The 61,938-nt window shown below is 44.2% G+C and overlaps 1 protein-coding gene and 2 non-coding genes across 3 annotated transcripts; 1 reads left to right on the top strand and 2 right to left on the bottom strand.

Annotated features, from left to right (window-relative positions):
• Positions 1–9,044: 9,044 nt before the first annotated feature.
• On the bottom strand, positions 9,045–27,812 carry FXN (frataxin). The gene is made up of 5 exons (XM_032427642.1): positions 27,616–27,812; positions 21,545–21,642; positions 18,586–18,706; positions 12,055–12,152; positions 9,045–9,635 (listed from the first exon to the last, which is right to left on the bottom strand). The coding sequence occupies exons 1-5, from the start codon at positions 27,781–27,783 to the stop codon at positions 9,485–9,487; spliced, it is 636 nt and encodes a 211-aa protein (XP_032283533.1). The 5' UTR covers positions 27,784–27,812; the 3' UTR covers positions 9,045–9,484.
• TRNAA-UGC lies at positions 25,385–25,457 on the bottom strand. Its single transcript has one exon. It is a non-coding gene; the product is annotated as a tRNA-Ala (tRNA).
• A 31,251-nt stretch (positions 27,813–59,063) lies between the features above and the next one.
• Positions 59,064–59,170, top strand: LOC116646766. Its single transcript, XR_004302208.1, has one exon. It is a non-coding gene; the product is annotated as a U6 spliceosomal RNA (small nuclear RNA).
• Positions 59,171–61,938: the final 2,768 nt, after the last annotated feature.

The following is a 61,938-nucleotide window of genomic DNA, read 5'->3' as shown; positions in this document are numbered from 1 at the left end:
AAAAAAAAAAAAAAAAAAAAAAGAACATTTTCAGGTAAAACAAATGCCCTAAGCAGGAAAGTGGGGAATAAGGACCAACATAGGTTCAAAGCTGGCCTAGCCTCAGAGCCAGGAGAAACAGCACCTTTAGGGAGCTGGGGATTTGGAATAGTCACAGCTGAAGTGTTGAGAGGGAGGGGGATAAAAGCATAATTACACTGCAGTGTCAGTGCAGGATGAGGTCCGAGAAGGTTGGTTTTCAGGCCTGCTCTGCTGAGGTTTTCCAAAGGTAAGTGATCATATTTACACTTCTGAAAGCTCACTCTGGCTGCAGCATGGAAGATGGGCTGAGGGAAAGGGAGGGAGGCTGAAGCAAGAAATCTGTTAATAGTCCAGATGAGGAAGGATGAAGCCCTGATTGTGGGTGGGTACAATGTAGTTCTGGAATGTTAGTGAGGTCGGAGCTGACGGCCAAGAAGGAATTCTTGAGACTTCTTTGGTGCAAAAAGGTGATTTTATGAAGGCACAGGGACAGGACCCGTGGGCAGAAAGTGAAGCTACACTGGGGTTGTGAAGAATGGCTGATTATATTCTATGAGGTTAGGGGAGGTAAGGAAAAAGGGAGGTGTCCAAAAGGGCTTTCATATGCTAAAGAAGGCCCTTAGGCTACTGGAGGCCTTGCTATTATCAGACTAAGGTTGTTTTTCCCTCTAGCAAAGCATTAACATTAAGATAGTTGGAAGTTTCCTGGAGGAATGTCACACAAATCCCGCCCAGGAGGCAGGGGAGGTTGTGGGGTGTCAGCTTGTGCTTTGTCTTCACCTTGTCTTCTGCTCCTCCATCAGGTAGAAGGGGGTAAATTTAAGGAATGTTTGGTGAAACATTTGAGGAGACTTGCTTGTGGGCTGTCGAGAATTCCAGCACAATCAGGTGCCTATGCTCTGAACAGTTTGCACAGCTCTAGGTGGCACCATTCACATCACTCTGTGATTATTTTAACCTCTGTGAACAGCAATGCATAGATTTGTGCAGTGCACAGCGGGGACAGCCTTACACGGCAACACTGATTCTAAAGTCATCTGCTTGTATTACTTTTGAGCTTGGAGATTTAAAAAAAAAATTTTTTTTTTAAGATTTTATTTATTTATTTGTCAGAGAGAGAGAGAGAAAGGGAGAGCAAGAGAGCGGCAGGCAGAGGGAGAAGCAGGCTCCCTGCTGAGCAAGGACCCTGATGCAGGACTCGATGCCAGGACCCTGGGATCATGACCTGAGCCGAAGGCAGACACTTAAGTGACTGAGCCACCCTGAGCTTAGAGATTTTTAAAGTTTTCTTTCTCCTGTGGTTTTATTTAAGCTGCTTTCTTTTGGAAAAATTTCAGTTAGCATTGAAGGGAGGGGTAGGAAATAAAAGTAACTAGGGAATGGCGTTGTCTTATTTTTCCAAATAATTTAGCCACCTTTTCCACTTAACATGGCAGAAATAAGAACTACAAACTTTGAGGTCAAGATGTGGCACTACCAATTCTCCCACAAATCACAGAAACAGAACTGAAAAGTTGGGGTCTGTCTTGCACTAGTATTTATTTATACCTGGACTGAGCCTCAAGGGATTGACTTTGTACAGAGTACAGGAAAGTCTTTGGGAGCCAATTTTCCTGCCTGGGTATTATGTAGGAAAAGGGTTCAAAGCTGAGGGCCAAGAAAGAATTCTTGAGATGTCTTTGGTGCAAAAAGGTAGTTTTAATAAAGCACGGGGACAGGGCCAGGACCCCTGGGCAGAAAGAGCTGCTTTGGGTTTGTGAGGGGTGGCTAATTATATACTTTCTTTCTTTTCTTTTCTTTTTTTTAAAGATTTTATTTATTTATTTGACAGAGAGGGAGAGACACAGAGAGGGAACACAAGCAGGGGGAGAGGGAGAAGCAGGCTCCCCACCGAGTAGGGAGCCCAATATAGGGCTCGATCCCAGGTGATCATGACCTGAGCCAAAGGCAGACGCTTAACGACTGTGCTACCCAGGAGCCTCTGATTATATACTTTCAAGTTGGAGGGGGTTAGGGATAGTGTAAGTCTCTAAGGAATTTGTAAGCAAGGTTCTCAGGACCTTGAGGGGGCTGGATATTGTTGGGAAAAGGTCATTTATTACTGTCTAATAAAACCTGAGTCATGAGACCCTTCAGATGTATATCAGTGGGCCATATGCTTGGGGGATGATTGCCAACGTGTATCTTGGGGGGTAGAGCTAAAGGAAGTTTCCAAAGAAATTTTTATATGTTAAAGTAGACCTACAGGGTCCTGGGTGTTGGGCTAAGATTGCTTTTTGCCCTCAGCAAAGTATTAACATTGAGGCAGTTGAGTCCTTAAGAGGAATGTCATTCTCCCTATTTCAAGGACTTGTCAATAGGCTGTAGGTAGTAAGGAAATTTAATAATTTTTCTTCTGCCTTTGTTTCCCACATCAGGTACATTTGCTTTATTCAACAGTTTAAATATATCTTCGGTAAACAGCTCAATAAATCTGTTCTGGTTTATTGGCTTAAACTCTCTACTTCTGGTTTATTATCTCTGTAAGAATAGAAACAGTCTATTTCTTGTCACTGAAAGTTTGTCCCCTTTTACCAACCTGCCCTTTATTTCCCCCACCCCTCAAACCCTGGCAACCACTTTTCTACTGTTGCTATGATTTTGACTTGAAAAAAAATTGACTAGTTGATTTACAGATTTCACATACAAGTACCATGCAGTATTTGTTGTCCTCTGTCTGGTTTATTTCACTTAGCATGATGCCCTCCAGGTTCATCCTTGTTGTTGTAAATTACAGAATTTTCTTGTTTTTTTAAGGCTGAATAGTATTTCATTGTGTGTATGTGTATGAGTATATGTATACACATATACACACAAGCACATATACACCACATTTTCTTTATCCATTCATCCATCAGCAGACACTTAGGTTGTTTCTATAACTTGGCCATTAGGAATAATGCTGCAATGAACATAGGATGTAGATGTCTCTTCAAGGGAATGTTTTTGTTTCCTTTGGATATATACCCACAGGTGGGATCGCTGGATCATCCGGTAGTTCTATTTTTCATTTCTCGAGGAGCCTCTATATGGTGGCACTCACATTCCCACCAGCAGTGCGCAAGGGTTCCCTTCTCTCCAAATCCTTGTATACACTTGTTATCTCTTGTCTTTTTGATAATAGCTGTTCTAACAGTGTGAGCTGAGATCTCATTGTGCTTTAGATGTGCATTTTCCCCATGATAATTGATGTTGAACACCTTTTTTTGTACCTCTTGGTCATTTGTATGTCTTCTTTGGACAAATGTTCTGTTTAGGGCCTTTGCTTATTTGTAATTGGGTTATTTATTTTTTGCTATTGAGTTTTATGAGTTCCTTGTGTCTTTTGGTTATTAACCCCTTATCGGATATGTAGTTTGCAAATATTTCCTCCTATTCTGTAAGTTTCCTTTTCATTTTGTTGATGGTTTCCTTTGCTGTGCAAAAGTTCTTTATTTTGATGTGGTCCCACTTGTTTATTTTTGCTTTTGTTGCCAAATCCAAAACTCATTGCCAAAACTGATGTCAAGCAGTAACCCCCGTGTTTTTTTCTGGGAGTTTTATACTTTCAGGTCTTAGGTTCGAGTTTTTAATCCATTTTGGGTTGATTTTTGGTTTTGGTATAAATAGGGGTCCAGTTTCACTCTTTTGCATGTGGCTGTCTAGTTTTCTCATCACTTATTAAGAGATATCCTTTTCCTATTGTGTGTTCTTAGCTCCTTTGCTGGAAATTAATTGGCCATATATGTGTGAGTTTATTTCTGAGCTTTCAATTCCATCCCATTGATCTATGTGTTTGTTTTATGCCAATACTATACCATTTGATTACTATAACTTTACAGTGTAGTTTGAAATTATCAAGTGTGATACCTCCTGCTTTGTTCTTCTTTCTTAAGATTGCTTTGGCTATTCAGGGCCTTTTGTGGCTCCATTAAAAATCTTAGGATTATTTGTTCTAATTCTGTGAAAAATGCCATTGGAATTTTGATAGGGATCTCACTGAATCTGTAGATGACTTTGTGTAGTTTGGACATTTTAACAATATTAATTCTTCTAATCCATGAACACAGAATATATCATCTTTAATTTCTTTAATCAATTTCTTCTGGTTTTCAGTGTACAGACCTTTCTTTTTTTGGTTAAATTTATTGCTTTTTAAAAATTTTTATTTATTTATTTATTTTGAGAGAGAGAGTATGACCGGGGTCAGGGTGGTCAGAGGGAGAGGAAGAAGCAGCTGTCCACTGAGCAGGGAGCCTGTTGCAGGGCTCGATCCCAGGACCCCAGGATCATGATCTGAGCCAAAGGCAGATGCTTAACCAACTGATCCACCCAGGCACCTTGGTTAAACTTATTTCTAAGTATTCAATCTTTTTGATACTGTTGTAAATGGTACTGTTTTCTTGATTTGTCTTTCTGATAGTTCATTGTTGGTGTATGAAAACGCAACTGATTTTTGTATATTGATTTTGTATTCTGCAGCTTTTCCGAAACTATTAGCTATAATGGGATTTTGTTGGAGTCTTTAAGGTTTTCTGTATAGTCCTGTCATTTGCAAATAGTGACAGCTTTATTTCTTCCTTTCCCCTTTGGATGCCCTTATTTCTTTTTCTTGCTTACTTGCTTTGGCTAGGACTTCTAATATCATGTTGAATAGAAATGGTGAGAGTGGGCATCCTTGTCTTGTGCCTGATCTTAGAGGAAGATCTCTCAGTGTTTCAGTTCTGAGTATGATGTTAGCTGTGGCCTTGCCATATATGGTATTATGTTGAGATATATTCCTTCTCTACCCAGTTTCTTGAGAGTTGAAATATTCTGTATCTTAATTAATACGTCCAGAAAAGATGGACCGTGTGAACTCAGATTCTGTTTTTGTAGCAGACATCAGAATATAAGTGGGCTCAGTTTTATATATTTCAAAGAGGCCATTAATTGGGATCTTTAGGATGTTACGGCTAATTAAGTCAAACTGAGGATTTGAAAGCATTTCTTACTGTTGTAAGATGTCTAACAGTAATGTGTTGTAATGTCTAACAATAGCCTGGACGTAGAAAAACAGAGTTTTGAACAGCAGGAAAAATTTATGTGATTCATACCAGTGTCCCTCCTTCTCCTTCTGGTATGTGACTGTTTTCATTTACAGAAGATAAATCCATGCCAAGAATTCAACTGGACATGACCTAAAATTACTTTAATCTCAGTGTACACCTTGGAGGTGTGAAGCCCGCTTTCCTTGGCAGCCTTGCATAGCTAATCCACACAGATTTTTCACATTTATGAAGATGGGTCTTTCCCTAGAAGTAGCAATGGGGTTTATTAGAATATGCAGGCAGGCATAGCTTAAGAAACATATTGTAAACTTATTAGTTAATACAAAGCATCAAACTTAAAGTTGGCCAAATTATTTTTAGAACTATGCTGAAGATGGAGTAAAACATAACCACTGTAGGGGGCAAGAAAACTTGTTTCAGGAAATCAGAATCTATCACCAAGATAACCAAGATGAGCATTTGGACTATGTTTGAGGCTGAGTAGAGGATGTCATAAATAATACTTTGGAGGAAACCCCCAAATGTGAATATAAAATCATGCTGTGCATGTGATAGTATTTGTCGTGTACTGAGTGCTTTGCATGTGGGCTAGAGGTTAGATATCACCATTTTACAGGGAAGAAAAGTGAGGCTAGTGTCAACAAATAAGTCCATAGCCAGAGTTTGGATACATTTTCTTTTTTTTTAAGATTTTATTTATTTATTTGACAGAGATACAGAAAGAGAGGGAACACAAGCAGGGGGAGTGGGAGAGGGAGAAGCAGGCTTCCCGCAGAGCAGGGAGCCCGACGTGGGGCTCCATCCCAGGACCCTGGGATCATGACCTGAGCCGAAGGCAGACGCCTAACGACTGAGCCACCCAGGCACCCCGAGTTTGGATACATTTTAAAAATTCTGATTAAAAAAAAAAATCTCGGGGCGCCTGGGTGGCTCAGTTGGTTAAGCCACTGCCTTCAGTTCATGTCATGATCCCAGGGTCCTGGGATCGAGCCCCACATTGGGCTCCTTGCTCTGCGGGGAGCCTGCTTCTCCCTCTCCCTCTGCCTGCCGCTCCCCCTGCTTGTGATCTCTCTTTCTCTCACTATCTCTCTCTCTGTGTCAAATAAATAAATAAAATCTTAAAAAAAAAAACCAACAAAACTCAGGGTCTCTTTTACATACCTGAGTGCTTCTCTGTATCCTCAGAGAAAGGTAAATAAGTCCTTTTGGGTAGTTATATTTTCTTTTTTATTTTCTTTTTTTTTAATAAAGATTTTTATTTATTTGAGAGAGAGTGAGAGTGAGAGCATGAGTGGGAGAAACAGGCTCCCCTGACGAGCAGGGAGCCTGATGTGGTACTCGATTCCAGGATCCCAGGATCCTGACCTGAGCCAAAGGCAGACATTTAACCGACTGAGCCACCCAGGTGCCCTGGGTAGTTATATTTTCAAGTGGTCGGGGTTCTATCCACTCAGGAAGCTAAACATCATAGAAAGCTTTCTGAAATTAAATCACATATTTTCTTGCCTCCTTTGACATGTAATACTCTAACATGTAATACTGAACATTTTCAACGTTTTCCTGAAAACTCATCCTTAATGTGGGTGACACCATAAATGTGCTCCCGGGGTCTGAATTGTGGGAGGCTCCTGGCCCCACACTGTGATGCTTTTCATTTGCTAGTCAGAGAATGATTTTTTTTTTTTTTTAAAGATTTTTATCTTTCCATCTGTCAGAGAGAGAGAGAGAGAGAGCACAAACAGGGGGAGTGGCGGCAAAGGTAGAAGGAGAAGCAGGCTCTCTGATCAGCAAGGAGCCCGATGCAGGACTTGATCCCAGGAGTCTGGGATCATGACCTGAGGCGAAGGCAGATGCTCAACTGACTGAGCCACCCAGGCGTCCCCGAGAATGATTTTTATTCCTCCCTGGGTGGCTGTTCTTATGGTTCAAATGGGAATCTCCCAGGGCCTTAGAAAGGAAATAATTAAACTAGTTAGCATTGTATGTAAAGTAAAAGTAAATAGGCCTGAAAAGCTAGACCACAAAGGAAGCGTTAAGAGCACAGATCTAACTTACATTCTCCTGTTACAGCAGCCTGATTAAATCTTTTCTGTTATGTCCCAGATAGGTGAGTGCATCCCTTAACTGAGTTCCAAGTAAGCAAGATAGTGAAACTTTCATCACAAGAGATAGACGTGCATACACACACACACAGATTTTATTTTTTCACTGGTACTGACCTACCACACTTAAAGATTTCCACCCACACTAACAAATCATTTTACTTTTGAAGAAAGGAATTTTTTTATTTTTTTTAAGAAAGGAAATATTTTATATAACCATTTAGCGTTTGTTTACATTTTTCTTTTAAGAGGTTTTTTTTCCATAATGAAATGTGGTTTTTGTTCACCCATGGCAAAAGCCTTTGCTACACATTTGCATAAACTTGTCACTAATAAATCTTTCTTTGGTAAGAACATAACAGAACAGGAGCATAACTCTGGAGGGGTTTTAATGTTCCTGAGCCTTGGTTTCTTCATGTGTAAGATGCAGATCAGTAAAGATTAAATGAGGTCCTATGGGGGCACCTGGGTGGCTTAGTCGTTTAAGCGTCGGCCTTCAGCTCAGGTCATGAGCCCGGAGTCCTGAGGAGGGCTGTGCTCAGCGGGGAGTCTGCTGGAGAGTCTCTCCCTCTCCAGCTGCGTCTGCCCACCGCCCTTCCCTCACTATGCTCTCTCACTCACTCTCTCTCAAATAAATAAAAAAATCTTAAAAGATAAAATAAGATGAGGTCCTATGGTGTGGCAGGCTGTCTTAGTCTGTTTGGGCTGCTATAACAGAATACCATAGACTGGATAGCTTATGAACAACAAAAATTTATTTCCCACAGTTCTGGGGGCTGGGAAGCCCAAGGTCAAGGCCTCAGCACATTCGGGGTCTGGTGATGTTCTGCTTCCTGGTTCACAGACGGCTGTCTTCACTGTGTCCTCACATGGTGGGAGGGGCGAGGAGCTCTCTGGGGTCTCTTTTATAAGGGCACTAATTCCAGTCTTGAGGCTCTGTCCTCATGACCCAACCCCTCCCAGAGGCCCCACCTCCTAAGTCCATCACACAGGAGTTAGGATTCGCCATAAGAATTTGGGGGGGACATAGGCATTCAGTCCACAGCACAAGCTCAGCACAGTGAAGACACGTAAGATGGGTACTATTTGAACATAAATTCAACTGAAATTCAAGTGGAATGATACCAATAACCATGTATTTATGCTATAGCTTAAGAAAATTGTTCTTGGTCATCCCCTCATCTACCAGAAGGAATTAAAACCAGCCTGTTAAGTTGGCCTGACAGGACCACTGAATGTCTGGGCTGGGAATCCACTATATTCTCTCAGTTCCACCCTCTCATTTAACACGTGGGGAAACAGGTGCAGGGAGTTTGTGAAACTCGCCCAGAGATAGAGAACGGAGATGCTGCATGTCTGTGTAGCCTCGTTACTGAGAAATCTTTCTTTAGTAAGAAAAGGTTGCACTGAGCCAAGTGAAGGACCAGGGTTCTTTTCATTAACATGAACATCTTTTCATTTATGTGGTCCTTCACAATTTGCAAAGCACCCCCTCAGCCCCGTGACCTAGTTTATTACACTACATCCACGAACTTATGAAGATGGCCCTTTTTCCCTTCTTTTCTTTGGGAGAGTTTTTGCATTCTCAGACTTGTGCTGCAGCAGCTGAATCTATGCGGATGCTTCACTTAAAAAAAAAATACACACACACACAATGAAATGAGATGTGTGCATATGTCCCTATATACGTCTCTCTGGAAGAAACATCACGTCTCTGTGAGTCTCGTGCGGTTCACAGCCTGGCAGACACGAATGCAGACAGAGAATGATCTTTGGTTTGAGAATTCCTGAATGTCACTGACACTTCCATAATAAAGGGCTTAAGAATGTGGACATTTTCAAGAGGCGTGGCAACATTTATAGGCAACTCTTTAATGAGTCTTATTTGGGGACAGAAAGGGGAGGTCGGCCAGCCCTCTTCATGTGGCTTTAAGCAGTTAAGTCCTTCAAAGGGCAAAGAGTGAAATCAAGTCATTTCTCCTCCTGAATTTTTCCTTCTTATTTTCCTTTGTTGTAAGGTTACATATAAAGGTATGAGTATAGGGACATTATAAAAGAGAAGGGATATCCTGTGAGGGAGGAAATCAGACAATAAATCCAAAAACACTACGGAAATTACAAATCCGAACTTGGGGGAGGGTGGGAGGCAACACGCTCTTTCACAGAGCTCTTCCTTACACGCCATGCAACTGTCCCCCAAAGCGGGAATGGAACAGACCAGACACACAGCTGCAGGACGGAGCTGGGGTCTGGGCTTTAGAGCTGTTCATGTCTTTGGGATTGGTCTGGGCATCAAGCGCCTTTTCCGGAATAGGCCAGAGAAGATAAGTCCAGTTTGGTTTTTAAGGCTTTAGTCAGCTCCGTGGCCAGCAGCTCGTGGAGGGACATGCCGTCGTGCGCGTACACCCAGTTCTTCCCTGTCCAGTCGTAGCGCTTGGGCCCACTGCAAGACAAAATAAATACGCAGGAAGTCCACGAGGACAGCCCTTGAGGACAGGTAGTAAATGCTGACTCCACAATGCCACCACCAAGAAACTGACCGGAAGAAAGGTCCAGAAAGTCAATTTAACAAGGCGTACATTTGACTTCTTGTCTCGGGGTCTTTCTATGTAAGAACAAGTACCCAGTTTATCCCCTGCAACAATCTGACAGAACAATTCTCAAGACCTGAAAACATCTGAACCCTCTCGATGAGTCTCTGTAAAGCACATTCTGAGCTTTCACTTTCCCGAACTCACAGAGGGTACCTGCTACGTCAGAGCAGGGTTGTTAAAGTGATGGCCATTCGTGTACTACTCACATGATTTGTCCCTTACCTATATTATTATTATTATTTTAGTACATTCATAACAACTGCAACCACTACCTCTCTCTACCGAAACACTTCATCACCCCAAAAGGGAACTCTGTGCCCATTGAGCAGTTAGTCCCCACCCTCTCCTCTCCCCGGCTCCTGGCAATCAGCCATACTATTTTTTTTTTCTTAATATAATTTTTCTTGGGACGTCTGGCTGGCTCAGTTGGTTAAGCGTCTGCCTTTGGCTCAGGTCATGATCTCAGGGTCATGGGATCGAGTCCCACGTCGGGCTCCTTGCTCAGCGGGAAGCCTGCTTCTCCCTCCGCCTGCCACTTCCCCTGCTTGTGCTCTCTCTCTGACAAATAAATAAATAAAATCTTTAAAAAGAAAAAGCAATGCAGTCCTATGAAAGATTGTTTTGGATGTGAGAAGTTGAGTGGAAAATAAATTTTTTTCTTGAGGAACACAGTATCTGTGATAGTAAATGGCTGCTTAGCAGATATTCTTTCCAGATTCCCATCATGAATTACAGATTGAACAAGCCTGGGGTAGGATCATATTGCTGGTAGGGGTGTCCAAACACGATACGGACTTTTTTGGTCTCCAGATATGACAGGGAATTCCTTCAGTGGAACCATGATAGATGGTTCTGGTGCCCTGCCTGATATTTATACAGCCACCAATCCCCAAAGGTGATGGCTGGGTTTGAACTGATCCATCCAGTTTCTCATATGGTTCCTCCAGAGGTAAAGGATAAGAATGTACAGTCCTCATGCATGGCTCTGGTTAGGGATGGGACAACTGTTTGAGGCCAAAGAGAACAGGCTAATTGGCCCACATAGGATAAAACACCCAAGTTCAAATTAATTGGGTCTAAAAAAGCAATGCAATCTATAAGGGTCTTGCTAGAAATGGGTGATTTCTGGAGTTGTTTGGTGAATTATAACATACTTCCTAGATGAAGGTGGGGCAAAGGAAGCATAACGTTTACTTATTTTGAACAAATAATTACACACCATGGCATGATAAACAGTATAATATTAACTGCCTAAAAATGATGTGAACATTGGGGCAGAAGAAGAGTTATAATTTATGTTTTTTAGATTTATTTATTTATTTGAGAGCGCGCGTCAGGGGTGGGGCAGAGGGAGGAGAGAAAAAAATCTCAAGCAGACTCCCTGCTGAGTGCAGAGAGGACTCGGGGCTCGATCTCACTATGGAGATCATGACCTGAGCCCAAATCAAGAGTTGGATGGTTAACTGACTGAGCCACCCAGGCGCCCCTATAATTTTTTTTTTTTTTAATGTAAATACCATTGGGCTTTCAAAGAACTGCATGCTGGTTATATTTGGGCCTTTCCCAATGCACAGTCAGTATGTTGTCTTTGGAAGTAATGAGTGACCCAGGAAGGCTGGTCTGAGAGCTTTTTGTGAGTGTCTCTCTATAACTCCCTTATAACGACCCCAACAGATGCAGGCCGATGAGGGGCCCTCTCTCCCTGCACGTTCTCAGGCCTGAGATGCAGCACAGGCGGCCTCCAACAAATCATTTATTCCACGAGATTGAAAGCACATCAGTGATAAACACAGGAGGGATTCACTGCCCTGGAGTTCCAGCTTAAGAGGCTCTCCCCCCTCCACAGGGCAGGCAGCCCAATTTCACAGAGGGAATTCAACCAACCTTTAGCGGGATGCTCCAAACAAACTAGAGGTCAAACTTGAACCTGCTTTGAAGACAAAGTGCCACTCGGTCTGAGGCCGCAGCAGCAAAAGTGGCTTTTTAAAAGGCAGGGCAGTGATTCCATAGAGAGAAACTGTGCAGGCCAGGTTCTGAAAAGTTATAAACTTTTTGCTTCAGATCCACATCCCAGTATCTGCTTACAGCAGCCGGATTACTGGTAGACCGAAGTTCCTGAAGCAGGGTTAACTGTCCTACGAGGATGGGGTGAGTGTGAAGCATCAGGTGTGCTCACAGACAGCCACCCACGAGGTGACCTTCCCTGTAAAGGTCCACAGCGCCACACCTCCCAGCTGAACAAGGACAGATGGGGACTTCTGGACATACCTGGAGGGCGAAGATAACCAGATCTGCTTGTTTGGGGTCTGCTTGTTGATCACGTAGGTTCCTAGATCTCCACCCAGTTTAACTGTTAAAACACCACTCTGGCGGATCAGGTGGCAAAAGCACGAGGAAAAGAGAACAAGACAAAGTTATCACTTTGTCACAATTGCTAAATTGCTTCCTATCTCGACGTTGGTACACAAGACACACCGCGAAGAAGCGCCTTTCGTGTTAGACACGGCAGATCACGCGGAAAGCACACTGCGCTGAGTCAGACTATGACTAGTCACGGTAATACTTAGACCTCGTAGTGCTCTCCCTCATTCCCTGGGAGGCTGGCGAGGGGAGAATTCTCATTATTCCCATCTCGAGGTGAAAAGACAGCAGTGGCTTGTCTGAGGAGTGAAAGCCGGCCAACGGGAGGCTGTGCATCCTGCCCGCTGCCTCAGTTCCCTCAAAGCCCAGCCAGAACGCACAAAAGGATGTTAAAAAACGCAGACCCCACCTCTACCGGAGTCCCACGTCAGCCCAAACGTCGGACAGGGCACGTTCATTACCAAAACAACGAAAAAAGGGAAAAGAGAAGGAAGCGGTCAAACCACTGGCTTTGCTGGTCTTAGAAGAGCCATAGAGCCAGCTCTGCTGGTAGAAGGCCAGCACTCCAGACAGGTTTTATCCTCAGACCCTTTCCGCGCATCTCACAAGCTGCTCTCAAGGGCTTTATTTTCCCCTAAAGAGCCCTGAATTCTCTAAAAGCCTGGTTGGTCTACCTTTGCTCAATAAATGCTCATTTAAATTTGAAAACACTCTTTCAACAAAGGAGCCCTTTACTTCCAAGGTCTGAGGTTTCTTTAGCATGTGCAGGATATTATAGAAGCAACCACACAGCTCAGTCCCTTTATTGGAGTTGGTGTGCAGGAGGCAGCCCCTCGCTGTCCCCCACCCCGGCATAAGCCACGGAGACACGCCACTGCCTTTCTCTGGGCTTCTAGAGCCCCTGTCCGACCAAGAGGCCCCGATGTTTCTTAGAACACTTTGTGTTTGGTTTGCAAACACAAACAGCTATTGAAAAGGTAAATGGCAGTGATAATAATAATACATAATAATAGTAATATAACTGACAGGCAAGAGAGGACTCTATTGGGTTATACTTTTTTAAAAAAAATTTTATTTATTTGAGAGAGAGAAAAAGATCTTACCCATTCTTGAGAGAGTGAGTGAGAGCGAGCACAAGCAGGGGGAGGAGTAGAGGGAGAGGGAGAAGCAGGCTTCCTGCTGAGCAAGGAGCCCAATGCGGGACTCGATCCCAGGACCCTGAGATCATGACCTGAGCCGAAGGCAGATGCTTAACTGACTGAGCCACCCAGGCGCCCCAGTAACATTTTTTTCTGATTAAAAAGAAAACAGAGGGGTGCCTCGGTGGCTCAGTCGTTGGGCGTCTGCCTTCAGCTCAGGTCATGGTCCCGGGGTCCTGGGATCGAGTCCCAAGTTGGGCTTCCTGCTCAGCGGGGAGCCTGCTTCTCCCTCTCCCTCTGCCCCTCCCCCTGCTTGTGCTCTCTTTCTCTCCCCTTCTCAAATAAATAAATAAATAAATAAATAAATAAAATCCTTAAAAGAAATTAATTTTTTTCCTTGAAACCCACCTTTACTATTTTGGTAGGACTAGCACCTTTCATTTACTTAAAAGTGTCTTGAGGTGCCTGGTAGCACAGTAGGTTAAGCGTCCGACTCTTGATTTCAGCTCAGGTCATGATCTCAGGGTCGTGAGATCGAGCCACCGTGTCACCACGCTCTGTGCTAGGCAGGGAGCCTGCTTAGGATTCTCTCTCTGCCTCCTTCCCTCTGCCCCTCCCCCTTCTTTTAATTTTTAAAAATTTTTCCCTCCCCCCCTTAAAAAAAAAATTAAAACTGCACAATTCAATAGTTTTAATATTTCACAAAGTGTTTTCATAAAGTGTGCAAACATCACTAATTCTTGGCTATTTCCACCACCCCAAAGAGAAACCCCACACCCATCAGCAATCCTTCCCCATTCCTTCCTGCCCCCATACAAACTTCCATGGCTTCTTTTTCCATGAGATAGCAGGCTCAGGGGATCAAGACATAATCATTTCCAGTTTAACCTATCTGTGGTCCTTCAGTGCCCCACTGTGCCTTCCCCCCATCACGTGGCGAGGTACAGGTGCAGTGGAGAGGGCAGAGGGCGGGGCTGAGTCATATCAACCCTGCCACCTTCCTCAGGACAACATGGGTGCTGCCTCCTTCAGAGACAAAGTACAAGGATTGAGGGGCATGGGTGCTCAAGGGTTGTGTACTCTCCTGATCACGGTCAAGCCCTAGAACAGGACGCCAAATCAGCGATGGCGCATCCAATCACTGAAAGCCAAAATCCACTCTTTCCAACTCAGAATCTTCTGGAATTATTCCAGGAAACCGGCCACTCGTTCACAAAGAGCCTATTAAGAAAGCAACTATGAGATTGCTTCTAGATGTGCAGACCTCAAGCTGTCTCCTCCACCTGGCTCCTTCCCTGCAGCACCCCTCCCCGCACAAGACCGAGACCCCAGCTGAGGCACCCCTGACGAGGTTACCCTGACCCCCCGACGGCCCCTGTGCCTTCCTCTCTGCATCTGCGCTGCCACTTGTTTGCCGGATACCTGCCCCCTCCCTCCACTACTCTTAAGCGCCTTGAGAGCAGATCTGTCTTTTCATCCAAGCACTTCAGTGTCCAGCACATCCGTTCTTAGTGTGAGATACTGGATGGACACAAATTACATCTGTGGAGGAATGAACGGAGCTGACAGTGACCAGGGCTGGTGATAACTCGTGCAAAGTTAAGGGCAAGGTTACACAAGGCAGACAGTCTCAGCACTTACCCAACTCCCCTCCTGTTCATTGTGTGTCATTATTTTTTCCCATGGAGCCAGAGGCTGTTTCCAGAGGAAACCGGCAAGAGGAGGAAGGAATGGAAGGAAATGAGCTGCTTACTGGTTCACCGGGAGTTCTTAATGCTCTTGGAACTATCCGCAAGTAGCCTAGATGAAGAGGGCTTTTTGTTCATTAGTATTATTCCTTAAGGGCCACCCTGAGGCTATTTTGGGAGTGTGGGCAGACTTAAATGCAGGGGAGGGGAAGGGAGGGGAGAGAGTCAAAATCATCAGCGGCTGCGGACAGGGGCACTAACCAGTCAGAACAGCCCCTGTCCACAGCTTGGTGGAGGCTTATTCCTGCCACTCAGTATCAGCCCTACACACTCGGGAGCAAAAGGAGCAATTTCTGTTGTCACTAGCTTGTTTTGTAGAGACACCTATGGGATGGCATGTTGAGTCAGGCGAGTTCAGGTATATGTGGCTTCCCACACTCCAAAAAGAGATACCCCTCTTAAGGAGTAAGAATAATGAATGTGAAGCCCTTTTCCAATTTAATCCTAATGGAAATTCAGAGAAGTAGAGGGATGTCACCCACTTCCCAGCTGAAGAACCTGGCACTCACAGAAGTTAAGATAATTCACTTACAGACTCTTGGACAGAAAATACAAATCCAGGATGATAGGCTAGATGCTTTGTCTCCATATCCAATAAAATGCTGCCTCTGAGCAAGTGTCTGTAACCTGGGACCCAGAGGTGGTCTTCAGGGGTCTGCAGACTGTCCCGGCCTGAAGCTGAAATTGTACACACAGGTGTATGGGGAAGGTTTTCTTGGAACAAGGTCCAGGAAAGGTTAAGGAACCTCTGCTATATGGCACTGATATGCCGACAGCTTAGTGAGTAAAGAACATGACAGCAGATTCTCATCAAAACGTCAAAGAGGCCAGGGCTCCACCGGGGGAAAAATGAAGGTGGCTTGGAAGTAACCCCTCAGACAGCACAGTCCTTCTCCCGGTCCTGATCAGATTTTGCCGGTCAAGTGCAGCCGACTCCATGGATCCTAGTGATGGGAGGTGCTTTCTGCTCTGGTGGGCAGTCCCCTCTAATGGCAGGGCCAGTGCGGGTGAGGCCTGGACCCAGACGCTGACCCCCCCAAGTTACCCACCCCATACGACAGCCAAGGAGCACTCACATTTCCCACTCCACAGGGAGCAAACAGAACAGACATGTTCTTGGGTCTTTCTGGAATACTGCTGTCAGTTGTCTACTTGGTCAGGACCAAGCTGGTAAAACGTCTATGATGCTGAGTGGCATCAATGAGAGTGTGTGTGGGCCCCATTTCGTTTATGTACTGAATCAACATTTATTAAGTCCCTATCATGTACTTGGCAATGTTTCAGGCACTGGGATACCAAGAGTGGACAGTGTCCTGGCTGCCAAGGAACTCAGTCTCCCATGGGAGCTGATGTGTAAATCGACAGCTAGTACACGGGGTGATCAGTGCTCTACGGACTCATCCTTGGAGTGCTGGGCAAGGAAGTAAGCGTGCTATCTGCCTGGAGCATCTAGGAGGACTTCCCAGAGGAGGCAATGCCCAACTGGACCCTGGGGACAGGGAAAGACTGCACCCCAAGAAAGCTCAAGTAACAGTGTTACGGGTATTCTCTTGCCTATAATGTAGTTTCAATAGATTTGTGAAATGTATAAGTTAGCGAGCACTTGAGAGACTCTAATCAGGAATTCACACCCCAGGGTGAAATAGCATTTCAAAGTTCTTAATCAGAAGTCCCAACAACAGAGTCAGCTACTGTATGCCTTTAGTTTCTACATCTATACTAGAGAATTTCCTAAGTAGTAAATGATTTGTTAGAAATAATTTTTTCCTGGTGAGGAGAATGACACTTAAGGTATATGGACTGGCTAGATAAACACAGGTGCCTCTCCCTTTGCAGGAATGGGTTACAGAATCTGGAAACCCCAGCAGCTGGGTCAGAGAGACACTCTGCAGGGAGGACTCCGGTAAGATCCTGTGACCCACCACTGAGCAAGAGCATTTTTTCTTTTAAAGATTTATTTATTTATTAGAGAGAAAGAAAGAGAAAGAGAGAGAACAGGGGGAGGGGCATAGGGAGAGAGAGAATCCTCAAGCTGACTCTTTGCTAAGTGCGGAGCCCGATGCAGGGCTCGATCCCAGGACCCTGAGATCGTGACCTGAGCCGAAACCAAGAGTCAGCCACTCAACCAACTGAACCACCCAGGAGCCCCTGAGCAGGAGCATTTGCTGCTAGATTCCAGGGGGTAAACAGAATCCAGTTGCTAGAACACTGGCACATTTGCTTCTAATGAAACACTCATGCAAAAATACTTGAGTCACTAAGTATTCTCACTAATGTTACAAGAATGAGTGGTGTGACTGTTTTTGTGGCATGTTAATGAATGTTTGTATGCATGGCCGAGTTTAGCCGGAGACTTGGTTTCCCTGTAAGTACAGCTAGTCCCTGGTGGGGAGGCTGGGGGAGAGGAGACCTGTAACTCCCCCGGCTCCACCATTCCACAGACAGTCAAGCTGTGGGGGCCAGTTAGTAAGGGTTCCCCAGCAGCTTGCCTTCTGAGGCTGTCTGCAGAAACACTTTGAATGCCCTGCCCCGAACGATGATGCTCACAGCAGTCCCCGAATCCACCTGGAAGCATCCAACCCTTTCTTGCCCCGTTGCCTTAAATTTGACCTCCACGTCCCTCACTGTCCTTCCAACCAGGCTTGAAATCTTCCAGACTCTGCTACCTACCTGCTCCATCTGATGGAGTCCCTTCTCTGTCCACAGTAATATCCAACAGCATTTCTATCACGTTAGCCTGACAGCTGGTTGTCCTAATAATTCCACTTCATAACATTTCTGACTATTAATTAATTGCGGTCAAGAGGATTAATTTCCGTGGGGGATTTTCTGGCAAAAAAGCAGCAGCTCCCTAAGGCGTAAACAGCATTCTAAAGGCAAAGGTGGACCACTACTCAAGTCTGCCACCTGGTGGCCAGTCGGTGTAGAGCGGCACTCCCTGGGCTTCAGGGCTCCGCGGCTCCCCCCAGTGCATTTAGGATCATCTGAGGAGTGATTACAAAAACTTAAAAAATTAACTCCCCTGTCCTGCCTGGGACATGCTCCCAGACCAACTAAAGAAAAATCTCTAGGGGTGGGACCCAGGGTGCACATTAGAATTCCAGGTGAGCTTTTCAAAAATATGTTTCCTGATAGTACACCCTAACCTGCTGATCAGAATCTCAGAATCTCCCAGAAGTGGGGCCCATGTCTGTGTGCTCTGAACACACCCTGCTTAAGGAGGAGTGGTTCAGGCCTCCCCATGCCCCCAGGAGAGTCATCCTGCTAGACAAACACAGGCCTGGGTCCCTCCCTGATTTACCTTCACGACTACTGAGTGGTGCTTGAGAACCTATATTTTTAAGCAGAAATGGGGCTCACAAAGGCCATGACTTGCCCAAGGTCACAAGCCTGGCGGGGCAGGGCTGGAACACCAACGTGCCAGTCTTTGGGTCCCACCCGTAACCGCATGCTGCTGGATGCTTAACTCCACTGGAGGGGAATTCTTTGCCTTAGTGAGCTAGAATTCTTAGGGAGGAAACAGAAAAAAATGAAAATAAGCAAAAAGGTACCCCAAATGAGACATCATAGTCTTCAAATGTGTAAGGTTTGTCTGCGAGGTCTTCGAAAAACTCTGCTAAGGAGTCCAGTGTCTTCTCCGCCAGTCTTTCATAGGTGGTCTCATCCAGAGAGCTGCAGGGGAAACATAAAAACCCCCCAAAACACACGTTTACCAAACTGCTCCATTTCATTAACGTCAAACCCACACATCTATTTATTTACTTATTTAATTTATTTTTAGTAAATACGCCCAATGTGGGGCTTGAATTCACAACCCAGAGATCAAGAGTCGCATGCTCCACAGACTGAGCCAACCAGGCCCCCCGACACATCGGTTTTTTACTTAAAAAATTCATGGGAAATAGCTACCATGTACAGAGAAAAAATTTAAGCAGCATGAAAGAGTTTATATAGGGGTGCCTGGGTGGCTCAGTCAGTTGAGCCTCTGCCTTCAGCTTAGGTCACGATCCTGAGGTCCTGGGATGGTCCGTTGGGCTCCCTGCTTAGTGGGGAGTCTGCTTCTCCCTCTCCCCCTGCTTATGCGCACTCTCTCTGTCAAAAAATAATAATAAATAAATAAATCTTAAAAAAAAAAGTTTATAAACAAACTTTCTTCCCAAATAAGCAGCCCCCATCCACAGAGTCAACTACGAATAACAGTCTCTTCTATATCCATCCAGAATTTTATATTCTTTTTATTTTTATTTTTTTATTTTTAAAGATTTTATTTATTTATTTGACAGAGAGAGACACAGCAAGAGAGGGAACACAAGTAGGGGGAGTGGGAGAGGGAGAAGCAGGCTTCCTGCCGAGCAGGGAGCCTGATGCGGGGCTCGATCCCAGGACCTGGAATCATGACCTGAGCCGAAGGCAGACGCTTAACGACTGAGCCACCCAGGTGCCTCCAAGAATTTTATATTCTTTTTAATATAGAAATTGAAGCACCTTGCAGTTTTTATTTAACATATCCTGGAAATTGTTCCATATTAGCACATACAGATATTCCTGGTATTTTATTTTATATTATTTATTCAACCTGACCCCTTCAGGTGGACATTATGCTTATTAAAATTGCTTGTATTATGATTAAAATTATGTTGGGCAAACCACAAAGTGGGAGAAAATACTTGCATTACATGTATCTGAAAAAGGGCTTATTTCCAGAATATATAAAGAACTAAAAAAAAAAAACAAACAAAAAACTACAAGTCAAAAGAAAAAGAAAACCCGGGGCGCCTGGGTGGCTCAGTCGTTAAGCGTCTGCCTTCGGCTCAGGTCATAATCCCAGAGTCCTGGGATCGAGCCCCGCATCGGGCTCCCTGCTCAGCTGGGAGTCTGCTTCTCCCTCTCCCACTCCCCCTGCTTGTGTTCCCTCTCTTGCTGTGTCTCTCTCTGCCAAATAAAAAAAAAAAAAAAAAAAAATTAAAAAAGAAAAAGAAAACCCAATAGAAAAAGTGGGTAAAATACTTGAACAGATATCATTTTAAAAAACATATCCAAATAGCCAGTGGACACATAACAAGGGGTATAACTTTATTAATCTTCAGGAAAGTACATTAAAAAATCACAATGAGATACCACCAGAATGGTTAAAATGAAAGAGACAGATGACATCAAGAGTTGGCCCAAAAGTGGAGCAACCCCTCTCCATTGTGTGTGTGTGTGTGTGTGTGTGCATGTACACGTGTGTATCACGGCCAGAGAAGCCGATCCTAGACCTCGAGAGAGGACGGCGTGTCACCTGGAAATCTTGGCCTTTGAAGTGGATGACAGACATGATGAGAGGGCCTGTGGTGGCAGCCTTGGGGTTAGGGGCTAATGTGCTGTGTGTGCGTGTGGAAGGAGGGTCCGTGGAGACATCAGACTAGCAACGCCGGGGAGCTCTGCACCAGAACCCACTGCTTCCTTCCAGGGCGCCCACTAGGCTCTATTCCTAGCATCCCCTGGGGTCCGCTGGGGTCATGTGACCCAGTCCCCCCCACTAAAATCTGAGTGAGGGACAAGTGCCTCTTCCAAGACGTCCATGCTCTTGCCCCTTTCTGTGGAATGGAACCTGGGCAGGGTGACCTGGCTTCTACCGTGTAGAGGACAGTAAGGTACGGACAAGTGATAGGTGGAAGGACCCTGGGTGCCTGAATCCCTGCCCGGAGGCACGCCCACCCTGGACTGTTGGAACACAGGGACGCAAACCACTGCTGCTTGAGCCATCACAGTTGTGGGCCTGTCCGTCACAGAGGCTTGGCCGACCCGAACTGCTAGGTCATCGAAGAGAGTAACAACAGAACTCTGGAAACGACCCAAATGTCCAGCAGTAGGGAACGGGTTAAATGAACTATGGTACATCCATCAAGTTTAATATTATTTTATTTAAAATAATGTGGCAGAGGGGTGCCTGGGTGGCTCAGTCGGTGAAGCGTCCGACTCTTGATTTCAGCCCAGGGCTTCATCTCAGGGTCGTGAGTTCAAGCCCCGTGTTGGGTTCCACACTGGGGCGGAAGTCTACTTAAAAATAAATAAATAAATAAAATAATGTGGTAGATAGTTGTTGATACGGAAAGATGCTTATGAGTGCTGCTGCTAAGGGAGAAGACAGGTTTTGGATGGGATGGGCTTTTTTCTTTTTTTAAACCGGTAAGAGAAAAGGAAAAAAATTTTTAAAAAGCTAATAGAAGTGGCGCCTAGGGGGCTCAGTTGTTAGGCGTCTGCCTTCGGCTCAGGACATGATCCCAGGGTCCTGGGATCAAGCCCTGCATCGGGCTCCCTGCTCGGCAGGAGGACTGCTTCTCCCTCTCCCACTCCCCCTGCTTGTGTTCCCTCTCTCGCTGTGTCTCTCTCTGTTAAATAAATAAATAAAATCTTTAAAAAATAAAAGCTAATAGAAGTATGAGCAGGTATGCACATGTTGTGTATTGAGAGAGAAGGAGGGAGGAGGGAGAAGGGCTCTCTGACGTGGAAGGGGCTTTATCTTACCCAGGGTCGCCCAAAGTTCCCGCTGTCCTCATATTCATCAAACAGACGCTCTGCTTTTTGACATTCACGATCCGATCGAGGCAGTGGAGCCTCAGACTCTAAAAGCCAAAGTGAAGAAGAACATTACCATTTCTCAGTGCATTACGGTCCCTGAACGCACGGTTTAAATAGCACCACTTCTGCATTCGGGAATAAACCACGTTAAATTTTTCCAGGGGTGTTTCTGGGATGTTTTCACCTTGTTTTAATGCATTACCTTGTGTTCATTCTCTCGGGCTCTCTCTAAGCCTGTGCTGTCCGATATAATAGCCCCGAGCCACAGGCAGCTCTTTACATTTAAATTTATTGTCACTTCCCATCACTTCCCACTAAAATTTGAGTGAGGGACAAGCACCACTTCCAGGACTCCCATGTTCTGGAAGGCCACGTTTCAAGTGTCCTGTGGCCTCATGTGGCCAGTGGCACACAGAACGGAGTCCCCATCACGGGAAGCTCTATGGGCGGCCCTGCTCCAGGCTATTCTGCGGTGTTTAGCACAGGCCAGGCGCGTGGAAGCATCAGCAAAGCTCCTGGAATTTGACTAATGCAAGCAACAATGAACAGCAAGAGGCAGATGTCTGCTGATGTCCAGAAGAGAGGATCGGACTGCAGATGGACAGGTTTCATTAGCATGACCTGTTGGGAGATAATGTGACCTGTTGATTTCCTCCCACACGTAACTGGAAGAGGGTCCAGGCGTTGTCTCCGGGGCTGCCAGCTCTACTGGCCGGCTGGAGAGAGAGATGACATAACCAGAGGACAGTGACAAACACCGAGGGGAGCCTGGCTGAGGGACCTGCCCCAGTGAGGGAGGGGACGGAGCCTGTAAAAGGAGAGAAAAGTGGTACATCAGAGTGCAGATGTCAGGGGAGAGGATGGAGAGGTGGCCATGGGGCCTTGTGAAGGCTCTCAGCTGGACTTCATCCTGGGAAGGCACCCAAGGGCTGGAAGGGGTTGGTAGTAAGATTCACCTTCTCCAAAGGTCACTCTGGAGCAGGGCTCAGAGGCCGCTGTTCTCTTGAGCCATCGGTGCCCTTGGCAGGCTCAGAAAGGAGAAGGCAGAGGGTACAGGGCTGAGAAATGAGCAGAAAAGGGGGAAACGGGTGCAGAGCACAGAGGGTGTGATTTTAAAAGGTTGGCTCCGAAAGAGAAGGAGAGAGCCAGCATGACAACCAGTTATTGCTACTGCACATTCTAGAGTGTCCCCTATCTGCTGGGTGTTGCTGCTCTCAGTCTTGATAGAAATGGATGTGGTTAGTCCTCATTACAAGTCTGTGAAGCAAGTACTATTATTATAGTGGTTCCTTATGACAGTTTATTCTATAAAGTCACCATGAACAGGAGGTTAGTGAAATGCTCCTACGGGAAATACAGGCTTAGCTTCCTGCAGGCTTCAGGTCACATGTGACCAGCTGATCCATACATAACCTCGTTTACATGCATTTCTGCTTAAAGACATCTTGTTTAATACACATTGTTGATACATGAACACTGAGCTCGGGGCCAACAGCACCATTACTGAGGCTGGAACGAGGCTGATCTAACACATGTGTTTTGTCCGTAAGGCCCTAAGCCTTCTCACACTTAGAACGCTAGACAGCACTCCGGCCCTATGCTCCAGGGCCATTTTAAACAGTAAAATCACCAACCAAAAACACAAAAATGCAAACAACGTGCCACTAACTAGGTGGTGGAAAGGACACTTGACCCCGTGGGAGCCGAGAGAAGAAGACAGAGTGTCACCTTGTTTGACCTCGGTGGGAACACGCAAGCATGGGGCGACTCTAAGTTTTTGCTGCTGTGTGTGTGTCCCAGAGTGACCACGAAATCCACCCTGGGTATTGATTTTGGGGTTACAGATAAATTTTACTGAGTAGGTGAATTCACAAGTCCAGGATCCATGAAACATGAGGATAGGCTGTATTTGTATTCTATGGATGAGGAACCGGAGCAAATCACTCGATACGTGGAGGAGCGGAGATCTGAACCCACACCCTCTGGCCCCAGGGTCTGGGCCACAAAGGAAAAGAATCACACACCTGGGAATCGTACAGGGTTTCAGACATGGAAGGGAAGTTCGAGAGCTAGGGGCTCAGAGTTTCTCCCCCTCCAGGATCCTGGCCTCTCAAATCCTAGGTGTGGTAGTCTGACACCTTCGCATTGCCTTTTTCCTGTTCCGTTTTTGGTTTTGACTTTTATATCTTGGATGGCTGTTCTTGGTGGGAGGTTTGCGCTAATGCAAGTTACTCATAGCCAGAAGTAGAAGTCTACATCCAGCTGTTTTTAATCATCAAAGGAACTGCTGCCGAAGTTGCTGGTCTCTTACCTGTTCTCCCCCAAGCTAACGTTCCCTGGGTACCTGCGCACCCTTTCCGAGCCCCCGAAGGCAGGGGTCATGGTACCCGCCACGCAGACTGGTGATGAACATTAGACAGGAGGACACGAATACCCCAAACACAGGGCTGGAGGGTGTCCAGTCAATTTCGGTTTTGGAGCATGTCAACAATAGTGGAGAGGCGGAGGGTGAGGCCTGGCCTGGGCGGCTAGCAGGGAGGCCAGGCCTCACCCCAGGGGTCCCCTCCACAAAGCACAAAGCTGCGAAGGCTGGAAGAGTGAGTCAGTTCTCACCCACCGCTGGCGGGGGATGGACGGGTACAACCATCCTTGGCATCAAATGAGTTGAATATTTGCTGGCCCCTCGCCTAGCAATGCCATTCTGAGGGATTCGGCCACAAAGAGCCTCTGTCCATGCACAGGAATGCCTACAGCAGCACCATCATGCCACCAGCACCATGGTGGTCACGCGGATGTCACCAGGAGACTGGACAGAGTGTGATGGGCTCACCCAATGGGATACTACCCAGCAGAGAAAACGAAAAAATGACAACTGTGTGCATCAGTGTCGATGAGCCTCAAAAACAACACTGAACACAAGGGGCAAGTCACAGCACAATAAATACAGCAAAATTTTTTTTCTATCAGCAGCACATGCTTTAGGGAGACATACATGGGGGTGACACTCTAGGAAAAGGAGGGGATGCCCGACAGAATTCAGGAGAGCAGATTCCCCTCAGGGAGGCCCAGCGGTAATCGGGAGAGCACCAGAGCCCTCCGGGGGACAGGTCATATTCAGTCTCTTACTCTGGTGGTGAGGATGTGGCAGTGTGTCATTAGTCTTTAAACAGTACAGATTTTTTTTTTTTAAGATTTATTTGTCAGAGAGAGAGAGCACAAGCAGGGGGAGCGGCAGGCAGAGGGAGCAGACTCCCCGATGAGGGACTCGATCCCAGGACCCTGGGATCATGACCTGAGCTGAAGGCAGATGCTTAACCGACTGAGCCACCCAGGCGTCCCGTGAATTTGTTTTTTCAATTGTGAATTTTATAAAACAGAAATCAAGCATTTCCACAAGTTCAGTTTAACATCTGAGCTGACATGTGCTGATGGGGGAAATACACACTGGATTTGGAAGACTGTTAGATATCTCAATGATTTTTCAGTACTGATTACATGTTGAGATGATAATATTTTGAAAAACTAGATTACCGGGATGCCTGGGTGGTTCAGTCGGTTAAGCGTCTGCCTTTGGCTCAGGTCATCCCAGGGTCCTGGGATCAAGTCCCGCATTGGGCTCCCTGCTCAGTGGAGAGCCTGCTTCTCCCTCTCCCACTCCCCTGCTTGTGTTCCCTTTCTTGCTGTGTCTCTCTCTGTCAAATAAATAAATAAAATCTTAAAAAAAAAAAAAAAGATAAACTAGATTACCTAAATGTACTGTTGAATTTTTTTTTAAACTAAGCTCTAGGCCCAACATGGGGCTTGAACTCATGATCCTGAGATCGCAAGTCACATGCTCTACCAACTGAGCCAGCCAGGCGCCCTCTGTGATGTTGAAATTAATTTTACCTGCTTTTTACTTTTTCAATTTAGCTACTAGAAAATTTAGAATTACATATGCAGCTCCCATTCTATTTCTTTTGGATATTGCTGTAGAAGTAGGAATACAGGGTAGAGAAAATAAGGGTGGGGAAGAGGCCCCCACAATGAACTCAGGTCCTGATTGAGTTCTGGAGTGCAGGGACTTTGGGGGTCAACCTGAGGACAGGTAAGGGCTTGAAAAAATTAAACAGTGGTCCCAGTTGCCATTGTCATCCACCCAGTTCCACAAATACTGGAGATGTGTGAGGGAACTGTGTTACAAAGTTCAACAAACCTGATTAATTTACTATGGTAGAGGAGGCCCAATGGGTGACCCATGTTGTTAACTACGTCCCAACTTCCCAAGACCCCTAATCCCAGTGTGTGTCCAGTGCCCACCTCCTGGGTGGCAGCTCTAAGTTGGGCATGCTTCTGAGTCAACAGTCCTTAACAGCCACTAGGTACCATCCCAAAGACCATGCCGTATCTTGTCACTGCCCTAAATTACAAACTGCGGGCAACCCATGGCCCCCACCAGCAGGGGTCAGAGTGCAAGCCAGGGCAGCTCCAGGTGGGAGAAGCACAGGAGAGGGGTAATAAGTGTCTCTGTCTCTGTTCTGCACTGGGACATCATGGTGCCAGGACGGCCATAGCTGCCTATATTTCCCAAGAAGGGGGGGAATCAAGTATCAAGGCCCCACTTTGAGTGTTGGCAACCAATCCTAACTTCTCTTCAAACACAGCCAAATAACAGGGCTGTGGGAAGTTCAAGTCTAAAGTCCAACTTCCAGAGCTCCACAGGCAATTTGGGCTGGATTTCGTCTGCCTCCTTCATCACGCACAGTCTGTCCAGCAGACCAGCCACTCAGCGTCCATATCCATCTGCCTTCCCGGCCCAGGCCCGTCTCTCCTTCGGGAATGCCCTTCCCTGCTCCCTTGTCACCTTCAAGACCCTGGTTAGGGGGGCCTGGGTGGCTCAGTCGGTTAGCCCTCTGCCTTCAGTTCAGGTCATGATCCCAGGGTTCTGGGATGGAGCCCCACTACCGGCTCCCTGCTCAGCGGGGAGTCTGCTTCTCCCTCTGCTCCCCCACTTGTGCTCTCTTTTCTCAAATAAATAAATAAAATCGAAAGACCCTGATTAAACATCGCGTCCACCCCCGCTGTGAGTCTTCCTCAACCCCATAGCCATTCTTTGGGCTTCCTCCTTTCAGGTCTTGGAGCGAGTGGGTCAGATGCTTCTTTGCTGCCCCCAAGGGAAGAAAAGGGAATTAACTTCCAGGGCTCAAGACTTTATGTTCCGTTAATCCAATGTAATCCTCACAACAGCTCGGCAAAATGGGCGGTACCCTTTCATCTCTTGACCGAAAAGGAAGCCATGCCTCGGAGAGGTTCCAGATCCCCCGAGGTCACACAGCTCTGCTGAATCGAGCCGGAACTTGGGAGCGCAGGCCGGGTCATTTTCCAAAAGCTTCGCTGCTCTAGCTCTTGTGCTCCACAGCCTGGACGTTTCCATCTCGCTCGAAGGGAGCGTTTCGTTCATAAAAGCCCATGCTTGGAAACATCGCTCTAGTATTATATATACGCACTATGCTAGACTATTATGTTGGTCTGTGTATTGCTTTGTTCTATTTATAGATATTTATGTACCACACTAATATTATACGTCACGGACATACATATGGACGTTACAGTACCTTGTACAGTATATAGTATCGCTTAGGTTGAAGTTCTGGCAAAGGGAAGTGGCGGGCTCGGCGCCACCCACGGACCCCCGAGAGCGGGTCCCCGGCCACTTCCCCTGCGTTGCGTTCCCCCCGCAGTTGCAGTGCATTGCCCTTTTCACCGGAAAGCAGAGGCCGGTGCAAACGTGACCCCGGCAAACAGAAGGCGGACTGCGCGGCCGCGCGCCCGGCAGGGAGCAGCGCGCACCACTGCCGCGCTCCACCGCCACGCGGCCACCAGCAGAGCGCGGCCACCAGCAGAGCGCGGCCCCGCCGGAGCGGACTGGGCGCGCGTGCCCGGAGCGGAGTGGGCGCGCGTGCCCGCAGCGTCCCCAGCGTGCGCGGCCTCCCTCCGCCGGCGTGCGGCCCGGACGGCCGCGCGGCGCCGGTACTCACGGCGTGGCTGGGTACGCGGGTCGCTCCGGTCCCGACGCGCAGGCCCCGGCGGCCGTAGAGCGGGGCGTCCCTCGTCGGGCCCCGGGCTCCGGCGCCTGCCGGGGCTGAGCCCGGAGGCGCCGAGCGGGGCAGGAGGCCGGCAGCCACGCGGCGCCCAAGCGTCCACATGCTGCTCCCAGTGTGCGGCCGCTCCGCCCTCCCGCTCCGGGGACGCCGCGGCGACACCTGGTGGCCACTGGTGGCAGGCGTCGCGGTTCGGCTCCCCGCTCAGGTCCCCTCTTCTGTAGGCTGTGGGAAATGGCCCGAGGTTAGACCTCAGGGAGAACTTCCCAGCATTCCACTATGTCTGTATTTAACACAAATGGAGAGTGCGCTTCGTGCAAAGCACAGGGCTTGCCCCTTGGGCAACTTGTGAACGCGTAACCAAGGTCCCTGACCTCGGAGACTTCGGCCTAGGGACACACTGCTGCAGAATTCTGTCTAGGAAGGATTTGCGAGCTGCAGGCTTGCTGTGAACTGGATGGGGTGCGGGTCTTGAAGCTGCTTGGCTGTAGTAGGTTATAGCAGTTAGGAGCGTGCGGACGGGAGAGGGATTGCCTGGTTTCCATCCAAACTCTACTTCCTAGCCCTGTGACCAGTGCGCAAGTTAATTCACTTCTCTGTGCCGCATCTGTAAAATGGAGTTTATAAAAATTTCTTCTTCTTAGGGTTGTTTTAAGGCAATTTAGTAGGTGTACTTATTTTGTCTTGAATAAGCTGGTTTCATACAAGGCAAAATCAATCTTTTTTTTTTAAATTTAATTAACCAACATGTAATGCATCATTAGTTTTTGATGTAATGTTCAATGATTCATTAGTTGCGTATTACACCCAGTGCTTAACACATCACGTGCCCTCCTTAATGCCCATCACCCAGTTACCCCATCCTCCCACCAACCTCCCCAAATCAGTCTTTTTTAAAGATTTTTTTTTTTTTTAAGATTTTATTTGACAGAGAGACACAGTGAGAGAGGGAACACAAGCAGGGGTAAAGATTTTTTTTTTAAGTAATCTATGTACCCAACGTGGGGCTTGAACCTACACCCCTGAGATCAAGAGTGGCATGCTCCACCAACGGAACTGGCCAGGCACCCCCGAAATCAGTCTTTTTTATTTTTATTTTTTTAAGATTTTATTTATTTGCAAACGAGGGAGTGTGTGTGGGGGGGGTCAGAGGGAGAGGAAGAAGCAGACTTTCCGCTGAACAAGGGAGCCTGATGTGGGACTCGATCCCAGGACCCTGAGATCATGACCTGAGGCAAAGGCAGAGGCTTAACCGACTGAGCCACCCACACGCCCCCAAATTGATCTTTCTTATATATGTATTATATATTACATGATGTAATAGAAATATAAATTATATATAATTATATAATCAATCTAAAAAAGATTATTATATAAACAGCATTATAAAATTGGTATATAATTATTAATTAGCATTAACTATATAATCAATATGATATAATTATACATAAATATATGTATTTCTCAGAGAAAGAGATCTGACCTGACTCATCCTGTACCCTCTCCATGTTCCCCATACTTTTGTCACACTTCCTAGTCCTTCACCTTGCTGTGCCCTGCTGTGCCTTAGGCCTTTGCTCTTGCTGTTCTTCTGAAACACTTTTCCTCCAGCTGATCACAGGGGGGCACTTCTCATCCGCAGGCCTCAGTGTGCATGTGCCCTCCCTAAAGAGCCCTTCCCTGACCACTGTACCTAAAGGAGACTTCTCCCTTCATCCGGTTTCCCTCCGGCACTTCCATCCATCGATCTCCTCCACAGTGATGAAGGATCTGGAAGGCAGGCAGGCCAGCAGGGACAAGCGCCGCCCCCCCCAAGAGGAAACCATCCTTAAAATGATTTTACACTACAATGGAAGGAGCCCTCCACCCTTTCCCATGTGATAGATAGGTGAAAAAAACCTGATTGGAAGACAGGCACAGAGAGGGTTAATCAGATTAAAACAGCCCATAAAACCCCCTAGACTTAGAAACTCTGGTGGCAACCCTCTCGGGTCCCCTCCCTCCTGGGTACCTTGTACTATCACTTTGCTAGCACTCAGTAAGCCTCGTTTTGCTGCGCACCACTCTGTCTGGTCTACCTCTTCATTCTTCCAATATGCATGACCAAGGAACGGGGGGGGGGGGGGGGGAACAACAAAGGAAAAATCCTGTAACAATAGCATGTTTCCCAAATGGCAAATACATTGTTTGCGTTTTACCTGCTAAACTGAAAGTCTGCCTTACTAGACTATAGGCTCCTATAGGCCCCGTGTCTGTGCTGTTCACCACTGTGTCCCCAGTGCTGGGCATGGAGCTGGGCATGGTGCAGGGTAAGTAAGGTGCTCAGTAACTGTTGGCCAGATGAAGGAATGGATGAATAACCCTGCTCTGACCTGTCAGATAAGCTTTACCTATAGAATAGGGATAATAGGAGTACTCACCCCGTAGTGTGGCATGAATTAAATGAAAGAGTGTACAAACTTTTTGGTAATGGTACCTGGGTCATATTAAGATCTCAACAGTTACTGTTCCCTTTCTCTGTCACTGAGTCTTAGGCTCAGCTCTGACCCACTGGAGGCAACCTTGGGCTAGTGATTGAACCCCTTGAGCCGACAGAGTTTATTCCATCAAGTCATCTCGGGACACCTGGGTGGCTCAGTCAGTTAAGCATCTGCCTTTGGCCCAGGTCATGATCCCAGGGTCGTGGGATCGAGTCCTGCATCGGGCTCCTTGCTCAGCGGGGAGCCTGCTTCTCCCTCTCCCTGCCATTCTCCCTGCTTGTTCTCTCTCTCTGTCAAATAAATAAATAAAATTGAAAAAAAAAAAAAGGAATTTATCCCTCAAGTTATCTGTTGAGTGCCTGCACACGGTTCTAATGCTGGAGATACGGCTATGAATAAACAAAACTCCTCACTCTCTTGGAACTTACATTCTAAGATCTCCAATGGCCCAGATATTTTCTCTTAGATTCTGCATCACGTAGCAGCTGGAATGATCTGTGGCTGAGTTTCGAGCAGATGAGGAACGCGAATGGCCTAGCCTAATGACTTAGGAGGGCAGGGGGCTGTCCTCGGCTTAATTTCATCCAGTTCCAGCAGGTTTCTAAAATCATTCGGCGGATCTCCTTGACCTGTGCATGTTGGAGAGTTTGCTTGATAAGGCACAACAAGTGATGGTGTGACTGCAGCTCTTCAGTCTGAGAGCCCGTCAGCATCTGAGGAGGTAGAGGACTGCCAAAGGAACCCAGGCCTCCTGCCTTCCCGGGCCGTCCTCTTGATCTACAGGCGCCGAAAACGGCAGTTTCCCTTTTTTCGGGAACCTCAGTCCCAGGAAGGGCTCTGATTGGCTCTGCTGGGATCATAGGCCCGCCCCTTGGAGCAATCCGTGTTGCTAAGGGGATGGGGTAAGCTGATTGGTCAGGCCAGGGGGCCAGGGAATAGTAGCCGACCAAGCAGGTGGGAGAGTTTGCCCGGGAGCTAAGAAACGAGTGTTACCCCGGTAATTCCACATTAGATGCTAAAAACTTAAGTCTCCAACTAATCACACATCCTTGCCTGGCCTTGGGCTTCAGCTCCGTGCTCTGATTCAGAGCCTAACACTTAATTTACCGCCAGGAGGTGACTTCAGCTCTGGGGAAATGCAAGTCCGTTGCATGTGCTTGGATTGATTGATAAGAGAGATTTCTCAGGATGCTCCTCTCTGACAGTTGCCAAGGGCAAATTTTTCTCTGATGAGGGATGAGAAATAGCAGTATGTCCCAGGAGACTGATTATGGGACCAGAATCTGAATCCAAGCTCTGGATACACGACTTTTGAGCTTAAAAGAAAAAGTTCATAAGATAGTTAGCAAATGAATTGATCAATCATTCCAAAATGTTTTTGACAATAAATGTGAAACCTGTAAATTATTTAAATAATGTGCTAATTATTGAAACTTTCAGTAGCCAGAAAAAAAGGAGGTTTGGATTTATATGCTAAGAAAGGCTCCCTGTAGATTTGGGGGACTGCGATGTATTGCAAGGCAAAGACATTAACATAATTAAACATAATTCTCCTATAATATATATACTGAGCATGTGTCAAAGATTAATTAATTAGAGAGGCGTTATGGATGGAATTGTGTTCTTCCAAAATTCATATGCTGCCATCCTAACTTCTAGTACTTCAGAATGTGTCTGTATTTGGAGAAAGAGCTTTTCAAGGCGCCCCTGGTGTGGCATTTTTTAATGGTCACCCTAGAGAATTAGGCAGCCAGCAGGAAGGCACAGCTGGTTTAAAGAGGGTGGAAGATTGATCTGGAGTAAGAGTACTAAGTCAGACACACAATTAGTGTCCTTCTGGTATGTACAACTCCAGCCTCTGGGTTACCTTCCTGCACAAGAATCATTTGCATCTTACGAGTTTTCTACAAGGTTACATTTTTGAGATCTAATTTAATAGCAGATAGTAAGTCAAATGTAGTCGCTGTCCTAGAGCAGGTTTCTCAACAGCGACACTACTGACATTTCGGACGGGACAGTTCTTTGTCGTGGGGGCTGTCCTGTGCATTCGGTGTTCCGCGGCATCCCCGGCCTCTGCCCACTAGATGGCAGTAGCATCGGCTCCCCCATCCAGTTGTGACAAAAATGCTTCCAGACTTTACCAAAGTCCCTAGAGGGAGGCAAAATTATCCCCCATTGAGAACCACTGTTCTAGTATTACCTTGAATTCAAGACCCAAAGCCTTATTGTGTTGGCTAAATGTTGTTAGCAGTGTTCAGCTCCCTGTTCTGGCCCCGGCTGGGTGTCTTTGGTCTAGTTTTTAACCTCTGGGAGTTTGTTTCTCCTATGAAACCTAGTGAATACACTTTTAGCTCGGAGGTTTGTGCGAGGATTAAGTGAAACTGTAATGTCAAACACAGACATTGGCAAACTCTGGTCACACACTTGCCCTCGCGGTTGGCCGTGCGGCTTTAAGAAGCACGTTCGTGGGGCTCTTGGGCGGCTCATTGGGTTAAGCGTCTGCCTGTGGCTCAGGTCGTGATCTCCTGGGATCGAACCCTGTGTCAGTGCTTAGTGGGCAGTCTGCTTCTCCTTCTGCCCCTTCCCGCCCCTGTTTGTGCTCTCTCTCTCTCGCAAATGAATAAATAAAATCTTTTTTAAAAAGGAAGCATGTTCCTATACTGTGGCCCCGAGGGCAGAAAGTACCCCTAGGACACTTTGGCTGGCATTGTTCTGTGCCTGAGGGGCGGCAGGATCACTGAGAAGCTGGGTCCCTGCAGCTGAACTGGGCGCCTCCCATCACCACTCGGGCAGGACAGAGGACTGGGTGGTCTTGACAAGAGTTAGGGGAAAAAGAAGGGGTTAGCCTTTCTTCACCCTTGGCCATCAGGGCGTGCCATCTCCTCTCCCCCAGCCTTATGCAGTTGTCACCCCCTCTGCGGCCTTCTGCAGGACCCGGGGCCCTCCTTGCTCTCTCAGCCTTCGGCAGCCAAGAGAGCCTGAGTGTATATATAGGATCAGGACTTCCAGATGAAAGGAACTGGCATCTTTGTTGCTATCCTTCTACTTCTGTTTCTCAGAAGCGAGCTTGTTGATGAGTTGAATTTAATTTATATGTGTATTGTGAAAATATTTTATGCTGAGGTAGGAGTGGAGGGGTAAGGAGCTTTTATGGTCCCGGCCCCCTCCCTGAAGGAGACAACGGGCAACTAGCCCAGATCCCTCCATGGGACACCATTGTCCCGCAGGTGGCACCCCTGCCTAGGGCCCTAGGACTCCCGCGAGGGGTTATACTGGGGTTTCTTCTTCTTCTTTTATCCAGCTGCTAAATTTGTGGTAATATTTATTTATTTATTTATTATTTATTTATGAGAGAGAGAGAAAGAGAGAGTGCATGAGCGGGCAGGAGGGGCAGAGGGAGAGGGAGAGAGCATCTTAAGCAGACTCCACACTCACTGCAGAGCTGGGCCCGGGCGCGATCTCACAACCCTGACATCATGACCGGAAACCAAGAGTTGGTCCCTCAACGGACTGAGCCATCCAAGCGCCCCTGTGGTAATTTATTTTTAACGGGGAGGTCGGGGCGGGGGAGGTGGTTCAGCTCAGAGCTGGTTCAGCCTAAGGTGGGGACAACTGCTCCTCATTCCCTGCTTGTTCAATACCAACTGAGACACAGCCTAGCCTTGAGGCTCTGGCCAGGACCTTGCCTGGGAAAGAGTGAAAGGAAACTGCCTGCAGACAAGGAAGAATTGCATCAGAGCTTCTGCTGGTACTTTCCCTGCAGGCTCCTCAGCTCCGCATTCATTCCAGCAATGCTTGGCTTGCCTGCGTGAAAGCCATGTGAACGACTATGAACTGTTACTTACGTGAAGCTCCATGAAGTGTTAGTGAGCTAATCTGTGTGGACTGTGACTTGCCAGTAATGCTCAGGGCTGCACCACGCAGCGGGGAGGCCCTGGGCGGGGGGGCCGGGGGAGGTAAGGGCGGGGGCAGGGCCACCGCTCCAGCCCCACCCGGCACATCTGAGCAACAAGACCCTTCATCTCCCTGGATTTCAGTTTCCTCATAAACAAAATCGGGGATAAACATGCTGCTCTGTTTCCTCAGGGACTGTGAGAGTCGCGTGCAAGAATTTTTAGAGAACAGCAGCCCTACTTATGAGCTATGCTCCTCTGGGTGGGAACTCGGGAGTGTTTCTTATAGACATGGTGCAACTGAGTGGTTCATTATTCTCCATTTAACAAGTATTTCATGAAGCCCTACTGGGTGCCAGGTACTCCTGTAGGTGTTGATGGTACAACAGTGAACACAACGGGCAAAAGTCCCCTCCTTCGTACATTCTATGTTGGGGAGACTGAAGGTCAGCACAAAAGGCAAGGGCAACAATATGTTAGTTGGTGATAGGTGGTATGGGAAAAGCTAGGGTGAGGAAGAGGGAGAGGAAATGTAGCAGCCAGCCCCAAATGGCCCCCACCCCTGGTATTTGCACCCTCGTCTAGTCCCCTCCCACCCTGTCCCAGTCTTGGTCTGTGTGACCAGTAGAAGGTGGCAGAAGTGATGGTATGTCACATCTGACATTAGGTCTTAGGAGACCAGCTTCCTTCTTGGGCTCTCAGAGCACTCTGGGGGGACGCTGGTTACCAAGCTGTGAGGACCCTCGGGCAGCCTGTGGAGAGGCCCACAGGTATAGGAACTGAGGCATCCATCAAAAGCCAGTGAGGAAATGAAGCTTACCAACAGACTACAACCTCACAAGAGACTCCGAGCCAGAACCCTGGAGAAAGCTTTCTCTTCATGCTGTAGAGAATGTGGGCGGAATGTGCTCTCTGCTGTGACGGCCATCGCTAGGCAGTGGGCTAAGTGCTTTGTGTATGCTCTCTCATTTAATCCTCCTCTTTTTTTTTTTTCATTTAATCCTCCTCTTAACAGCCGTCCTGAGGGTACCATTTTGTCTCCACTAGTAAGTGCCTGAGCTGGGACTCACACTTGAGTCTTGAAACTGTTCTGCTATTCTACCTTTCCTTTGCTCTTTCCAAACCAGGCTTTGGACTTAACACTTATATCCTTTTCCCTTCCTCGAGTTATCTCTTGTCCCCCAAGTCATTGCTAAGTGTTGACATTCATTGAGCTCTTTGGCCCCAGGCCACGGTCCTCCCTCCATTTCAGTTCTCCCTCTATTTCAGTGTCAAATGGTGGCTCCAGGGTTCATGGGGAGGGTTTGTCTATCACACGCCCCAGTTTCATAGTTCCTGGAATCTTATTTCTTCTGACCTTCTCACACAACTTCAGCAAGCCATTCCCGTGTTGGGTTGTTTATTTGGCGATTTGCTATTGGAACCATTCTCCATTCCTGTCTCTTCTTCCCTGTATTATAGGAGAGCTGATGCCTGCAAAGCACATTTCCCAAACTCCCTTGTCAGTTAGCTCTGTAATAAGTTCAGCTGATGAGAGGCACTTGGTGGTAGATTAGAAGGTGGACGGGAGAGAGAAGCCAGAAGTCCCTACCCTCCTTCGCTGCTTCCTCACCTCATCCCTGCAGGCAGCCCCTCTAGTAGTGATTGGGTTCTCTCTGTGGGGGAACCCTCTGCTGTGCGGACCCCCGTGGCTTCAGCCTCTGCTCCTGGGCTCCTGTAACACACCTTCTGCGTTGGTTCCTCTGGTGGTACTTATGGCCACAAAGCTTCCTGCATTTCCTTATCTTGGGCTTGTCTCATTCCTCCCTAGCTCTTTTAGCTCACCTTTGATGTGAGCCCCCTGGATTAAATCTTCTCTATGAATTGTTTGAGCTAGGATTTAGTTTTCAGGCGGGATCCTAACTGATATCTAAGTTTATATCCTCAACTTCACTGTCATCTTAAATGGTTCTTCCTCAAATCTCTTTAACTACAGGATCCCACTTTCTGATGAGAATCTCCAATTCTTCTATGGCACTCATGTTCTCTCTTCCAGTTCCATGTTTGTCTTATGTATCCCTGCAACCATCCATCCATCCATCCATCCATTTATCCATCCATCCATCCATCATTATTTATTGCACTGTGGTTGCTGATGATATAGTGATGACCAAGATTGATAACAAGCACATTCTCATGCAGCTCATGCAGAAGAGAGAATGTTTTTTATGGTGAGAACATTTAACATGAGATCGACCCTCTTGACAAATTTTAAGTGCATAGTAGTGCAGTATTGTTACCTATAGGCACCGTGTTGTACAGCAGGTTGCTAGAACTTATTAATCTTGCGTAGTTGAAACCGTATCCCCATTGAACAGCAACTCCCCTTTTCTCCCTCCCCCAGCTCCTGGCAGCCACCATTCTATGCTCTATTTCCACGAATTTGAGTATTTTAGATACCTCACATAAGTGGGATCTTGCACTGTGACTGGTTTGCTTCACTTAGAATAATGCCCATCCATGTTGTCACATACGGCAGGATTTCCTTCTTTCTAAAGGCTTAATAGTATTCCATTGTTTGCATATACTACAACGTTATCTTTGTCCACTTACCTGTCGATGGATATTTAGGTTGTTTCCATATCTTGGCTATCGTGAAGTACAGATATCTCTTCAAGATCCTGATTCAATTTTTTTTTTAAAGATTTTATTTTTTTTAAGTAATCTCTACACCCAACATGGGGCTCAAACCCACAACCCCGAGAACAAGAGTTACATGCTCTACCGACTGAGCCAGGCAGGCACCTCTCAATTTTTTTTGATATGTATCCAGGAGTGGAATTGCTGGATCATGTGGAAATTCTACTTTTAATTTTTCGAGGAATTTCTTTTTTTTTTTTTTTAAGATTTTATTTATTTGACAGAGAGAGACACAGCAAGAGAGGGAACACAAGCAGGGGGAGTGGGAGAGGGAGAAGCAGGCTTCCTGCTGAGCAGGGAGCCCGATGCGGGGCTCGATCCCAGGACCCTGGGATCATGACCTGAGCTGAAGGCAGGCACTTAACGACTGAGCCACCCAGGCATCCCAATTTTTTGAGGAATTTCTGTACTGTTTTTCATAGGGACTGAATCAGTTTATATTCTTACAAACAGTGCACCAAGGGCTCCCTTTTCTCTATATTTTCACCAACACTTACCTTTCAATTTTTTGATAATAGCCCTCCTAACAGGTGTGAGGTGCTATTTCATAGTGGTTTTGATTTGCATTTTTCTGATTAGAGATGTTGAGCATCTTTTCATTTATCTGTTAGCCATTTGTATATCTTCTTTGGAGAAATTCCTATTCACATCCTTTGTCTATTTCTTAATTGGGTTACTTGTGTTTTCTTTCTTTTTTTTTAAGATTTTATTTTTAAGTAATCTCTACACCCAACGTGGGGCTCAAAATCACAACCCGGAGATCAAGAGTCACACGCTCTTCCAACTGAGTCAGCCAGTCACCCTGTTTGTTTTGTTTTTGTTTTTCCTTTTTTGCTATTGAGTTGTAGGAGTTTCTTATATAGTTTAGGTATTAACCCCTTGGCAGACATATGGTTTGCAAATATCTTCTCCCATTCCATGGGTTGCCTTTTCACTCTGTTGAGGGTTTCCTTTGCTGTGCAGAAGCTTTTTAATCAGATGTAGTCCCACTTAACTATTTTTGCTTTTGTTGCTAATTCTTTTGGTGTCATATTCAAGAAACCGTTGTCCAGACAATGTCATAAAGCTTTCCTCCTATGTTTCTTGGAGTTTTAGTTTTAGGTCTTAACATTTAAGTCTTTAATCCATTTTGAGTTGATTTTTGGGAGGAGAGAGGTAATACAAAAGTATCTACAAAAGCCACGTAAGTGCTCTAATAGGGTGATTAAAGCGTGTTGTAGGAGCACATGGGGGTGTCCCAATACCCCCAGAGGGTTTGGTGAGGGCATGACCCAGGAGGAGTTGGCCAGACAGAGGAGGGCAGGGAGAGAAGAGTATAGCAGGCTGAGAGGAGAGTATGCACAGACCCGGAGGCCAAATGAGGAAAGTACTAATGCTGGGCAGGCTTGGAAAGGGGGATTCTCAAACAGAATCAAACTTGGCTCTATTGGACCCCACCTGCCTGTGAGCGAGGCTGCAGTCCACCTCTACAGTTAGAACCTTTCCTTTCCTGTCCTTCTCTCCTGGTTCCCAATTAGGTAGGCACTTCCATACCCCACAGGACAGGTTTGGTTCCAGCTCCCTAATAATTTGTATCCCTTAGAATGGGTACAGATTTCCTCCAACACCCTGTGCTTCCTTACTTCTGGAGTTCCTTCTCTGCAGCCATGGTGAGCCCTATTTTTCTTACTTTTTTAATATAGCTTTGTTTTGGAGAGCTATCTAATTATTCAGATAATTAGAGTTGGGATCTCTCACTTAGCTCTTTGCTCCGCAGGCTGTGAAGTGTCTTGGTGCTCCTGTTGGGAAAACATAGACGCTGGAGGGGCCAGGAAGGTGCCAGAATGGGCGGCGGCCCTTTGGAATGCATGGCCCTCCTGGACTGCCTTTCCCCTCTGCTTCTGCTGGAGACACAGGGATAAGCGCTGTTTGGCCTCTGTTGACACTGATATAAGAAGACCCACAGCACAAGCAGGACGATAAACAGCACCAGTCATTGGCCCTGTGCTGTGGTCACAGTGGGGAGGGCAAGGAGGACCGGGGAGTGCTGAGAAAATGCTTATAATAAGGTGTGGCTGCAACTCAGTGCAGTTGAGTAGTGTCCTGTGGGAATGCAGGCCTACTGTGGATGGATAGTCCAACAGAAGACTGAAATCTGGATGGCTTGGGGTACATGCAATTGACTAATTTTTAATTATGAGAAAAAAAATTGAATTTAAATATACTGTACAGGTCATAGTAATACAGATCAAACAAGATATTTATGGCTTATTCAGGGGTTCTTAACCTTGGTTGCTCATTACAATCACCTGGGGACCTTTTTTTTTTTTAAGATTTTATTCATTTGTTTGAGAGAGCAAGTGCGAGAGAGAGCATGAGGGGTGGGGGAAGGACAGAGGGAGAGGGAGAAGCTGAGCATGATCTCCATTTCAGGACCCCGGGATCATTACCTGAGCCAAGGGCAGCCGCTTAACTGACTGAACCACCCAGGCGCCCCCCCACCTCTGGCCAATTAAATCAGAATCTCGGGGCGGGGGGGCAGGATGAGTCATCAAGTTTTTCTATTGTCCCAGGTGATCCAATGTACAGTTAAGGCTGAGAGCCACTGGGTTTGGTGTGTTTATGGGCTTCATCACACGGGACCTCTGCTTTATATGGCATAGTTCGGCAGAGGATAGGGTGAATGCTCTGTACCACCTGGGGCCTTTTCTAGCGTTAATTGGCAGGTGCGCTACATCACTGGATATGAAGTGCCTGGGATGGGACCTCTGTAGGAAAACATGAACTGCAGCTCTGTTCTCTTTCTCTTGAGGGCCCCACCCCTTTGTCATGAAATATGTACTGTTCATGGGGATGACAGAAGAGGTCACTGAGAAACTCATATGTTGTTTTACCTTAAATGGTTGCAAAAGCTTCTTTCATCGCTCACACGTCTGGATCTAGCATCTTGTCCTGGGTACACTTTCTTACTTGGTACCTCTCTCCGCTGTCTATATGTTATAATGACCAGGCATCATACGCATGCAGTCACTTTGCAACCGTGCGAACAATGCCCAGTCGGTAGGTACGCCTGAGGAATTCCCTTCCAGGTCTCGCAAGGACTGGATATGGCATGCCTCATCGGATTCAGCCACGGTGGGCGAATGGCAGTGTCTCAAATGGTGGTGTCTCCCACAGTCCCATCCTTGACTCTGTTGTCTCTCTTGGATCACATACTTGGGCTATACTCATACCTCTGAAATCTGTGCCACCAATTCTTATTCTCTGCTGAGTTCCAATTACATATTTCCAACAGTCTATTAGACATTTCCTCCTGAATGTCCTGTAGGAAACATGGACTTCATGTGATCAATCCTGAATTCATTATTTCAATAAATTTGTTACTCTCTACCTCCATGTGCTTTTTTTTTTTTTTTAAGGGATTTATTGGGAGGACACATAAAGGAAGAATTGAAAAACCAGTGTAAAGAAGGACAGATGCCGAAGAAGCTTGGTTAACAGCCCCAGAGGCACGTGGGCAGCCTTTTAAGATGCTGTCTTTGGCTGCCTCATTCGCAAATGCCTCCAGCTCCCATGTGTTTCTGCTCTAAACTCAAACTTCTGAGACAGATAAACTGATTGGCTTGTTTTGGGGCATGGGCCCACCCCTGACTTGACTCAGGGGGGTGGATCCTGTGTTTGGCAAGCCCATCAGAATCAGATAATGGGATAGGATCGGTCTTACCAAGGGCTCTTACCAGGAGAAAGCAGAGAGTTTCTAAAATAGGGGGAAAAATGGGGCGCCTGGGTGGCTCAGTCGGTTAAGCGGCTGCCTTCGGCTCAGGTCATGATCCCAGGGTCCTGGGATCGAGTCCCACATCGGGCTCCCTGCTCAGTGGAGAGTCTGCTTCTCCCTCTCCGTCTGCCTGCCTCTCTGCTTACTTGTGCTCTCTATCTCTCTGTCAAATAAATAAATAAAATCTAAAAAAATAAAATAGGGGAAAAGTTTTATAAAATTTGTCCCCATTTTGTTGTTTTAAACATTATACAAGTTACATATAAGTAAATGCACTTGTAAAAAGCCAAATAAGGAAGAATATAGAATAACTTGTTCTTCATCCTGCTCTCATTCTCAGAGGTAAGTTCTACCAAGTTATGGTCTATTTTTATAGGTCTTTTTTCTGCTTTTAGATATGTATGTAAGTATGTATGTAAAATATGTATATATACATTAATATAACTTCCTTTTCATATTAATATGACTTACTGCCTTCATGTAATTTACAGGTTTTCCCATTTTATTTTATTTTATTTATTTTTTTAAAGATTTTATTTATTCATTTGACAGAGAGATAGCGAGAGCAGGAACACAAGCAGGGGGAGTGGGAGAGGGAAAAGCAGGCCTCCTGGTGAGTAGGGAGCCCGATGCAGGGCTCGATCCCAGGACCCTGGGATCATGACCTGAGCCGAAGGCAGATGCTTAACGACTGAGCCACCCAGGTGCCCAGGTTTTCCCATTTTTAAACTCCTAGCTGTACCTCGTTTTTATTTTAGTAAGTAGAGTAATTCATGGTCAACACTAAGCATTTCAGAAGTTTGTAAAATGAAAAGTAAAAATTTCCCTTCCTCCAATCCACATTTCCCTACATTTCTAGTGCTGTTCCCTAGAGGTAACTACTGTTAACATTTTCTTATTTATCAGAAGGTATACTTTGAGGTTAACAAGGAAGTGGGGCTATTTCCAGGACTGTTTACTTTCTGTATCCTGACAACATTACAATGCTGATTATCATGTGTCAACCCATTTTCATAAATGTAACAAAACCATTGGTACCAATGGAGGGATGATCACCAAGATTTTTAAGAATTGTAGTACTTTAGGGGTGCCTGGGTGGCTCAGTCGTTAAGCGTCTGCCTTCGGCTCAGGTCATAATCTCAGGGTCCTGGGATCGAGCCCCGCATCGGGCTCCCTGCTCAGCAGGAAGCCTGCTTCTCCCTCTCCCACTCCCCCTGCTTGTGTTCCTGCTCTTGCTGTTTCTCTCTCTGTCAAATAAATAAAAATCTTGAAAAAAAAAAAAAAGAATTGTAGTACTTTAATTTTTTTTAGAGGGCAAGCACATGGCTGTGGGGGTTGGGGGTGGTGGTGCAGGGAGGGAAAGGAGAGGGTCAGAGGGAGAGGGGGAGAGAATCCCAAGCAGACTCCCCACTCAGCACAGAGCTTGACGTGGGGCTCAGTCTCACGACCCTGAGATCATGACCTGAGCCGAAATCTAGTCAGATGCTTAACCGACTGAGCCACCCAGGCGCCTCAAGAAATGTAGTACTTCATAAGTGTCTGTCCATAAACTCTCTCTCCACCTTCTAAACTTCCTGACTCCCCTAATAGAATTTTTTCATCTTTCATAAAAGAGGCCAGGCCAGTCTTTAAGTCAACATTTTATAGGTAGCCTTGTTGCTTATACATCTGACATAGAAATCCAGTGTTCACAGCTGTTCTACACTGTCCTGCTACTAGGAGGAAAATAAACTGGAAGCTGGCTTGTCAAAATTCAGTTATGATAAGCAACTCTTTCCAGACCAGAACGTGCAGTATTACATCAATAATTCCTATGGAGATAGACATTTGCAGTTCTTGTTTCAATTCTGGTGAAGTTCTTTCCATTGTTCTCACAAAATATTTTACAGATAGAGATGAAGTTAGAATTGAATGATACGAGCCTTCTTGTACTGTTAGCCATTTGGAAGCAGCTATGTAAATGGTCAAAAGGGGAATGAGCTGGTGTGACTGCCAGTGAATTTTCAGGCAGAGGGATTATCTTGGTGGCCTTCTAATGGGCACACAGGAAGCTGGGCTGGCTCTCACCTGCTCGTTGGGCTCCGTAGCTGAGCTCCCAGCAGGACGTGGTGGACACACTGTGTCCTGCCACACTCATCTTTTCCAGTCAGAAGCAAGGGCTTATGCAGACGCAAAGGGATCTCCATGCCCTTGGTCATGCTAAAGACGCCCCTGCTTCCCCAGAAGAAGAAGAAAAGCAGAACAAAACGTAGAGAGAATTAGAGTGTAATTATTCTGTGCTGGTTCTGGGACAGCTAAATACTGATGTTCTGACCCCTTCTGGTATACAGCCTTTGCTCTGTCTGGACCCTGTGTTTTTCTAACTAAACTTCAGTGACGAATGTCACATGAACTCATGGAATAACACGTAACTGCTTCTAATGAACTGTCCTACTTTGGAGGCATGGGACTTATACTTTAAGGGTAATTGAGCAGTGATTATTCTTTGTATATCTGTTCTATTGAATAATCTAGAGCTAAGTCAGAAATGGGTAGAATTTAAGCTGATTTACCGTGATGAAAGTGACAATAATCTAAGATCATTCTATGGAGAAGCCTTAGAATTCCCATATGCCAGGGAACTGCCTTGAACCAAAACACAGAGGGGCAGTTGCCCCCGCCCCCCAATGCTATGTGCTTCTTGAGGGAATGTGGGTTTCCCTTTTCTAAATGTTGGGCTTGTTATCTGTCCCTAGGTCTTTCCTCCTTCCTCTCTCCCCTCCAATCTGACACTCTGAATATATAGTCAATCCCCTCTTAATCACTTAACATTAAACTATAAACTCAGAACTAGGTCTTGCACACAGTAGATAATTGCTTAATCAATTTTTGCTGAATTATGAATTTACACTTACAAGAGGAACCTACTTGGAGTCAAGCAATCCAGAGTTCCTCACCATTTTGTTTGGCTCCAGTCTGTATGGCAAGTGTTGGGTTCACTTGCAATAGCTAAAAGTGATGGAACCAGGGTGGGTGAACAGAACCGTGGGCTTGCAGAACTGTCACAAAGGACAAGATGAAGAGAAAGTGGGAGGAAAAATGTGTGTGGCTGTAGCTAGGCATTTGTGATACCGGACAATTTGTTGTGCAGAACCCGCTGGTAAGGGTAGTTTGGAACTCTGTTCCGATGTGGTGGCCTGAGGGAGTGAGGAGGGGTCCATCACTTACACCCTCTGCCTTCCCATACATCCCTATGGTATGTTTTTTAAATAATTGATAGAACAAATAGAAAATCATTAAGAATATAGAAGACCTGAACAAGGCCATAAACAACTAGACTGGTTGACATTTATTGAACACTCCACCCAACAGAATACACATTCTTCCTGAGAGCACATGGAACGTCTACCGAGGTAGATGTTAGAGGCCATAAAAGAAGTGCCAATAAATTTAAAAGGATTTAAGTCCTAAAAAGTGTATTCTCTGATCACAATGGAATTAAAAGAAAACTCAAGAACAGGAAAATTCTTTTTCTTTTAAGGGTTCCATTTAATGAAATTTGAAAAGTGTATATAGTTGCATAACCAACGTCACAGTTAAAGAACATTTGTATCCACTGCGGGAAGTTTTTTTCGTAGTGAATCCCCTTGCTTCAGTCCCTGTCAGCCACTGATCTAATTTTGTCCAAGAACAGGAAAATTCTTAGTTACCAAATATTTGCAAACTACATAAAACACTTTTAAATGGCCCATGGATCAAAGAAGGCATCCTAAGGGAACTTAGAAAATATTTTGAACAGAAAGAAAATGAAAGCCTGATCTACCAAAATTTGTGGGATGCCACAAAAATAATACTTGGGAGGACACTTATTGAATTAAATGCCTGTATTTGAAGAGAAAAAAATTTAGAATCAATGGCCTTAGTTTCCACCTTAAGAAACCAAAAGAAGAGCACATTAAACCCAAAGTAAGCAGAAGAAGGGGAATACGTATTTTTTATGTTTTGTAAAAATTGAGATATCGTTGACATAGAATGTGTTTCAGACATATGGGATAATCATTTGATACACGTAGATATTGAGAAATGATCACCACTATTAGTTTAGTTAACATCCATCACCTCAAATAGTTAGCATTTTTTCCCCTTTTGATTAGAACTTTTAAGATCTGTTCTCTTAGCAGCTTCCAAATATACAATACGGTCTTGTTAACTGTAGTCAGTATGGTATTTATCTTATAACTGGAAGTTTGTACCTTTTGACCACCTTCACCCATTTTGCCCAAGTCCCATCCCCAGCCTGTGGCAACCACCAATCTGTTCTCTGTATCTGTGAGTTAGAATTTTTTTTTTTTTTTTTAGATCATGTAGAGGTGATCTCACACAGTGTTTGTCTATGTCTGACTTACTTAACATAATGCTTTCGGGTTTCATCCACGTTGTTGAAAATGGCAGGATTTCCTTTCTATGGCTGAATAATAATTGTGTATGTGTGTCTATCAGGTGTATATATATGTCACATTTGCTTTATTCATCATCCATTGATGGACAGTTAGGTTGTTTCCATGTCTTTTCTATTGTAAATAATACTGCAGTGAACATGGGGGTGCACTAACTTTTTGAAATAGTGGTTTTATTTCCTTTGGGCAAATACTCCAAAATAGACTTGCTGGATCATAGTTTGGATCATTTTTAACTTTTTGAAGAACCTCCATTCTCTTTTTCATTGTGACTGTACCAGTTTACATTTCCACCATCACTGCATGAATGTTCCCTTTTTTCCCTACCTTCACTCATTAGAATATTTTACTCCTGTCACATTTTTATGTAAAATTAATGTATTTCGAATTATCTTTTAAAATTACATATAATGCATTTTGTTAAGGTGCAAAATAATGATTATTGATCTAAACAGTTTTATGAAATGTCCTGAGTCTTTACTACACCATTGTACTAGTATTTTTCTTTCTTCTTTTCAATCGATAAATTTGACATTTAACATGGAATAAATTGAAGGTGTACTTTTTGTCCTCTTACTTTGATACATCTATATGGTTATCGTTGTGATGATATTTATCACATTACATATTTACTGTACAATATTGTCTAATAAACCATATAATAAATATAGCTATTTTAGTACTTATTATAAATTTGTAACCTTAAACACCATTAGTCTTATCCCCCTATTCCCTGGTAAATACCATTTTACTCTTTTTTTATTTTTTTAAGATTTTATTTATTTGTCAGAGAGTGCACAAGCAGGGGGAAGGGCAGGCAGAGGGAGAAGCATGCTCCCTGCTGAGCAGAGACTCTGGGATCATGACCTGAGCTGAAAGCAGACCCTTAACTGACTGAGCCACCCAGGCATCCCTCCTATCTGATTTTATTTTATTTTATTTTTAAAGATTTATTTATTTATTTATTTGACAGAGAGAGAGACAGCGAGAGAGGGAACACAAGCAGGGGGAGTGGGAGAGGAGAAGCAGGCTCCCCACTGAGCAGGGAGCCCGATGCGGGGCTCAATCGCAGGACCCTGGGATCATGACCTGAGTCAGAGGCAGATGCTTAACGACTGAGCCACCCAGTCGCCCCTCCTATCTGATTTTATATGAGTCCTTTTCTTTTTCTTTTCTTTTTTTCTCTTTTCTTTCTTTTTGAGAAGTCTGGCTGAAGGTCTATCAATTTTCTTTTAAAAGAACAAGTCTTGGTTTCATTGATTTTTTTTTTTCTATTGTTTTTTAGTCTCGATTTGTTTCTGCTCTGGTCTTTATTTTTCCTTCCTTCTACTAACCAGATCTTCCGGCTGGAATAAAATCAAATTCAGACAAGACAGGTTAACAGAAAAAAACAAAATTTATTATGTGCACATCGAGGCCCAATAACGAAATTTGACTTAAAGAAATGACCAAGGCAGGCAGTTTATATATGTTTTAAACAAAGAGACAATAAATTTGTGAGGAATTTATGGGATATGGAAAATAGGTGTTGGGGAGCTTTAATTACTAAGAAATTCTAAATTTGGCATGAGGTAGTAGATTAGTAAAAAGGTAACAGGATTTGTTTTTACAGTTTTCTCAACTTTTTTTTTTTTTTAAGATTTTATTTTTTTAAGTAGTCTCTATCCCCAATGTGGGCTTCGAACTCACAACCCTGAGACCAAGAGTGTCATGCTTTACCAACTGAGCCAGTTTTCTCAGCTTTAAAGTCCCCATCTCTGGTAATAAGGATGTCTTTTTACTTCTTAGTGTGTAGGGAGGATATTTTTCAATGGGTGATTAGTTTCCTGCCTTGGGGTGGACAGAGGAGTGTCTGAGTGTGTTCGTATGGGTTGTTTCTTTTTCTTTTTTTTTTTTTTTTAAAGATTTTATTTATTTATTTGAGAGAGAGAGCATGAGAAGGGGGAGGGTCAGAGGGAGAAGCAGACTCCCCGCCGAGCAGGGAGCCCGATGCGGGACTCGATCCCGGGACTCCAGGATCACGACCTGAGCCGAAGGCAGTCGCTTAACCAACTGAGCCACCCAGGCGCCCCGTATGGGTTGTTTCTTAAGTAAATTTATTTAAAACGATCAGTATGCCAAAGTGGCACATTTTGGTGCCAACTGCTCTTGACCCCTACATTTTCCTCTTAGAACTGTTTTTGTTGTGTCCCAAAGATTTTGGAATATTGTTTCCATTTTCATTCATATCAAAGTATTTTTTGATTTCCTCTCTGATTTCTTGGTTGACGCTCGTATATTGTTCAGTACACACTGCTTAACCTCCATGTGTTTGTGTTTTATAGTTTTGTTTTTTGTAACTGATTTCTAGTTTTACACTGGCTGAAAAGATGCTTGAGAGGATTTCAATCTTTTTTTTTTTTTTAAAGATTTTATTTATTCATGAGAGACAGAGGCAGAGGCAGAGAGAAGCAGGCTCCCCGCCGAGCAGGGAGCCCGATGCGGGACTCGATTCCAGGACCCCGGGATCATGACCGGAGCCGAAGGCAGATGCTTAACCATCTGAGCCACCCAGGCGCCTGACAGGATTTCAATCTTAAATTTATTGAGACTTATTTTATGGCCTAAGGTGATTCATTCTGGAGATTGTTCCCTGTGTACTTGAATGTGTATTGTGCTTCTTTTAGATGAAATGTTCTGTGTGTATCTGTTAAGTCCATTTGGTCTCATGTGTTATTCAAAGCCGCTGTTTCCTAATTGGTTTTCTGTCGGGATGATCTATCCATTCATGTAAGCGGGGTGTTAAAGTTCCCTACTATTCTTGTATTACTGCCATTTTCTTCCTTTATGTCTATTAATCTTTGCTTTATATATTTCAGTGCTCCTATGTTGGGTACATAGATATTTAAAATCATTACATTTTCTTGTTGGATTGATCCCTTTATCGTTATGTAATGCCCCTTTTTAATGGAAGTAGAGTTGATACAATATCCCATTAGTTTCAAGTGTACAACGTGGTGATCCAACATATGTTGAATTCCATATATTATGCTGTACTCCCCAAAGTGTGGCTACCGTCTGTCACCACACAATGCTGTTACCATACTGCTGATTTATTCCCTATACTGTACTTTTTATCCCCTCGACTTTATCATCTCATAATGGGAAGCCTGTATCTCCCACTCTTCTGCATCCATTTTGCTCATCACCCCCATACCTCCTCCTCTCTGGCAACCATCAATTTGTTCTCTGGATTTATGGGTCTGCTTCTGCTTTTTGTTTTTGTTTTAGATTTTTTATTTTTTATTAGAGAGAGAGAAAGCACAAGCAGGGGGAGCGGCAGGAAGAGGCAGAGAGAGAAGCAGGCTTCCGGCCGAACAGGGAGCCCGATGTGGGACTCGATCCCAGGACCCCGGGATCATGACCTGAGCTGAAGGCAGACGCTTAACCGTCTGAGCCACCCAGGCGCCCTGCTTCTGTTTTTTGTTTACTCATTTGTTTTGTGTTTGAAATTCCACATTATAAGTGAAATCATACAGTATTTGTCTTTCTCTAACTTCACTTAGCATAAACTTTGACATTTTAATTACTATGTGCTGTGGTGTGGACCTCCTTAGATTCATCTTGTTTGGAATTCTTTGTGCTTCCTGAAATTGGATGTCTGTTTCCTTCTGAGGGTTAGGGAGCTTTCATCGATTATTTCTTCAAATAAGTTTTCTGCTCCTTTTGCTCTCTCTTGTCCTTCTGGGACTTCTATAATGCGATGCTTGGTGGTGTCCAGCAGATCACTTAGCCTCTTCTCATTTTTAAAAATTCTTTTTTCTTCTTTCTGTTCACCTTGGGTGCTTTCCATACCCTGTGTTCGAGAATGTTGATCTGTTGTTCTGCATTTGCTAATCTAGTGGTTTCCTTTAGTGTATTTTTCATTTTAGTTACTGTATTCTTCAACTCTGATTGGTCCTTTCCTTATTTTCTATCTCTTTGTTGAAGTTCTCACTGAGTTTTTCAATTCTTCTCTCCAGTCTGGTGAATATCTTAATGATCATTACTTTAAACTCTTGACTAGGGGTTCCTTGGTGGCTCAGTTGGTTAAGCATCTGCCTTCGGCTCAGGTCATGATCCTGGGGTCCTGGGACCGAGTCCCACATCGGGCTCCCTGCTCAGTGGGGAGCCTGCTTCTCCTTCTCCCTTGGCTGCTCCCCCTGCTTGTGCTCTCTCTCTCTGTCAAATAAATAAGTAAAATCTTTAAAAAAATAAAAATAGGGGCGTCTGGGTGGCTCAGTCAGTTAAGCGTCTGCCTTCGGCTCAGGTCATGATCCGAGGGTCCTGGGATTGAGCCCTGCATTGGGTTCTCTGCTTAGCAGGGGGCCTAGTTCTCCCTCTCCCACTCCCCCTGCTTGTGTTCCCTCTTTTGCTGTGTCTCTCTCTGTCAAATAAATAAAATCTTAAAAACAAATAAAAATAATAAAAATAAAAATAAACTCTTGGTTAGGCATATTGCTTATTTCTGTTTCATTTAGTTCTTTTTCTGAGGTTTTGTCTTGTTCTTTAATTTGGAGCATATCCCTCTATCTCCCCATTTTGCTTGACTTTCTGTGTTTATTTCTATGAATTAGGTGGGACTGCTACTTCTCCTAAACTAACTAAATAACTTATTTATTTATTTATGAAAGATTTTATCTATTTGAGAGTGTGCATGTGCACAAGTAGGGGAGAGGGGTGGGATGGCAGAGCTGAAGTGGGTGTGGGCTGGGGTGGTCCTAAGGCTCTCCATGCAGAGGATGCCCTGGCCAAACACCTGAAGCTGAAGTTTGCAAGCCAGGGGGTCCTGTAGAGAGGGTACCCTGTAGAGAGCTCTCTGTAGAGAGGGCACCCTGGCAAAACAGCTGTAGCTGAAGTGGGTACAAGGTGTGTGTGGGGGGTCCTAGGGCTCTCTGCACAGAGGGACAGCTGGCAGGACAGCTGAAGCTGAAGTGGGTGCAAGCTATGTAATGCACTTTTTTGAGTCTCTTGTTACAATCTGTTTTTAAGTCTGTTTTGTCTGATAAAAATTCTGCCACTGAAGTATTTTCTTCATTTCCATTTGCATGGAATATTTTTTTCTGTCCCTTCACTTTCAATCACTATGAGCATTTAGGTCTGTTTGCAATGTAACACCCAGTACTCCATTCAGTACGTGCCCTCTTTAATTCCCATCACCAGGCTAACCCATCCCCCCACCCCCCTCCCCTCTAAAACCCTCAGTTTGTTTCTCAGAGTCCATAGTCTCTCATGGTTTGTCTCCCCCTCCGATTCCCCCCCCTTCATTTTTCCCTTCCTTCTCCTAATGTCTCCATGCTATTCCTTATGTTCCACAAATAAGTGAAACCATATGATAATTGACTTTCTCTGCTTGACTTATTTCACTTAGCATAAGCTCCTCCAGTCCCATCCATGTTGATGTAAAAGTTGGGTATTCATCCGTTCTGATGGCTGAGTAATATTCCATTGTATATATGGACCACATCATCTCTATCCATTCATCTGTTGAAGGGCATCTCAGCTCTTTCTACAGTTTGGCTATTGCGGACATGGCTGCTATGAACATTGGGGTGTATATGGCCCTTCTTTTCCTACATCTGTGATTTTTTAAAAAAATTTGGTACCCTCTCTACAGGACCCCCTGGCTTGCAAACTTCAGCTTCAGGTGTTTGGCCAGGGCATCCTCTGCATGGAGAGCCTTAGGACCACCCCAGCCCACACCCACTTCAGCTCTGCCATCCCACCCCTCTCCCCTACTTGTGCACATGCACACTCTCAAAATACCCAGGAGTGCAATTGCTGGGTCATAGGGTAGCTCTATTTTTAATTTTTTGAGGCACCTCCATACTGTTTTCCAAAGTGGCTGTACCAGCTTGCATTCCCACCAACAGTGTAAGAGGATTCCCCTTTCTCCACAACCTCTCCAATATTTGTTGTTTCTTGCCTTGTCCATTTTTGCCATTCTAACTGGTGTAAGGTGGTATCTCAGTGTGGTTTTGATTTGAATTTCTCTGATGGCTAATGATGATGAACATTTTTTCATGTGTCTGTTAGCCATTTGTATGTCTTCTTTGGAGAAATGTCTGTTCATGTCTTCTGCCCATTTTTTGACTTGATTATTTGTTTTTTGGGTGTTGAGTTTGACAAGTTCTTTATAGATCTTGGAAATCAGCCCTTTGACCATAGTGTCATTTGCAAATATCTGCTCCCATTCTGTGGGTTGTCTCTTTGTTTTGTTGACTGTTTCCTTTGCTGTGCAAAAGCTTTTTATCTTGATGAAGTCCCAAAAGTTCATTTTTGCTTTTGTTTCACTAGCCTTTGGAGATGTATCTTGAAAGAAGTTGCTGTGGCTGATGTTGAAGAGGTTATTGCCTATCTCACATTGAGGTCTTTCATCCATTTTGAGTTTATCTTTGTGTATGGTGTTAGAGAATGGTCGAGTTTCATTCTTCCATATATAGCTGTCCAATTTTCCCAGCAACATTTATTGAAGAGACTGTCTTTTTTCTTTTTTTTAAAAAAATTTTATTTATTTATTTGACAGAGAGAGACACAGTGAGAGAGGGAACACAGGCAGGGGGAGTGGGAGAGGGAGAAGCAGGCTCTCTGCGGAACAGGGAGCCCGATGCAGGGCTCGATCCCAGGACCCTTGGATCATGACCTGAGCTGAAGGCAGACACTTAACGACTGAGCCACCCAGGTGCCCTGAGATTTGTCTTTTTTCCATTGCATATTTTTTCCTGCTTTGTCGAAGATTATTTGACCATAGAGTTGAGGGTCCATATCTGGGCTCTCTGTTCTGTTCCATTGGTCTATATGTCTGTTTTTGTACCAGTACCATGCTGTCTTGGTGATCAGTGCTTTGTAATATAGCTTGAAATCAGGCAACGTGATGCCCCCAGCTTTGTTTTTCTTTTTCAACATTTCCTTGGCAATTCAGGGTCTTTTCTGATTCCATACAAATTTTAGGACTGTTTGTTCCAGCACTTTGAAAAATGTCATTGGAATTTTGATCGGGATGGCATTGAAGGTATAGATTGCTCTGGGTAGCATAGACATTTTAACAATGTTTATTCTTCCAATCCATGAGCATGGAATGTTTTTCCATCTTTTTGTGTCTTCTACAATTTCTTTCATGAGTGTTCTGTAGTTCCTAGAGTATAGATCCTTTACCTCTTTGGGTAGGTTTATTCCGAGGTATCTTACGGTTTTTGGTGCTATTGTAAATGGAATCGATTCTCTAATTTCTCTTTCTACAGTTGCATTGTTAGTGTATAAGAAAGCAACTGATTTCTGTGCATTGATTTTGTATCCTGTCACATTACTGAATTGCTGGTGTATGAGTTCTGGTAATTTTGGGGTGGAGTCTTTTGGATTTCCACATAAAGTATCATGTCATCTGCGAAGAGAGAGAGTTTGACTTCTTCTTTGCCAATTTGAGTACCTTTTATTTCTTTTTGTTGTCTGATTGCTGTTGCTAAGACTTCTAGTACTATGTTGAACAGTAGCGGTGAGAGTGGGCATCCTTGACATGTTCCTGATCTTAAGGGAAAGGCTCTCATCTTTTCCCCATTGAGGATGATATTCACTGTGTGTTTTTCATAGATGGATTTTATGAACGTGAGGAATGTTTCCGCTATCCCTATACTCTGAAGGGTTTTAATCAGGAAAGGATGCTGTATTTTGTCAAATGCTTTTTCTGCATCAATTGAGAGGACCATATGGTTCTTCTCTCTCCTCTTATTAATGTGTTCTATCACATTGATTGATTTGCAAATGTTGAACCACACTTGCATCCTGGGGATAAATCCCACTTGGTCGTGGTGGATGATCCTTTTAATGTATTGTTGGATCCTATTAGCTAGGATTTTATTGAGAATTTTGGAATCCATATTCATCAGCAATATCAGCCTGAAATTCTCCTTTTTGATGGGGTCTTTGCCTGGTTTGGGGATTAAGGTAATGTTGGCCTCATGGAATGAGTCTGGAAGCTTTCCTTCTGTTTCTACTTTTTGAAACAGCGTCAGGAGGATAGGTATTATTTCTTCTTTGAATGTTTGGTAGAATTCCCCAGGGAATCCATCAGGCCCTGGACTCTTGTTTTTGGGAGGTTTTTGATCACTGCTTTAATCTTGTTACTGGTTATTGGCCTATTCAGGTTGTCAATTTCTCCCTGTTTCAGTCATGGTAGTTTATAGGTTTCCGGGAAGACATCCATTTCTTCCAGATTGCTTAATTTATTGGCATATAGTTGTTGATAATAATTTCTAATAATTGTTTCTATTTCCTTGGTGTTAGTCGTGATCTCTCCCCTTTCATTCATAATGTTATTAATTTGGGTCCTTTCTCTTTTCTTTTGGGTAAGTCTGGCCAGTGGTTTACCGATCTTATTAATTCTTTCAAAGAACCAACTTCTAGTTTCGTTGATCTGAGCTACTGTGTTTCTGGTTTCTAATTCATTGATCTCTGCTCTAATCTTAAGTATTTCTCTTCTAATGTGTGGCTTAGGCATCATTTGTTGCTTTTTCTCTAGTTCTTTCAGGTGTAGAGTTAGTTGGTGAATTCGGGATTTTTCTGTTTTTGAGTGAGGCTTGGATGGCTATGTATTTCCCCCTTAGGACCGCCTTTGCAGTATCCCATAGGTTTTGGACTGATGTGTTTTCATTCTCATTGGTTTCCATGAATTGTTTAAGTTCTTCTTTGATTTCCTGGTTGACCCAAACATTCTTGAGCAGAGTGTTCTTTAGCTTCCAAGTGTTTGAATTTCTTCCAAATTTTTTCTTGTGATTGAGTTCCAGTTTTAAAGCATTATGGTCTGGGGTGCCTGTGTGGCTCAGTTGGTTAAGGGACTGCCTTCGGCTCAAGTCATGATCCTGGAGCGCCAGGATCGAGTGCTGCATCAGGCTCCCTGCTCAGGGGGGAGTCTGCTTCTCCCTCTGACCCTCCCCCCTCTCATGTGCTCTCTCTCTCTAATTCTCTCTCTCTCTCTCTCAAATAAATAAATAAAATCTTAAAAAAAAAATAAAGCATTATGGTCTGAGAATATGCAGGGAATAATCTCAATCTTTTGGTTTCGGTTGAGACCTGATTTGTGATCCAGTATGTGGTCTATTCTGGAGAAAGTTCCATGTGTGCTTGAGAAGAATGAGTGTTCTGTTGTTATAGGGTGGAATGTTCTGTATATATATCTATGAGGTCCATCTGGTCCAGTGTGTCATTCAAAGCTCGTTTCTTTGTTGATTTTCTGCTTAGATGATCTGTCTATTGCTGAGAGTGGAGTATTGAGGTCTCCTACAATTAACGTATTATTATCAATATGACTCTTTATTTTGGTTAACAGTTGGCTTATGTAGTTGGCTGCTCCAATGTTGGGGGTGTAGATATTTACAATTGTTAGATCTTCTTGTTGGATAGACCCTTTAAGAATGATGTAGTGTCCTTCTGTGTCTCTAACTACAGTCTTTAGCTTAAAATCTAATTTGTCTGATGTAAGAATTGCTACCCCTCTTGCTGGTTTTAAGATTCTTTATCTTATATTTTTGCTGCTTTAATTATTTTGTGTCTTGGTGTGGACCCCTTTGGGTTTATCTTTGGGGCTCCCTGTGATTCCTGTATCTAGATGTCTGTTTCCTTCCCCAGGTTAGAAAAGTTTTCAGCCATTATTTCTTTAAATAAATTTTCTGCCTCTTTTGTTCTCTCTTCTCTTTCTAGGACCCCCAAAATGCAAATATTAGTATGTTTGATATTGTCCCAGAGGTCCTTTAACCTATCCTCCTTTAAAATGTTTTTCTTTTCTCTTTGTTGTTCAGTTTAGATGATTTCCACTAATACATCCCATATCCCTGATCTGTTTTTCTGAATCCTCTGGTGTTGATATCCTTTAGCATATTTTTCATTTCAGTTACTGTATTCTTCACCTTTTGTTCTTAAAAAATTTTTTTGTGGGGGCACCTCAGTGGCTGGTCAAGTGTCTGACTCTTGATCTCTGCTCAGGTCTTGATCTCAGGGTTGTGAGTTCAAGCTCCACATTGGCCTCTACACTGGGTGTGAAGCCTACTTAAAAATTATTTTGGGGGGGAGTGTATTTGTTATTCAGTGTTAAATTAGTTTTAGGTGCACAACACAGTGATTTGACAATTCTATACATTATGCAATTCTTACCACAATAAATGTAGTTGATTGATTGGCTCTTATGATTTTTATATTGTTTAATTTTAAACTTTTATTAAGATTTTAAACTGTTTAAGTAATCTCTCCACCCAACATGGGGCTTGAACTTTGAACTCTGAGATCCAGAGTTGCATGCTGTATGGACTGAGCCAGCCAGGCACCCCTGTTGTTTAATTTTAAAAATACTTTCTTTTTGTTGAACTCAGTTCATCCACTCTTCTCCCTAGTTTGATGAGTATTTTTATGATCATTATCTTGAAATTTTTATCAGGTATATTGCTTATCTCCATTTTGATTAGTTCTTTTTCTGAGGTTTTGTTTTAGGCTTTCATTTGGAACATATTCCACTGTCTCTTCATTTTGTATGACTGTGTTACTTTCTATTCTAGGTATTACTTAGGTAGCTCTGTCATGTTTTGTTTTTTTTTTCTTTTTATATTTTATTTATTTATTTGACAGAGAGAGCGCAGGCAGAGAGAGAGGGAGAGGGAGAAACAGGCTCCCCATTGAACAGAAAGCCCAATGTGGGGCTCGATCCCAGATCCCAGGACCCTAGGATCATGACCTGAGCCAAAGGCAGACGCTTAACCAACTGAGCCACCCAGGCGCCCCTGTCATCTGGCCTGGAAGCTAGTGACCTTACATAGAAGGCATCCTGTGGGGTCCAAAATCACAACCCCTCTGGTCACTTGAACTGGGCACTCCAGGACTGTCCTGTGTGTGTGCTGTATGGACCCTCCTTTTGTCACTGGGCTGTGTCTGCTGTGAGTGTACTGGGGAGTGGGGTTAGCCCTGGGTGAGGCTGTCTGGGAGGCCCACTCATGACTGTTGTAGGCATACAGGCGGCAGGCCTGGTTCCTCCCCTCCCCAGGGAAGGAGTCACATTGGAGGGTTGCCAGTCTAACTGAGGCTTCCCACTATGTATGCCAGGGTGTGAACTGCTTTCGAGGGGTAGCTGCGAGGGTAGGTGCGTTGGGTGGGGCAAGGAACACCGGGGCAGAGCAAGGGTGCTAGAAAGGTAGATGGAAAGGGACAGAACTGGCAAAAACCAGTGTGAAGCCAGCTTGGCTAAAGGAGGGCAAGAAAGGTGACCCCTGGTAGCACTTCTACTTTCAGAGAAAGTTCCTATAGATCCCTGCCCCTCCGGCACATGCCCCCAAATTAGTCAATACATTTCCTACTTGTATGGCCCAGGTGCTTTTTGAATTGCTGCCTCTGTACTGAGTGATACAGTGTGCTGTCCCTTTAAGAGTGTAGTGCGGTTTCCTATAGCTTTTCAGCTCTCCCAGAGGTAAGCTCTGCTGATTTTCAAAGCTAGATGTTATGGGTGTGGATCCTCACAGTGGGTAATGCCCGGCATGGGCTTGAGTCCCTCATTCCTCAGGGAGGAGCTCCAGACCTACCATATTCCTCCTGCTTGTGGCTTGCCCTGTGCACTTTTTGTTCCCAACCAGATGTGTCTCTTCCCATCCTGTCCTGCTCAATATGGCTTTTTCTTTGTACTTTTACATTTACATTTTTACATTTTACAAAATGGCAAATCTGTTTTGCTATTCTTCAGGTTGATCTCAGATAATGTTTCTCTGTAAGTAGTTGGAGCCCTGCCATGTCCATGGGAGGAAGTGCATTCAGGATCTTCCTACTCTGCCCCCTACACTTCACTCAGTGTTCTTTGATTTATTGCTCTCTTGTAGTTCTCAGAGTAGAGATATTTTAGCTCTGTAGTTAAATTTATCCCTAGGTATTTTATGCTTTTTGATGCTCTTGTAAGTGGTATCATGTTCTTTTTCGAATAATTTGTTGTTAATGCACAGAAATGCTACTGATTTTTGTGTATTAATTTTGTGTCCTTCAACTTTATTAAATTCATTCGTGAGATCTAATAGTTTTTTTGTAAAGTCTTTAGGATTTTCTATATATAAAATTTTGTTATCTGCAAATAGATGCTTTTACTTCATCCTTTCCAATTCTGATGTCTTTAATTTCTTTTTTCTTGCCTGATTGCTCTGAGTAGGACTTCCAGTACTAGGTTGATAAGGAGTTGTGAGAGTGGACACCTTTCACTGTGTTCTTGGTCTTAGAAGAATAGCTTTCAACCTTTCATTATAGAATATGATGTTAGCTCTAAGCTTGTCATACATGGCCTTTATTATGTTGACGTACATTCCTTCTGTACTTAAGAATTTTTGTCATGGGGGCGCCCGGGTGGCTCAGTCGTTAAGCGTCTGCCTTCGGCTCAGGTCATGATCCCAGGGTCCTGGGATCGAGCCCCGCATCGGGCTCCCTGCTCCGCGGGAAGCCTGCTTCTCCCTCTCCCACTCCCCCTGCTTGTGTTCCCTCGCTTGCTGTGTCTCTCTCTGTCAAATAAATAAATAAAATCTTTTTTAAAAAAAAGAATTTTTGTCATGGAAGTGTATAGAATTTTGTCATACACATTTTCAGTTGTCTATTTAAATGATCACATGATTTTTTTCCTTTCATTCTATTAATGTGATCTATAACATTGATTTTTGTGTATGGTGAACATCCTTGAATTCCAAAGTAAATCCCACTTGATCATGGTGAATGAACCTTTTAATGTACTGCTGAATTCAGTTTGCTAGTATTTTCTTGAGAATTTTCATATCTCTATTCATCAGGGATATTGACCTGTAGTTTACTTTTCTGGTAGTATGCTTTCTTGGCTTTGGTATCAGAGTGATGCTGATCTTAAAAAAAAAAAAAGTTTGGAAATGTTCCCTCCTTTTTGATTTTTTTTTTTTGGGTCGGGGGGGAGTGTTGGAGGAGTATTGGCATTATTCCTCTTCAAATGATTGGTAAAATTCACCAGTGAATCCATCTGGTCCTGGGTTCTTCTTTGGGCAATTTTTGATTAATGACTGAATCTCCTTACTAGTGTTTTGTCTGTTTAGCTTTTCTATTTCTTCTGGATTCATTTTTGGTATGTTGTATATTCCTAGGGATTTTTCCATTTCTTCCAGATTTTCCAGTTTGGTATATAGTTGTTCATAGTAACTTACTATAATAATTTATATTTCTGTATTATCAATTATGATGTTTCCTTTTTCTTTTATGATTTTGTTTTGTTAATTTTGGTTCTCTTTTTTCCTTGTTTATCTAGATAAAAGTGTAATTTTATCACTTCAAAGGACCAACTCCTAGTTGTTAATTTTTTCTATTTTCCTATTCTCTATTTCTGCTCTAATCTGTATTGTTTCTTTCCTTCTTCAACTTTGGGGTTAGTTGGTTCTTTTTTTAAGTCCTTAAGGTGTAAATTTAGATGGTGAAATCTTTGTTTCTTAATGCAGGTGTTTATTGCTATACATTTCTCTTTTTGAACTGCTTTAAAAAAAATTTTAGTTGACAAAGTTAGTTTCAGGCATACAGTGTAGGGATTTAACAATTCTACATATTAAACAATGCTCACCACGATAGGTGTAGTTACCATCTGTCACCATATAAAATTATTACAATATTATTGACTATATTATGCTGTAATTTTCATCTCTGTGACTTACTTTATAACATGAAGTTTGTACCCTTTACCTATTGGATCCATCCCCCCCACCCCATCCTTGCTTCTAGTTATCACCTGTTTGTTTGTTTTTTTGTATTTGTCTGGTGTTTTTTGCTTGCTTGTTTTAGATTCCATACATAGGTGAAATCATAAGATGTTTTTCTCTTATTTCACTTAGGATGATACCCACTAGATCCATCCATGTTGTCACAAATGGCAAGCTTTCATTATTTTTTGTGGTTGAGTAATGTTCCATTGTATTATTACCACATTTTCTTTAGCATTCATCTTTTAAAAAAATTTTTAAAGTATGCTCTATTCCCAACTTGGGGCTTGAACTCACAATCCCAAGATAGAGTTGCATGCCGTACTGACTGAGCCAGTCAGGGACACCTGCATTCATTTATTGATGACCCTTAGGTTACTTCCATATCTTGGTATTTAAAATACTGCTTTGTGCTCGCTTTGGCAACACATATGCTACAATTGGAATGACACAGAGAAGATTAGCATGGCCCCTGCGCAAGGATGACATCCAAATTTGTGAAGCGTTCCATATTTTTTATATATACAATGGAATATTACTCAGCCATCAAAAAAAGAAATCTTACATTTGCAATGAAGTGGATGGAACTAGAGGGAACTATACTAAGCAAAATAAGTCAATCAGAGAAAGACATTTACCATATGATTTCACTTATATGTGGAAATTAAGAAACGGAACAGAGGATCAAAGGGGAAGGGAGGGAAAAATAAGATGAAATCAGAGAGGGAGACAAGCCATAAGAGACTCTTAACTATAGGAAACAAACTGAGGGTTGCTGGAGGGGAGGTGGGTGGAGGATGGGGTAACTGGGTGATGGGCATTGAGGAGGGCATGTGATGTAATGAGCACTGGGTGTTGCGTGCAGCTGATGAATCACTGAACTCTACCTCTGATACGCTATATGTTGATTAGTTGAATTTAAATAAATAAATTTTAAAAAGAATAAAATCTCTGGGATACTAAAATATTACTGTAAGAAAAGTGATGTGTGACCAGGGCAAAATGTAAATGTAAAATGGGAGTACATTTTTCCCTCCACAGTCAGAGGGCAAGCTATTCTTTTCATGCAACTAATTTATTAGAGCATGTATTAGGGTTCTCCAGAGAAATAGAAGCAATAGGATGGACATTTGTATATCTACATAGGATGGAGATCCATATATAGGTTGAGATATGTAAATATATAGATGAGGATATATAGATTGGGACTTGTCCGCTTCCATAACAGCATGAAAGGGATTTATAGTAAGGACTTGGCTCACACAATTATAGAGGCTAGTAAGTCCCAAGGTCTGCAGTAGGCAAACTGGAAACCAGGGAAGCTGATGGTTTAGTTCTAGTCCAAAAAACCAGCAGGCTTGAGACCCAAGAAGAGCTGTTTCAGGTCAAGTCCAAAGGTGAGAAAAGCTCAAATACAAGTCAGGCAGGAGAAGTTTCCTGTTACTTGCAAGGAGGGAGGGGGTCACCCTTTTCTTCGTATTTAGGCCTTCAGCTGATTGGATGAGATCCACCCACAATCTGCTTTACTCAGAAGCCATTTTCAATGTCTGTCTAGGATCTAACCAGTGGTGTATCTTTTAAAGACTTGTTACAAGGGTACATAAATCCCTCCCTCAAAATCTCTTTCAAAGCAGAAAATAAAGGAGAGGAATAAAAGAAAAAAATAATAAAATATTGCTTCAGTAAGCATAGGGATGAGTATATCTTTTCAAATTAGTGTTTTCATTTTCTTTGGGTAAATACCTATTAGTGGAATTGCTGGATCATAGTTCTTTTTTTAAAAGATTTTATTTTTTAATTTATTTACTTGAGAGAGAACATGAGTTGGTGGGGGGGAGGACAGAAGGAGAGGGAGAAGCAGGCTCCCTGCCGAGCAGGGAGCCATATGAGGGGCTTGGTCCCAGGACCTCAGGATCATGACCTGAGTCAAAGGCAGACCCTTAACCAACTGAGCCACCCAGGCACCCCTCATATTCCTATGTTTAATTTTTTGAGGAAACTCTTTACTGTTTTGCTTAGTGGCTGCACCAGTTTACATTACCACCACCAACGCGTGAAGGCTCCCATTTCCTTAGATTCCCACCCACACTTACTACTTGTTTTTTCTTATGCTAGCCATTGTCACAGGTGTGAGGCGATAGCTCATTGTGGTTTTGATTTGCATTTCCCTAATTAGTAATGTTGAGCATCTTTTCATGTATTTATTGGCCATCAGTGTGTCTTCTTTGGACAAATGTCTGTTCAGATCTTCTGCCCATTAAAAAAATATATCATTTTTATATTGGTGTGTTGTATGAGTGTTTTAATAGTTTTGATAATAACCCCTTATTGGGTATTTTATTTTATTTTTTTTTTAAAGATTTTATTTATTTATTTGACCGAGAGAGAGAGATAGCGAGAGCAGGAACACAAGCAGGGGGAGTGGGAGAGGGAGAAGCAGGCTTCCTGCCGAGCAGGGAGCCCGATGTGGGACTCGATCCCAGGACCCTGGGATATGACCTGAGCCGAAGGCAGACGCTTAACGACTGAGCCACCAAGGCGCCCCCCCTTATTGGGTATTTTATTTGCAAATATCTTCTCCCATTCAGTAGGCTGCCTTTTTGTTATGGTTTTCTGTGCAAAAGCTTTTTAGTTTGATGTAATCCTAATTGTTTATTGTTGCTTTTGTTTCCCTTGCCTGAGGAGCTGGATTCAGAAAAATGTTGCTAAGACTTATGTACAAAAGATGAGCCTGTTTTCTTAGAGGAAGTTTATGGTTTCAAGTGTTACATTTAGATCTTCAGTTCATTTTGAGTTTGTGTGTATGGTCTCAGAAAGTGCCCAGTTTCATTGTTTTGCATGTAGCTGTCCAGTTTTCCTAGCATCATTGATTGAAGAGACTGTCTTTTCCCCATTACATATTTTTGCTTCCTCTGTCATAGATTAATAGATCATATAAGCATGGATTGTTTCTGGGCTCCTTATCCTGTTCCATTAATCTATGTGTCCTTTTTTGTGTGGCAGTACCATACTAGTTTTCATTACTATTTTTGATAGCATTGTAGTATATCTTGAAATCTGGGGTTGTGATACCTTCAGCTTTGTTCTACTTTCTCAAGATTATTTTGAGTATTCAGTGTCTTTTGGGGATTAGAATTATTCATTCTGGTCCTGTGAAAAATGTCATTTGTATTTTGATAGGGATTGCATTGAATCTGTAGATTGCTTGGGGGTAATATGGACATTTAAACAATATTAATTCTTCTACTACAGGAGAATGATGTATATTTTCATTTGTGTCATCTT

Source organism: Phoca vitulina, unplaced genomic scaffold (genome assembly GCF_004348235.1).
Source record: "Phoca vitulina isolate PV1807 unplaced genomic scaffold, GSC_HSeal_1.0 scaffold37, whole genome shotgun sequence".
In the NCBI taxonomy this organism is placed as follows: domain Eukaryota; kingdom Metazoa; phylum Chordata; class Mammalia; order Carnivora; family Phocidae; genus Phoca; species Phoca vitulina.
The sequence above is the reverse complement of the archived record's forward strand: the minus strand, read 5'-3'. Positions and strand labels throughout refer to the sequence as shown.

Excerpts from the sequence above, each read along its gene's own strand:
- FXN (XM_032427642.1), bottom strand. The coding sequence starts at position 27,783 with ATGTGGACGCTTGGGCGCCGCGTGGCTGCCGGCCTCCTGCCCCGCTCG. Across the intron at positions 18,707-21,544 it reads GGAACTTTGGGCGACCCTGG|CTCTCTGGATGAGACCACCT; the intron begins GTAAGATAAAGC and ends TTTCCCCTGCAG. Across the intron at positions 12,153-18,585 it reads ACTATGATGTCTCATTTGGG|AGTGGTGTTTTAACAGTTAA; the intron begins GTACCTTTTTGC and ends CTGATCCGCCAG.